The sequence below is a fragment of the Hemicordylus capensis genome, chromosome 2 (genome assembly GCF_027244095.1).
Source record: "Hemicordylus capensis ecotype Gifberg chromosome 2, rHemCap1.1.pri, whole genome shotgun sequence".
NCBI lineage: Eukaryota > Metazoa > Chordata > Lepidosauria > Squamata > Cordylidae > Hemicordylus > Hemicordylus capensis.
This window is the reverse complement of record NC_069658.1, coordinates 245,120,355-245,174,356: the sequence shown is the minus strand read 5'-3', so window position 1 is coordinate 245,174,356 and position 54,002 is coordinate 245,120,355. Positions and strand designations below refer to the sequence as shown.

Here is a 54,002-nt window from a genome sequence, read left to right as displayed (position 1 = left end):
CCCTTTCTACAAATCCAGAATTTTCACCGTCCAAAGTTTGGACATCATGACGGTCGGCCGTGTCCTTATAAAATAAACCTGCTGAGAATTGGGTGGCTAGGGTGTTCTCGCTGTAATTCATCATCGTTTCGATGATTGCCCTGTAGGGATAGGTACTGCTTCTCTGTCTGACAAGTCGGTCTCCCAGGGTTACATCCACCTGGCTAAACATGGTTGCTATAGGGTAATTCACTAGCCCTGCTGCTGCATCCTGGGCAAGAGCTGTTCCATCCTCATTGACAATTCTACAGCAAATGTATAAAAGCGTGTTATTTAAGTCCATGTAAAGAAATCCAGAGGGGCGTTGTCTGCCAGAGCTGTTAAGGGTGGCACTTCAACATACACGCTTCTTTCAATACTGGTTTGCGTCGGAGCAATTTGAAACAGGTCCAGTTCAGACTTAACACATTCTTCAGAGCTGCTATGTATAAATGCCATTGTGTTTTTTAAAAGATATCACCAGTGGAGCCTCTCCTCTTCCTCTTAGGTCCTCGTTTACGCTTATGAGCCTTCGGCTGTCTCACAGCTTTTCTTTTAAGAGGACAGGGAGGTCCCGTTAGTTGCACACGTGATGCTTTTTGTTTTCTCTTGATATACATGAGCCCTGATCCTCCTTGGGTGGTTGGGGTATGGGCCATCCTATTCACAACTGCTTGAGGATGTGACCAGCAACGTCTTTAGCAATACCTTGGGCGGCTGTTTTAAAGTGTGGTTTAAGGATCCCCAACCCCTTTATCAAAAGGGGTGCTGCCACCCTGAATAGGCGCCGGAATATACCACCTATGTCAGCACCATACATGACTGGCGTGCCCGCATAACCGGAGAGGGCCCTTCCTGCCTGGGCCCTGTAATAGTTTTTGTAAAGGGTGGGATCCCCATAACTTTTCAGAGTTGGCATTTTTATTTTTTAAAACTGTGCACCTCTCTGGGGACGAAAGTGCAGCTTCACAATCATCTTGCCAAAACGGAATGATACATTTTGGTCTTGGTCGTTCTTTATTTCTACCATTATCGTGTCGATGTGGTGTTTGCTCACTGGGATATAGTGGGGCTTATCATAGACAATGGTAACACGTTCCCCATTTTTCCCTTGTAGGGGTACGTTCTGCAAAAGGCACACATAGTGGGCTCCCACTATCTGATGTTCCACAATGTCTGTATAAACAAACAGCATGTTAAACCCCCCAGTTATGTCTGCAGGGAAAGGGAATATTTTGGTAGGTGTGTCAGGATGGAGTCCTAATATGCGAGCTAATTCTGCTTCCGCTGAAAAACTAAAAGAATTGTCACGACTAATGATCTGTATATATGAACTCACAGGGTCATATTTCAGGTTCGTACCCTCCATGGCTGCCTTGGTGCTTGCAATTTCATTAATATCATCAACCAAATCTGTAATGTTTGGGTAAAACCCCTTTCGTACAGTGAAGAGCCGCGTCCTTGGCCACCTTGTATATTCAAAGGGTGTATCCTCTGAAATAGTGTTCCAGCTGTGCGGGTAGTGTATCTCAACCAGGCCCACTTCCCACCCTCCAGGAAGATCCAGGGGCTTTGCTAATTGTATAGTGTAGGCCGAACTAGTGTTCTGTGGGAAGGCCTTACGGCTGGCATTACTGGGTAGAGTAACATAAAACCCTCTGCCTGCCATTCTACACCTGTTTGCATAGATCTGAAGCAGGCACCCAGCTGTTGAACTTATCCGGCCAACCTGCCCAATTCACTAAATGTTGTTTTACTCTTCCACGTCATTTTGTATCTATAATTTTTTCAACCCTGTACACCTTGTCCACCCCCTCTTTAACTTTCTCCATTTCTTCCGGATAGAAGCTGCTGAGAACAGCCTCCCCCATGTAATCTTTTAACAGGTAAACAGGTCTTTCCTGTCTTCTGATGACTTGGTCCACTATAAACAATTTTGTGGTGTAGTTCTGTTCATAGCCTTTCTCAAACATTCCTTTAATCTTTGAAATCCTAACATGATCACCTTTTTTTAGCGTAAGAGTCTTGGCTTTTTTGTGGCTATTGTTACCGTAAACAGTTTCCCATACAGCCAACTCATTGGAAGGTTTAACATCCACAGGTCTGTTTTGTATGGTTCTGTGAAAACTGTGGTTATAGCTCTTTATGTGTTCAGGTAAAACATCAATATATCTGAAGGTGTTGTGAACTGTGAAATACTTCCACATTCGTGTTTTTAGTGTTTGGTGAAAACGTTCAACCACAGCAGCTTTGACATCATTGTTCATGATGAAATGGTGTATTTCTTGTTCCTTTAATAGGGCCCCTACTGTCTTATTTAAAAATTCACCCCCTCTGTCTGTCTGGAGCTTTCTAGGTTTTCAGCCTTCACTGAAAATAGCTTTAAAAGCCCTGGCCACTTCCCTACCCTTTTTGTCTTTTAGAGGCAAAAACCTCCATGCATATTTAGATAGAATATCCACAACTGTCAATATGTACTTGTAGTCATCGTTGTATTTAGAAAGCTGTTGCATGTCCACTAGATCGGCTTGCCATTGTACATCAGCCCCTGAAACAACCGTCTTGTTTCTTTTAAAGTGTATCCTCGCAGGTTTATGCAGAGTGTAAGCATCCTGCTCTGACAGCCATGTCTTAACTTGGCTTTTACTCGGCTCTTTAGTGTTCTGCCTGGCCTCTTGATATAGAGGGTCTACACCACCATAGCTCCCTACGTTCCCTGGTGTATAATATATTTTCTTTAGGATTTTCTCATGTTCCGCCATGGTGCTACTTAACACAGGTATGAACACACATTTTTTCAAACAAAATTCTTTTATTGATCGTTTTCAGTACAGACACATGTGATACAGGAAATGCTGACATCGCCAAGATGCATGTTCTCAATGGTCCTGGCCTGTACAAAAAAGAGGGGACAATACTTTAATAAAACTGGGCATTAAGGAAAACAAACTAAACATACAAAATAAAAGACATATGGCTCACCATCTTGGGAATCTCCTCATTTACATTTAGCTCTTCAGGCATGGCCGTGGTAACCAGACCACTATCCATACATTCCTCCCCACCTTCAGCTGCTGATGTAACGCTTACATCCCTTAAGTAATCATCTGTAGGGCTGGCAGGTAATGGTGTCTCACGATCTTTGCACAACCAACAATGCTGCTTGACACACAGGGACTCCTGAGACCTGTTTGACATGAAAGATAGGGAGCCACACTCATCAACACCCTTATCCAAATGATGCTTCTTATTCACCCTTTTTTTCCTACGCGGCTTTGGTTTCACAGGAGCTTCTGTTTCAGAATCTGATGCTGAACTCACATTTCTGTGATTAGGGGGTACTCGTTCTTTCCCCTTAGGTTCCACAACCGCCTCTTCAGACTCTCGGGGTCTAGTTCCCATAGATGGTTCTTCAACCGACTTGTCCTGGTCCTCAGCTGCTGTTTTCTTTGCAGGTATTGTAAGTACACAGCCATCAGTGACATCCTCCTCACTCTCAGATGCTGAAGTGAAACACACAGCCCTACAATAAGAGTAATGAGGCTTGCTAGGACTCGGCGTCTTACATTCACATGATGACCAATCTTCGCTCGAACTGCAGCACTTGAGCACACAATAGCATACCCTCGGCCTGGATGACAAGTCAGATTCACACCCACACTCATCAGAATAAGTATACTCCCCACATGAACTATCACAACAACGCTCATCACACCATTCAAATTGGGGTCTGCTCTTCACCCATTTTTTTTTCCTACGCAGCTTTGGTTTCACAGGAGCTTCTGCTTCAGAATCTGATGATGATGAACTCACATTTCTGTGCTTTAGGGCTGTTCCTGGTGGTTCTCGGCTCTCAGATTCCCACTCTACTTTTTGAGGATCTCTGTTCTCCATTTCCATAGTCACGCCTTGAGGAGGGGCAACAGGAGTCCAGATCTTGTCCATTTTTCAGGCTCAAGGGTTGAGAGTAGGAGAGGCTCCTCATTACACTATATTTGGAATGACCCCTTCTAGGTTTCACAGGTGCCACCGGTAAAGGTAGGGTCAAGGGGCGTAAGGGTGTCCTGAAATCAGACATCCTCTCTGCACAAATGTACAATGACCCCTTTTGCAGGAACCTACACCTGAGCATGCTACTTATGTCCTACAGTATCCCTTTTCAACCAATAAGAGCTCAATGACACGCAGAGTGGGACCTACTTCCTATTGGTCCACACATGTCAGGTGGGTAGGTCTCATGGTACAGGAGGAGGGAGGCTCTGGGCATGCCTGGGCATGTTCTCTGGAGGGCTTTCAACTCCTCCCTGCTGAGGTGATGTCATGCCCTTCGATGGGCGGGGCTTCAGCTTGCCCTTACTAGGCTCTGGCTTCACCTTGCCCATAGTTGCTTGCCCTTACTAGGCTATGGCTTCACTTTGCCCTTACTTAGGCTCCACCCAGGTATGTATATAAATTACTCCCTTGAAGATTACAAGATGTTCAGCAGTCTGCAACTCTTCATGGGACTGTAGTAAAAATGATTTAAACACAATAAGCTAATATGATAAAGCCCAAGGGTTTGGGAGGAAATTCCTTCTCAAATTTTTAACAGACTACCAGTCTGATGGTTTGGGGCCACCGCTTCCTCAGAGGCATGATGCCTCTCAATACCAGTTGCATGGGAGGTTGCACTGTGTTCAACCATGAAAAAAAGGCAAAATAGAAGTATAAATCAGGCCCTTGACCCTACCTTTACCGATGGCACCTGTGAAAACTAGAAGGGGTCATTCCAAATATAGTGTAATGGCACACTTTGCCTTTTTTAGCAGTTGCTGGAACCAAGTCCAAGCCTGCAAAAAGAGTTTTACACAGCCCTACCAGGAGGTTATGCAAGAGATTGAACCTGAGATGGGACCACCTGTATACAAGGCAGATGCTCCTCCACCAAGCTACACCTCCATCCACATTAAAAGGATAGTGTTCTCACACACCCAAAGGGGATTTTCTGGTAGGAAAGGGCCATTGGACTATTTTAGTACACATTGACATATGATGTCTCACCTGACCAAGAAAGTAGTGAGAGCAGAACTTCAAAACACCTTTCTCTAAAAGAGGGGTATATTTTTCTGTCACTTACTGAAAGTTGGGAAGCCTCTTCAAGAAGGTTAGTTAGGAGTGGAGTAACTGATTATGGACCATCATATTTCTTCCTCCCCCCACTCTCCTTTGAGTAACACAATTTGAGTTTCAAATGAGAGTTGTAGACAGAGCCTTCCAAAAATGTAATCAAATATGTTTAACAAGAAGCCCTTCAGTTTATGGACTTTCCATGTTCATTTAAGGTCCAAAATGCCAGAAAATGGTGGGTGGGAAAGGCCACACCCTTAACAGATACATTAATTTATATACTACCTGACACCAAAGGATCAGGGTGGTTCACAAATACAATAAAAACAGCTATAAAAACAATTTAAAACATTCAGAAATTACTAAAAGCCAGGCTTTTTAAAAAAGCATGTTAAGGGCTCTAAAAGAGGGCAAACTCTCCTCTAAATGTCTAAAGGGAGTGCATTCCACAACCCTGGAGCAACTACAGAGAAGGTCTACTCCTGAGTAGCCGTCAGATGAGCTGGCAGCATTTGGAGACTGACCTCTCTTGATGGCTTTAATGTGTAGTGGAGATCATGGAGAAGGCGGGGTTCTCCCAGGTAACTTGGTCCTAAACTGTCTATTATTAAATCTAACATTAGTTTAGCATGGTCTCTCATGCTGTGGTTTAGCTACAGCTTCTCCACTAAGTCTGGTGCTGGATGGCCGTGAGTGGCAGAATGGTCAACCTGCATCCAAGGTTTGTCCGTACACTGGAACAGTCACATGGAGTCTAGGTCACTAAAGATATCATTACAGTTATCCAACTGGCAACCAGTACCACATCCATACAAACCAATTGTGTTCAAAGGTGCTTTCAGGTTACTGCTTAGTATAGCATAACTACTGGTAACACATTTTAAAGGATCTTGCTTTTTAACCAAGTGAGAGAACGGAGAAGATGCAGGCTAACGCAGGTGTAGGTCATAGTGGGCAAGTGCCCCATTGACGTACCCAGTGTATCTTAAACGGTGAGCCCTTAGGAAGCTGCCTTCTACGATTTCCTCAGTATTGTCTACCCTGACTGGCAGTGGCTTCTCCAAGGTTACGAGCAGGAGTCTCTCTCAGCCCTACCTAGAGATGCCAGGAGGGAAACTTGGAACCTTCTTCATGCAAGCATCTTCCCAGAGCAGCCTCATCCCAGTGCTCACACATGTCTCCCATTCCAATGCAAGCCAGGGTGGACCCTGCTTAGCCAAGGGGACAATTCATGCTTGCTACCACAAGACCAGTTCACCTCCCCATCTGCAACTGGAACCACATTTCATTCTTAATTCTATGTAAAATACTTTGAGTGCCTCTTGTCTTGGTAGAGAAACTATTTAAAACCATGATATAAAAAACCCAAAAAGTTCACAAAATTTTAATAAGCAAGGTAAATACAGTCCAATACAGAAGCAGTGATAAAAGAAACTACGTTAAATATCTGAAAAGTAGCAGCTGGTATCTTCATGTACATTTCAGTTGGAACAACAGAAGTCTTTGATACATTTCCCTTCCTTCTCGGCTGCTTTTCCATGCAGATTCAGGTTTCCTTTCCCCCTGAATGGTTTCCATGTTAATCCAGCCTGATTATCACAGAATACTTTGCTACAATCTAAACATTCAGGCCATTTTCTTGTCATGTGAATATTCTTTGATCTTAAAATATCAGCTGACATCCAGAATAAGGAACTGTGTGCACATCTTGAGTGCACGCACACTCCCAGGCCAGCAATGTTTCTGTGTCACTCTCTTTCCCTCGGAAGCTGCCTGTGTGTCCGGAACACATGTCCCTGTGAGTTACACAGCCCTCAGGGATATGTTTTCAGAAGCTGCAGAAAGCTTTCCCCAGGAAGGCAGGTGGCCAGAAAACCTTCCTCCTGTTTAACATGTGTGTTGGTGTAATATTCTGCATGTCAACCATTGGCTGCAGTGTATCTGTCTGTAGCAAAAAGCAAGCTTCATGTATCAGGCTGCTCTCTGTGTTTCCATAAAAGAATAAAATGATTAATACTATTTAACCTCTCAAGATAAAACATGAAATTAAAATCTTCAATGGACTGTAGAAGTATATGCTGGGAGGTCCTCACAGACAGCAACTAATCGAAAAAGGCCCAGCAGCATGCAAATGCTTTCCAACATACAGAAAAGCAACATACTCAGAGCAGGCTTCATCTGATTTTCTAACTGCACTGTGGTGCTCAGATAGTAATCTTGCATTCTCCAGGATTTCTTGATGTAAAATATAACATGAGCTGCTAAGGAACTTCTTTCCAAACATGCAGTTATGAGCTGCTTTCTCCATTGTGTGTTTTCTTATGTTCCTCCAAGCCCAACGGATCAGCAAAGCTCTCATTACAGTGTGAGCATTTATAAGTCCGTGTTGCCCAGTAAGCTCTCTGATCTTCAGTCGGGATTGTTCCCTGGGAGGAGCTCCTTCCACCTCCTGAGCATTCATCCTCTGCTTTGTGGATTCTTTGGTGTCTAGAAAGACTTTTCCTCTGTCTGAAACGTTTCCCACACACCACACATGTATATGGTTTCTCCCCTGAGTGGATTCTTTGGTGGTCAGTAAGGCTTTCCTTGAGTCGGAACTTTTTCTCACAGTCCGGACATCCATATGGTCTTTCCCCTGTGTGAATACTTTGATGGACCATAAGGCTTCCCCTCCGTTTGAATCTTTGGGCACACACTGGGCATTCATATGGTTTCTCAGCTGTGTGGATCATTCTATGTCTAATAAGGTTGGACCTGTCCTTAAATGCTTGTCCACATTCCAAGCATTCATATGGTTTTTCCCCTGTGTGGATTCTTAGATGTTTAGTAAGGTCAGACCGACGAGTAAAGCTTTTTCCACACACTGGGCAAATATATGATCCTGGTCCTAAGTGAATCCTCTGGGGTGAACTAACAGCTGGCATCTCATGCTGGGCTCCTCCGGGTATTACATGTGGTTCCCCTTCATTTTCACTCTCCTGCACAGCACCTCCTTGAATAAAGAGAGAAAAACTGTATAAGAGCTCAAGGGAGAGCTGGTCTTGCCATAACAAGCTTGAATTGTCCCCTTTGCTAAGCAGGGCCCATTCTGTTTTGCACTTGGATGGGAGAATACATGTGGACACTGAGATATTCCCCTTAGGGGATGGGGCCGCTCTGGGAAGAGCACCTGCATGCTTGCATGAAACAGGTTCCCTGCCCTGGCAGTATCTCCAAGACAGTGCAGAGAGAGACTCCTGCCTGCAACCTTGGAGAAGCCGCTGCCAGTCTGTGTAGATAATACTGAGCTAGATAGACCAATGGTCTGAATCCATAGAAGGGAGCTTCCTGTTTTGCTAAAAATATCAGATCAGCCCATTCTGTGTAATTGGCAATGAAACCAAACTCTCTCAGTCTCCAGGTAGAGCTGGGATTCACCCCATCAGTAACTCTGGAGAGCTGCTGCCTGTCAGTGTTGACCAGCTGTAGCTAGCTGTCTCAAGAGTCTGACCCAGTATAAGGCAGCTTTCTATGCAGCTTCAAAATTCCAGCTCTCTGTTCTCTCCTCACTGGGATTCCCAATTGCAATGCAAGAGTCTTGTGGCACCTGTAACATGAGCTTACGTGGAATACTGTCCACTTCTGAACCTTATTCAGTCATTATTCCACATAACTGTGGTGATCGGGAAGAGCAGAATCATTTGCGCCTGGCCCTGGGGCTCAGGCCCCCCTGATTAGCTGGGAGCCTTGGAGCTACTGGCTGACTGACTCCATCTTTATGGCACCATCCCTGACCCTGTTTGGAAGAAGCAAGTAAGAGGAGGGGGGAGCAGGCCTGCAACTTTTCAGGCATGTAGGGTAGGGTTCAAGGAATCTGGGCCACTGGTGAAGAGGGCCACGTGAGATGCCTTGGGTGCAGGACACAAGCACGAGAGGGCCGGCCCCAGCACTCTGGAGCTTCTCTGGCTGGCTGCATTATTTTCCTTTCCCTCCTTTGCTGGAGATAGAGGAAAGGAAATAACACAGCCAGTCAGCAAGCGCTGGCTGGAAATGAGCTCCGGAGAGCTCTCACAACATGCCCCGTTTGTTGGTGACATCATGTGCAAGAAGCACCACATATTCAAGTGGGGGGGGGGGGAAGATAACCACAAAAAGGAAATCACATCATCTCTCCAGTACTAAGGCTGGGCTGGGCAGTCTGCAGAGAGCTCTGGTGCTGGACAGTCTCTGCCTGCCGCTTTGCTGAGCCTCAGGCTTCAGGGAGGCTTGCATGGAGGCTTCTCTGCAAGCCCCACCCACCCGCCAAACAGCTGAGAGGCAAGAGAGATGGAGCTCTAGCAGTTTGCCTGGTAGCCTTTTAAGCTACACACAGACACAAAAGATGGGCTCCGGCTTGGCTGCGGGGAAAGATAAGCGGCTAGGCCTTGGGGCAATTGCCACAGTCACCCCACCCTAAGGACGGCCCTGGCAATGGGAGGAAAGAGGTGCCCAGCCCAGCTAGTTTCTATGATTTTTCCTCATTGGGGGGCCTCCTGACCTTCAGGAAGGTTCCTAGCCAAGCCTCCATGATCTGTTTCGTTTAGAAAGTCTTCATATAGTTCATCTACATCTGCTTGTGATAATGGATATAATTGGTCTTCACTCGCATCATTCTGCATATCACCTTTGGGAATAAAGAGAGAAATGCAATAAGAGCACAAAGAAGTGGAAGAGAGCCTCAGATCAGCCCCTCCAAAATGATCCTGGAAGTTAGTCAGATGGGGGGTCACAGAGGATACTCGATTCCAGTTACAGTCAGGTAGGTTCCCAGAGTACAGCCATAGGTAGAGACCAGTATGTCCAACCTTTCTCATCACAAGCCATACATAGATGGGGGAAGTAGGGGAACACTGCTCCACAACATATACTCCCCCCCAGTGGCACTGGCATAACACAACACTTTTAAGTTTATTTTTCACTTGCTTGCACCTCTTTAGTCCCATGCAGTCCTTATTTCTATTCATAGCTATGCCTTGTGTCCCTCCTGAAGCTGCCTTGCCCTGTAATGCAACAAGGACAACACGTCCCTCCTTGTGAAGAAGGGAGTAAGTCAACTTCCCGACTGAGATGCCCAGTTGTGCAGCAGACTCGGAGCGAGTTACTGCAGCACACCAGCCACAGTCCAGCAGCACACCTGTTGGGAAATGCCGATATAGTCAAAAATCTCATCCTTGCCAGAAGACCAATCCCACCTGGACAAGTGGAAGCCCCCTGTGGTTTGCTCTCCTGTAGTGTAGCTGTTTAGTTCATTATGATTTTTTTCTATTCTACAATGATGTATTGATCTAGATTTCCAAAAGGATTCTACCAACCTGGATGAGAAACCAGTACTCAGTTTAGTAAAGCTAGAGACAGGTATGGAGGACCTAGAGGAAGAAGGTACTCTCTTTCCATTCAGCCAGGAATCAAAGGCTTGATCTATTGTTGGAGCTTCCTGCTGCTTTGGGAAGGAATGGTTTGGGCCATAACCTCAGCATTCATACCTCAGGAACTGGACTTTGATTAGCATCTTTGTGGCTCCTTCAGTTTAAGCTTCCCCTCTGTACTGGACAAAAATCTCCTTTCAAGTTACAGTTCCTGATCCCTTTCCTGGTCCCATCAAAGATTCAAAACAATGCAAGCCAGAGTCAGCCCTTCCATGAAGCAAAACAGGCGCCTCAGCCAGCAGATTATTGTGGGCACCAATATATAGTGGGCACTTGGTTATCATGGGCACTTGCACCCCTTTTTTTTTAAGGCAAAGAAAAGGAGGAAGGTACAAAAGTGGTCATTGTATTTGGTACCCAGATTCAGATACAGATATTGCCAAAACAGCATATTTTGGAGCTGCAAACTGCACCCTTCTATGTGATTTGGAGCTGTGGGTTCATGGCCTCCATTTGAACACCTGAACTCACGGGATAATGAACTCTGTACATACCCATATTTGGCAAACAGTGCCCACTTAGCACAAGTAAAACATGGGGCAATGCTGCCCAAGGTAACATAACTACCAAGGACTTCAGGGAGTCAGCCCCCCAAAACCTCTTTTTGTCTGACAGTCAAAGAGAAGGGACAGCTAGCAAGTACACCCCAAGTCAAATGCACTCTAAAAAGGGAAATAGTAAAACTCCCTTCTGGCAAGAGAATTATCTTAGCTGATCTTCTCTGCAGTCACTCAGATAGGTTTGGCACATTCCAACCCCACAGTCAATAGCACGAATAAGCTGGCAAGGACCAAGTCATTAAGATTCAAGCAAAACACATCTCTGCAACAGGAAGAGATGTCTCGCTTCTCAGATAAGCTTAGGATCGTACCCACCGTTGACCAATTTATGTAACCATTAATTCCAGTGTTCCACACGTGTTTCATGACTTGTGCATTCCCCCAAGGCATGAATTTGCCTACTTGTACCTCTGATCCAAACACATGGTCAGAAGAGAAGAACCCGTCTCAGAACCTGTATTGGAACCAGATTCAGGAGTTGCATGGAAATACACCGACAACGTATTCATTCTCAAACTTGCGAGTGAAAACTCTAGACCACTTGCCCCCTCTCTTTCCTATCTTTCTGTTTTGTCCCTGCAAGGAAATTCACTTGTGTGTAGGGATATACACAAACCTGGCTTGGCTTGTTTGGTTGGAATTTGAACCAGCATCAAATCTGGGTACGGAGGTACAGTTTTGATTTTGTTCAAACCCTCCCCCCAACTGGTTCAGTGGGATTGAATTCAAATTGGGTTTGAATTTGAACCAGTTCTAAAGGTTTCTACATAGGGTATAATGGGGACTCGAACCAGCCCATTATTACCTAAGAAGAGGACCTAAGAGAAGCAAACCAGAGTGGGTGGTATGCATCCAGAGGTGCCAACTACCACCCAAACCATAAAACAAACACACACTCCTCTGGTTTTTAATGATTTTTTTTTGGGGGGGGGAAGGATTTTCTCAATTTTTGCATTTCTTCCATGGGGAATAATGGGGATATGAAGCAGCCCCCCCTTGGGGGTGTACCTGGGCATCCCAAAGTGGGTTTGGGGTCACAACAGGTCATGCCACAACTCTCTCCTGTGAGCCCCAGGTCGATGAGGTTTATGGGACTTTTTTCAGGAATTCTTTAGTTTCTGGACTCTTAACAGTCTATCAAAGTGGATTTTCTGGGCTGTGTGTGTATGTACACACTCTTCATATTAGGGATTCATTGAGAGAACTCATACAGTAACACAATTCAATTTTTGTTGGGACTTGCTGAAAAGACACAGAAAAATACTTACCTCAACACAAACCAGAAAGGAGGCCCTATTTAACAAAAGCCAAGGACAAAAGGGGCACCAAAAAGAAACTACTTACCCCCTTGAGCTGAAGATCTTCTGCCCCACACACTGGCCAGGGGAAGAACAACAAACAAGCTTTCCTGACCAGTGGCAGGCTGGCAGCACGATGACACACACAGCCGGGGCAGGAGGAGGGCAGAATTAGCAACTCTCCAGCTGTCCACCCAACCATACAAGTTAAATTAAACACTGAATAAAACAAAAGGGGGGGGAGGGACAGAGACAGTCACTCATGGGGTGGAGGGGGAACCAGCAGGAGAAGCACACAAAACACACCAGGGCAAGGGGAACGTTAAAGCAGGGAGGGATGGAGGAGTGAGGCAAAAAACAGGCAGGCAGGCAGAGGGGAACTGAAGGGAACACACACAGCACAAGTCTGCAGGCAGACCCTCACCAGCAAGCAGCAGCCCTCAGCTCAACAAGCCAAGGAGGACTTCAGCAAGAATGATTTTGCAGGACCAGAGGCTTGCCTTGAAATAAAATTTGAAACTCCCTCCTTTTGGAGCCCCCACCTTTGCCCTTCCCTCTGGCCAATAGGGTGCCAGTTCTCAAGGAGTGGCACCACTGCAGAGTAAGACCCATCTGGCCAATCAAGGAAGCATGAGCTTAGCAAATGAAGTCAAGCAATACAAGTGACAAAAAAAATTGGAGGATAGCATCTTACATGGATGCTTTAGCCTTTGAACCAATTCGAACCGAATTAGGATCAATTGGTTCGAACCCAAACTGGTATTGCCAATGCAATGCCCAGTTTGGTTAGAACTCGAGCCTACTTGACTATCCTTACTAGTCAGTCCATTTACAAGCTTGCTATCACTTTAAGCCTCCTTGGCCACTTCCCTTCCCATTTTAAGCCTTAATTTTAGTCCTTTCTCCAGTCAGCCTTAAACTGATTCATTGATAATTCAGACCTTTAGCTAAAATTCCTCTAAGTGAGATTCTTGGTAATACCACTAGTTAAGATTTTATTCCCTACCTAACCTATTCTTATTTTCCCTGTACCCCAATTTATCCACTGAGAGACCTTAAAGGCCAAGTTTATGACAGAGCATCCTGGAGAGAATGTATGTGGTCCCTAAGAGTTGACACTGACCTGAGGGCACTTAATTCTCATTATTTCCAGACCAAACTTTGCTCAAATCAATACTGTGGTGGTCTGTTCCCCTGGAGTCAAGCCAACTCAACACAAGAGCCCAAAACCTTAGTCAAGCACTGTGAAACAGTCCCAATAGCACAGAGAGATCCTGAGCAGCTACTCCTGCAGGTTTACCCCTGCTGAAACAAGGCTCACAGGAGATTTATGTACACCTCTATGAGGTGTACCTTTCCCCTCACATCCTCCCAAGTCTAGAAGGTTCCAGGATTAGAGAAACATTTCCCTCAGTGCTTGAGCACAAGGAACATTTCTTTCATCTCCACAAGGACTGATGCCCAAAAGGTAAACTTGAACGGGTAAGGACTCTCCTCCCACATTTATAGGATTGTTCTGAAGAGCTGCTTCTCCTATGGGTGAGGAGCATTTAGGTTAAAGGAAGCAATTCCCCAGAGGGATTCATGTGGTTTTCCTCCTGAGTGAATGCTCTTAGCCATGTTGGCTGACATCCAGATGAAGTTACTGAATATTACTACTCAGGAGTAATGTAATATCAAAACCACCCCATTTATTTTGAAGATGCTGAGGAGCCTGTAAGCTTCCTCAGTGGAACTTCAGAACATTCCCTGACTTTCCCAAGTGGTTGACCCAGAGGTGCTCTTCCCCCAAGACTTCTGAGCAGATGTCCAGGTGCTCACACACCCTCTGGGCTCTCCCCAAATCATCTTTAGTCTGTCCCGGGGTGTATGGTCACCACACTGCCCACCCATTCTGTACCAAGCAGCCGAGCGTGACCTCTGCTTAAGATACTGAAGGGTGGGGGGGGGGAAGAGAGATGTGTGGGATGGGGATATGTTAAGTTGCAGATGGAAATGTTTCTGTTAATGCATATTTGCACAAGTATAGCATTTTTACATTCTTGTGAGTGTAGTTGCCATTTCTGCCCTTAAGAACCCACCTGTTAGAAATACTGCAGGAGTCACGGTCTATGCGCAGAGGTCGGGGTGGGTGGGGCAGGTTTCCAAAAGCTTTAGGTCCAGGACTGATGATCTTGTTGTCCTCTTGCTGCTTGCTTTCTGTGCACAGCTGCCTTTGTCATGGAGTCTAGGAGACTCTCACATCCAAATCCAGCTGTAACAGCAGAGAGATATTAGGGCAGAACGAGAGTTCTAGGAGAAAGTGAAGAGCTGCAATGCAACATAAACCTTACAATGAAAAATCCTCAAGGCTCTTTGGAGAGATACCCCTCCCCTCCGCCACACACATGTTGTTAGAAGCCCCATGAAAGTTGGAGGATTCATGATAGCAGGTTGCACAAACAAACATAAATCCCCAAACCATTGTGTTTTTTTCTGCATCGGGCCTAGGAAGAAAGGTGGTGATTTGGTAGGCCACATCTAATCTAAGGTGACCTCATAAAGTTTTCCTCTTGAAATACTTAACTAAATGAAGCTGAGGAACCCAAAGACCTGTTCCCATGAAAATAAGATAGAGAAGACTGCACGAGATCTCACTGAGATTGCTGGGAATCCCTGGGGCTAAAAGCCTATACTCTTCACCTACCTCTTCAACTGCTTACTCTGCGGCTTGAAAAAAGACAATAGAAGGGAAGAAGCACAGGACAGGAAGATTTACACACCAGAGCTCTTACTTTTTCAAGGTCCAGAGAAACTGAGCAGGGAAGCTTTTCCTGTCTTTTATCTTCATCTTCATGAGATGAAAAGCTTCACCTGACCTGCTTAAGTACTTCTCTCTGCCCATTGATCAAGGAGGCACCTGTTAAAATTAGTGGTTCACTTCTGTTTAGCAGGGAGAAAGTAACTGTCCCTATTCAGTCTAGCACAGTGTCTCTTGCTGATGTCTCCTGTTAAGTTTGTTTTTCAGCTAGCAAGAGCCATAAGAACCAGTTACACTAGTAACCAGGCAAAAAGCTACCTTTTATTTATTTAAATTTTATTTGATTTATATACTGCCCTTCCAAAAATGGCTCAGGGCAGTTTACATTTAAAAAAACACCAAAAACTTATATTATGCAATCTGCATTTTAAAAAAATGAATGGAACCTCAGAAGCACTGATTCCCGATGAGGCATGTTTAAGAGGATCACCTGAAGTTGCCAGCGCTATAGAGGTTTCCAAGTACCAGGGCCAGAAACACTTTGGGGATAATCAGATTTCACATGGAATCCTTTGGCAACACTATAGTTGATCCAGTTCTTTCACACTTCAGAAAACACTTTAGTGTAAAAACTTGTTAGGGCACAGTGACGAAGGAAGCTTTATCTGAAGCTGATAAAAGGACCAGCTTGGAAGACTAAACAAGACACCAACACAGATATCATAACCAGGGAAATAATTCCTGAGCACCTGAGAAGAGAAAATAGCTTCTTTGCTGTTCAGAATGAAAGGGTGCTTCCATTTTCTTAAACCCTTTTATAGTGATAGCACTTTTTTTTAATATAGCAGAGGAATAACAACTCTCTGTATTCCTCCCAACATCGCATTTGTCTCAGTGGGGCTTGCTGGAGTTTCCCTTGGGTTGTTTTTTGGACTGTAAACCCTCCGAGACAGGGAACCAAGCCCCATAATAACTTGGGAAGGAGATCCTAGGTTGCCAGAACCTAAGGGGTATACTCGTGGGTCAAATGGGCCGTAACCCAAAGTTTGGCTTTTTAAAAGCCAAACCTGCCAAAAGGGATTTCCCTTTTAAAGTGGTAGCAGAGGGGGGATTAGCTATCCCCCTTGAAAGGGATTGCAGAGGGGGAGCAGCTGTCCCCTTTCAGCTCAGTGTAGCATCTCTTCAGTGTCTGTTGCCAAATGGTTTTTTGTTTTAGATTGGTAGCCCGTGGGAGCAAGGAATGACTCTCCCATAGCTTTTGCTCTGTAAATCACTCCAAGAACAGGTTTTCTGGGAAAGTGGTACATGCAAAACTTTAATAATCAATACAGCTTTGGGTCAGGTTACTATCAGAAGGACAAGAGCAGAAGCTGCTAAGCTGGCAACCTCACTTGCAGGAGAAAGTGCAAGAACCATGTTCACAGGAGTCTGTAAGTAGGAGCACAGTAAGCTACCTTATACAGAATCAGACTCTTGGTCCATCTAGCTCAGTATTGATTACACAGACTGGCAGCGGCTTCTCCAAGGTTGCAGGCAGGAGTCTCTCTCAGGCCTATCCTGGGGATGCTGCCAGGGAGGGAACTTGGGACCTTCCCAGAGCAGCCCCATCTCCAAAGCGAAATATCTTACAACAAGCGGAACCCACACAGAGCACCTGTGCGACAGTTCACTCCTGCCCTAGTCTCTCCTGCCCTCCCCCGCCACACCTCCTGCCCCAGTCTCTCCTGCCCTCCCCCCGCTGCCATCCATTTGGGCCCCACTGCCACCGCGACACCTCCTCCTTACTGGACGGCGGGTCATTTTCTCTCCCTCTCTGTGGTGATGGGCCATTTTCAGCTGCACCCCACTGCCACTGCGCCTCTTCCTCACCAGGTGGTGGGCCGCCATTTTCGGCTGGGCCCCGCTGCCACCACAAGGTCTCCTCCTCACTGAGCAGTGGGCCACCATTTTCGGCTAGGTCCCCACCATGCCTTCTCCTAAGCCCACCGGCGGCCTCCCTTCCCGCCATTTCCAGGCGGCTGTGCTGCCGCTGCACCACCTCCTGTGCCCGGCTCCTCCTCCCAGCAGCCAGGCCAGGCCACCTCCTCAAGCTGTTTTGCCACCTGCCACCATTTTCTTTTTCCATTGTCTGCCCGGTGCTGAGCAGCAACTCCGCCCCCACCTTTCCATTGGTCATGGCTGCAGCAGGGGCGGGGCTTGCCAAACATCCGCATGCATCCCCACGCATCGGTGGCTTCGAGAATTAGATAGATAGATAGATAGATAGATAGATGATCACACATGTAGTCTTTCATTCAAATGGAAACCAGGACAGACCCTGCTTATCAAAAGGGATACCCTGGGAAGTCCATACAGGTGCTTGGAGCGTTCACAAGCTTCTGGGCATTCAAGTCCCACTCAGAACATCCTCGCGCTTAGCCATCTTACACTTCGATCCCCCCAATAGTTCACAGTTTTTGAAAAGGAAAATCTGACTGTGGACCATGGGGGGAAGAGGGGTTAGATCAGATGACCAAGCAGGAGTATGTTCTGTGAATGGGACTAGAATCCCCAGAAGCAGCTTCCCGCGGTCTCTTCCCAGCAACTGCATGGACTTCCCAGGATATCCAGCATTATTCTCTGCCTACCCCCACCCACCCTGCAATCTCAAACGTCACTGTGCACCACCTGCACACTACCTGGGGCACTCGCCCCACCAAGGGTGTCGCTATAATTGAGTAGATGGGTACAAAGAACCTAGGCCCCACAGCTCTTGAGGGCCCCCCAGACTCCAACCCTCCCTATTTTCCTTGTTATCTCTCTCACTCCGAGAGGCCCCTGGGGATAGGGGCGGACACAGGCCCCGTCTCTCCTAGCTACGCCCCTGCGCCCCGTACTCTGATTCCTCCTAGTGGGGTGGGGAACTCCAACATCAGAGTTCCCATTTTCCTCACATGCACAGTCCTAATAAATGTGCTCCTGAGATGCAGACCATTTGGTTGGGAAGCTTTGAGGCTGGTGTTAGGGAGCTCTCCCTTTGCTTAATCCTCAGTGTGGATACAAGGAGAGCTGGTCTTCTGGCAACAAGCAAGAATGATCGCCTTAGCTAATTATTGCCCCTGCTAACTGGGCAAAGAAGCACCTTTGAATGTGGTGATTCTCTTTATTTAACTGGCCCTCTCCACCCCCAGCACAGCATTCCTCCAGTGACTGTTGCTGGTGTCTATCTCGTGTTTCTTTTTAGATTGTGAGCCCTTTGCAGACAGGGATCCATCTTATTTATTATTTCTCTATGTAAACCACTTTGGAAACGCTTGTTGAAAAGCGGTGTATAAATATTGTTGTTGTTAGCCAAGCAGGGTCTGCCCTGGTTGCATATGAATGGGAGACTCGATGTGTGAGCACTGTAAGATATTCCCCTTAAGGGATGGAGCTGCTCTGGGAAGAGCAGAAGGTTCCAAGTTCCTTCCCTGGCATCTCCAAGATGGGGCTGAGGGAGACTCCTGTCTATAAACTTGGAGAAGCCACTACCAGACTGCGTAGACGATACTGAACTAGATGGACCAATGGTCTGACTCGGTATAAGGCATTTTGCTGTGCTCCTCTATTCCTAGGTACAGACTCCAGTGAACACGGTTCTTGCAGGTTCTCCTGCAAGTGACCCTAAGACACATTGATTAACTGGATCAACTGTAGTGTTGCCAAAGGATTCCATGTGAAATCTGAGTATCCCAAAGTGTTTCTGGTCCTGGTACTTGGAAACCTCTTTGGCGCTGGCAACTTCAGGTGATCCTCTTAAACATGCCTCATCGGGAATCAGTGGTTCTGAGGTTCCATTCATTTTTTTTAAAATGCAGATTGCATAGTAGGATGCAAAAAAAAAAAAAAAAAAAGAAGAAGAAGAAGAAGAAGAAGAAAGGAAAGGGCAGTATATAAATCTAATAACTTAATTAAAATAAAAGGTAGCTTTTTGCCTGATTACCAAGGTAACTGGTTCTTATGGCTCTTGCTAGCTGAAAAGGAAACTTACAGGAGACATCAGCAAGAGGCACTGTGGTGGACTGAATAGGGACAGTTATTTTCTCCCTGCTAAACAGAAGTGAACCACTAACTTAACAGGTGCCTCCTTGATCAATGGGCAGAGAGAAGTACTTAAGCAGGTCAGGTGAAGCTTTTCTTCTCATGAAGCTAAGGAGCAGGAAAAGCTTCCCTACTCAGTTTCTCTGGACCTTGAAACATTAAGAGCTCGGGTGTGTAAATCTTCCTGTCCTGGGCTTCTTCTCTCCCATTGTCTTCCTTCCAGGCACCAAGTATGCAGTTTAAGTGTCTAGGCTTCAACCCCTAGGGATTCATCGCAATCTCAAGGAGATCTCATGCAGCCTTCTATATCTTATTTTCATGGGAAGGGGCCTTTGGGTTTCTCAACTTCATTTAGCCAAGTGTATTCAAGAGGGAAGCTTTAGGAGATCACCTTAGAGATGTAGCTGGACAAATTGCTACCCTGCTTCCTAGGCCAGGTGCGGAGTGGTCTGGGGGTGTATGTTTGTTGGGCCTCCTGCTGTCACAAATCCTCCCAAACATTATGAGGGAAACTTCAGCTCTCATGGGGCTTCTAGCAACATGTGCATGGGGTAGGGGAGGGGTATCTCTCCAAAGAGCCTTGAGGATTTCTCATTGCATTGCATCTCTTCACTTCCTCCTGGAGCTCTCTTTCTGCCCTAAAATCATCACTCTCTGCTGTTGCAGCTGGATTGGAGAAGGCAGCTGTGAGATTTTCCTAGACTCCACCCGACACTGAGCAGAGGCAGCTGTGCACGGAAAGCAAGCAGCAAGAGGACAACCAGAAGGTCAGTCCAGAGAGGCACCTAGATAGGTTTGGTGCCTGGACCTAAAGGCTTTTGGAAACCAGCCTCCCCCCCACGATCCCCCCCCCAACAGACTGTGATTTCAAATATGTGGGTTTCTGAGGGCAAGAATGACCACTATACTCCCAGGAATGTAAAACTGCTATATTTATGCAAATATGCATTAGCAGAAACATTTCAGTCTGCAACTTAACATACTGTATTCCCATCCCACATAAATCTTTCCCCACTCCTCCACCCCCAGTGTCTAAAGCAGAGGTCGCACCTGGCACAGGTTACAGTCACACTCGGCCGCCCAATGCAGTTTTGGCCGGCTGGGTGTTGACCGCACCATCTGAACAGACTAAAGAGGATGGGGGGGGCACATGGTGTGGGGGCCCTGGACATCTGCTCAGAAGAGCACCTATGGGTCAACCACTTGGGAAAGTCAGGGAATGTTCTGAAGTTCCACTGAGGAAGCTTACAGGCTCCTCAGCATCTTCAAAATAAATGGGGTGGTTTTGATATTACATTACTCCTGAGTAGTAGTATTCAGTAACTTCATCTGGATGTCAGCCAACATGGCTAAGAGCATTCACTCAGGCGGAAATCCACACGAATCCCTCTGGGCAATTGCTTCCTTTAACCTAAATGCTCCTCACCCATAGGAGAAGCAGCTCTTCAGAATAGTCCTATAAATGTGGGAGGAGAGTCCTTACCCGTTCAAGTTTACCTTTTGGGCATCAGTCCTTGTGGAGATGAAAGAAATGTTCCTTGTGCTCAAGCACTGAGGGAAATGTTTCTCTAATCCTGGAACCTTCTAGACTTGGGAGGATGTGAGGGGAAAGGTACACCTCATAGAGGTGTACATGAATCTTCTGTGAGCCTTGTTTCAGCAGGGGTAAACCTGCAGGAGTAGCTGCTCAGGATCTCTATGTGCTATTTGGACTATTTCACAGTGCTTGACTAAGGTTATGGGCTATTGTGTTGAGTTGGCTTGACTCCAGGGCAACAGACCACCACAGTGTTGATTTGAGCAAAGTTTGGTCTAGAAATAATGAGAATTAAGTGCCCTCAGGTCAGTGTCAACTCTTAGGGACCACATACATTCTCTCCAGGATGCTCTGTCATAAACTTGACCTTTAAGGGCTCTCAGTGGATAAATTGGGGTACAGGAAAATAAGAATAGGTTAGGCAGGCAATAAAATCTTAACTAGTGGTATTACCAAGAATCTCACTTAGAGGAATTTTAGCTTAAGGTCTGAATTGTCAATGAATCAGTTTAAGGCTCACTGGAGAAAGGACTAATATTCAGGCTTAAAATGGGAAGGGAAGTGGCCAAGGAGGCTTAAAGTGATAGTAAGCTTGTAAATGGACTGACTAGTAAGGATGGTCAAGTAGGCTCGAGTTCTAACCAAAGTGGGCATTGCATTGGCAATACCAGTCTGGGTTCAAACCAATTGAGCCTAATTTGGTACGAATTGGTTCAAAGGCTCAAGCTTCCATGTTAGATGCTATCCTTCATTTTCTGTCACTTGTATTGCTTGACTTCATTTGCTAAGCTCATGCTTCCTTGATTGGCCAGATGGGTCTCGCTCTCTGGTAGGCTCTGCAGTGGTGCCACTCCTTGAGAACTGGCACCCTATTGGCCAGAGGGAAGGGCAAAGGTGGGGGCTCCAAAAGGAGGGAGTTTCAAATTTTATTTCAAGGCAAGCCTCTGGTCCTGCAAAATCACTCTTGCTGAAGTCCTCCTTGGCTTGTTGAGCTGAGGGCTGCTGCTTGCTGGTGAGGGTCTGCTTGAAGACTTGTGCTGTGTGTGTTCCCTTCAGTTCCCCTCTGCCTGCCTCTTTTATGCCTCACTCCTCCATCCCTCCCTGCTTTAACGTTCCCCTTGCCCTGGTGTGTTTTGTGTGCTTCTCCTGCTGGTCCCCCCTCCACCCCATGAGTGACTGTCTCTGTCCCTCCACCCCCCTCTTTTTGTTTTATTCAGTGTTTAATTTAACTTGTATGGTTAGGTGGGCAGCTGGAAAGCTGCTAATTCTGCCCTCCTCCTGCCCCGGCTGTGCGTGTCATTGTGCTCCCAGCCTGCCACTGGTCAGGAAAGCTTGTTTGTTGTTCTTCCCCTGGCCAGTGTGTGGGGCAGAAGAACTTCAGGACAAGGGGCTAAGTAGTTTTCTTTTTGGTGCCCCTTTTTTCCTTGGCTTTTGTTAAATAGGGCCTCCTTTCTGGTTTGCGTTGAGGGAAGTATTTTTCTGTGTCTTTTCAGCAAGTCCCAACAAAAATTGAATTGTGCTACTGTATGAGTTCTCTCAATGAATCCCTAATATAAAGAGTGTGTACATACACACACAGAGCCCAGAAAATCCACTTTGATAGACTGTTAAGAGTCCAGAAACTAAAGAATTCCTGAAAAAAGTCCCATAAACCTCATCGACCTGGGGCTCACAGGAGAGAGTTGTGGCATGCCCTGCTGTGACCCAAAACCCACTTTCGGATGCCCAGGTACACCCCAAGGGGGGGCTGCTTCATATCCCCATTATTCCCCATGGAAGAAATGCAAAAATTGAGAAAATCCTCCCCTCCACCAAAAATCATTAAAAACCAGAGGAGTGTGTGTTTGTTTTAGGGTTTGGGTGGTAGTTGGCACCTCTGGATGCATACCACCCACTCTGGTTTGCTTCTCTTAGGTCCTCTTCATAGGGAATAATGGGCTGGTTCGAGTCCCCATTATACCCTATGTAGAACCTTTTTGAACTGGTTCAAATTCAAACCCAATTTGAATCCAAACCCACTGAACCAGTTGGGGGGAGGGTTTGAACAAAATCAAAACTGTACCTCCCTACCCAGATTTGATGCTGGTTCAAATTTGAACCAAACAGGCCAAGCCAGTTTTGTGTACATCCCTACACACAAGTGGATTTCCTTGCAGGGACAAAACAGAAAGATAGGAAAGAGAGGGGGCAAGTGGTTTAGAGTTTTCACTCGCAAGTTTGAGAATGAATACGTTGTCGGTGTATTTCCATGCAACTCCTGAATCTGGTTCCAATACAGGTTCTGAGACGGGTTCTTCTCTTCTGACCATGTGTTTGGATCAGAGGTACAAGTAGGCAAATTCATGCCTTGGGGGAATGCACAAGTCATGAAACGTGTGTGGAACACTGGAATTAATGGTTACATAAATTGGTCAACGGTGGGTACGATCCTAAGCTTATCTGAGAAGCGAGACATCTCTTCCTGTTGCAGAGATGTGTTTTGCTTGAATCTTAATGACTTGGTCCTTGCCAGCTTATTAGTGCTATTGACTGTGGGGTTGGAATGTGCCAAACCTATCTGAGTGACTGCAGAGAAGATCAGCTAAGCTAATTCTCTGGCCAGAAGGGAGTTTTGCTATTTCCCTTTTTAGAGTGCATTTGACTTGGGGTGTACTTGCTAGCTGTCCCTTCTCTTTGACTGTCAGACAAAAAGAGGTTTTGGGGGGCTGACTCCCTGAAGTCCTTGGTAGTTATGTTACCTTGGGCAGCATTGCCCCATGTTTTACTTGTGCTAAGTGGGCACTGTTTGCCAAATATGGGTATGTACAGAGTTCATTATCCCATGAGTTCAGGTGTTCAAATGGAGGCCATGAACCCACAGCTCCAAATCACATAGAAGGGTGCTGTTTGCAGCTCCAAAATATGCTGTTTTGGCAATATCTGTATCTGAATCTGGGTACCAAATACGATGACCACTTTTGTACCTTCCTCCTTTTCTTTGCCTTAAAAAAAAAAAAGGGGTGCAAGTGCCCACGATAATCAAGTGCCCACTATATATTGGTGCCCACAATAATCTGCTGGCTGAGGCGCCTGTTTTGCTTCATGGAAGGGCTGACTCTGGCTTGCATGGTTTTGATTCTTTGATGGGACCAGGAAAGGGATCAGGAACTGTAACTTGAAAGGAGATTTTTGCCCAGTACAGAGGGGAAGCTTAAACTGAAGGAGCCACAAAGATGCTAATCAAAGTCCAGTTCTGGAGGTATGAATGCTGAGGTTATGGCCCAAACAATTCCTTCCCAAAGCAGCAGGAAGCTTCAATAATAGATCAAGCCTTTGATTTCTGGCTGAATGGAAAGAGAGTACCTTCTTCCTCTAGGTCCTCCATACCTGTCTCTAGCTTTACTAAACTGAGTACTGGTTTTTCGTCCAGGTTGGTAGAATCCTTTTGGAAATCTACATCAATACATCATTGTAGAATAGAAAAAATTCATAATGAACTAAACAGCTACACTACAGGAGAGAAAATCACAGGGGGCTTCCACTTGTCCAGGTGGAATTGGTCCTCTGGCGAGGATGAGATTTTTGACTATATCGGCATTTCCCAACAGGTGTGCTGCTTGACTCTGGCTGGCATGCCACACTAACTCACTCTGAGTCTGCTGCACAACTGGGCATCTCAGTTGTGAAATTGACTTACTCCCTTCTTCACAAGGAGGGACGTGTTGTCCTTGCTGCATTACAGGGCAAGGCAGCTTCAGGAGGGACACAAGGCATAGCTATGAATAGAAATAAGGACTGCATGGGACTAAAGAGGTGCAAGCAAGTGAAAAATAAACTTAAAAGTGTTGTGTTATGCCAGTGCCACTGGGGGGGGGAGTATATGTTGTGGAGCAGTGTTCCCCTACTTCCCCCATCTATGTATGGCTTGTGATGAGAAAGGTTGGACATACTGGTCTCTACCTATGGCTGTACTCTGGGAACCTACCTGACTGTAACTGGAATCGAGTATCCTCTGTGACCTCCCATCTGACTAACTTCCAGGATCATTTTGGAGGGGCTGATCTGAGGCTCTCTTCCACTTCTTTGTGCTCTTATTGCATTTCTCTTATTATTCCCGAAGGTGATATGCAGAATGATGCGAGTGAAGACCAATTATATCCATTATCACAAGCAGAAGTAGATGAACTATATGAAGCCTTTCTAAACGAAACAGATCATGGAGGCTTGGCTAGGAACCTTCCAGAAGGTCAGGAGCCCCCCCCCCCATGAGGAAAAATCATAGAAACTAGCTGGGCTGGGCACCCCTTTCCTCCCATTGCGAGGGCCGTCCTTAGGGTGGTGTGACTGTGGCAATTGCCCCAAGCCCCACATTGGCACTGGCCCCACACAGAGCACACTGCAGTGCAGCCTACCCTCCTCTCCCTCAGCCCCGGCCACTTATCTTTCCCTGCAGCCAAGCCAGAGCCCATCTTTTGTGTCTCTGTGTAGCTTAAAAGGCTACCAGGCAAACTGCTAGAGCTCCATCTCTCTTGCCTCTCAGCTGTTTGGCGGGTGGGTGGGGCTTGCAGAGAAGCCTCCATGCAGGCCTCCCTGAAGCCTGAGGCTCAGCAAAGCGGCAGGCAGAGACTGTCCAGCACCAGAGCTCTCTGCAGACTGCCCAGCCCAGCCTTAGTACTGGAGAGATGATGTGATTTCCTTTTTGTGGATATCTCCCCCCCCCCGCTTGAATATATAGGGACTGGCATTGGTATTGAGCAGAGATGAAGGGCAAGTTGGGAGGAATACGTATATTTAAACTGAAGTGGTTTGAACAAATTGTTGGGTTTAAAAGAGAACCCACCCAGAAAATCCTATAAGTGGCTTTTTTCATGGCAGAAAATTACAAAAACTTCTGGAACAAACAATATATAGTTGGTTAACTTGTTTATGAATGCAGTATGATCAAGTTGATTTGCAACACAGAAGGCCTGAGAACTGTGAAGCATCTGTGCTAAATTTGGTCTGTGCTGAGCATAAGTGTATGTATTAATATTGAAATTGCCGAACATGTAACAGCACCACCACCCACTGCCCCTCCATGATGCTCCACACCTGGGTTCCTCCTGTGCTCAAGGACGGTCACTGGCCCTCCACCCCCAGCAGCTAGGTTGGCATTAGGCCCAAGGGGGCTTGGTTGCCACCACCCCTCCACCATCGCTGACAGTTAGGTGGCCGCTGTAGGGCTGCTTTGATGCCCTCTCCATGGTGCTGAACAGCTTGGTTGCTACTGGGTAGGAGTCCTTCCTTCTCCACCAAGCCCATGGCACCTGAGTAGCTCTCGAATGGGAATGGACAGTGACGGAGGAAACGGGAGTGGGGAGGTGCTTGGCTCCATCTGCCTCCATTACAACTGCACAGAGAGGAGAGAGGTTCCATTGGCAGAGCCAGAAGAAGAGCGTCTTCTGTTCCACCCCGCTGTGTGCGCACTGCACGCACAAGTGATGCTTCTTGCACATGGTGTCACCAACAAACGGGGCATGTTGTGAGAGCTCTCCGGAGCTCATTTCCAGCCAGCGTTTGCTGACTGGCTGTGTTATTTCCTTTCCTCTACCTCCAGCAAAGGAGGGAAAGGAAAATAATGCAGCCAGCCAGAGGAGCTCCAGAGTGCTGGGGCTCTTGTGCTTGTGTCCTGCACCCAGGGCATCTCGCGTGGCCCTCTTCACCAGTGGCCCAGATTCCTTGAACCCTACCGCTGAATAGTGGCTCCACCCCTCGAAGGTTCAGTGACAAAGGAGTGCAAAAATGGGGCATGCCTGCAAAGTTGCAGGGCTGCTCCCCCCCTACTGTTTCTTGCTTCTTCCAAACAGGGTTAGGGATGGTGCCATAAAGATGGAGTCAGTCAGCCAGTAGCTCCAAGGCTCCCAGTTAATCAGGGGGGCCTGAGCCCCAGGGCCAGGCGCAAATGATTCTGCTCTTCCCGATCACCACAGTTATACGGAACAATGACTGAATAAGGTTCAGAAGTGGACTGTATTCCACGTGAGCTCATGTTACAGGTGCCACAAGACGCTTGCATTGCAATTGGGAATCCCAGTGAGGAGAGAACAGAGAGCTGGAATTTTGAAGCTGCATAGAAAGCTGCCTTATACTGGGTCAGACTCTTGAGACATCTAGCTACGGCTGGTCAACACTGACAGGCAGCAGCTCTCCAGAGTTACTGATGGGGTGAATCCCAGCTCTACCTGGAGACTGAGAGAGTTTGGTTTCATTGCCAATTACAGAGAATGGGCTGATCTGATATTTTTAGCAAAACAGGAAGCTCCCTTCTATGGATTCAGACCATTGGTCTATCTAGCTCAGTATTATCTACACAGACTGGCAGCAGCTTCTCCAAGGTTGCAGGCAGGAGTCTCTCTCTGCACTGTCTTGGAGATACTGCCAGGGCAGGGAACCTGTTTCATGCAAGCATGCAGGTGCTCTTCCCAGAGCGGCCCCATCCCCTAAGGGGAATATCTCAGTGTCCACATGTATTCTCCCATCCAAGTGCAAAACAGAATGGGCCCTGCTTAGCAAAGGGGGCAATTCAAGCTTGTTATGGCAAGACCAGCTCTCCCTTGAGCTTATACAGTTTTTCTCTCTTTATTCAAGGAGGTGCTGTGCAGGAGAGTGAAAATGAAGGGGAACCACATGTAATACCCGGAGGAGCCCAGCATGAGATGCCAGCTGTTAGTTCACCCCAGAGGATTCACTTAGGACCAGGATCATATATTTGCCCAGTGTGTGGAAAAAGCTGCACTTATCGCTCTGACCTTACTAAACATCTAAGAATCCACACAGGGGAAAAACCATATGAATGCTTGGAATGTGGACGAGCATTTAAGGACAGGTCCAACCTTATTAGACATAGAATGACCCACACAGCTGAGAAACCATATGAATGCCCAGTGTGTGCCCAAAGATTCAGCCGTAGGGGAAGCCTTATGGTCCATCAAAGAATTCACACAGGGGAAAGACCATATGGATGCCTGGACTGTGAGGAAAAGTTCCGACTCAAGGAAAGCCTTATTAACCACCAAAGAATCCACTCAGGGGAGAAACCATATAAATGTTTGGTGTGTGGGAAACGTTTCAGACAGAAGAAAAGCCTTTCTAGACACCAAAGAATCCACAAAGCAGAGAATGAATGCTCAGGAGGTGGAAAGAGCTCCTGCCAGGGAACAATCCCGATTGAACATCAGACAGCTTACTGGGCAACACGGACTTATAAATGCTCACACTGTAATGAGAGCTTTGCTGATCCCTTGGGCTTGGAGGAACATGAGAAAACACACAATGGAGAAAGCAGCTCATAACTGCATGTTTGGAAAGAGGTTCCTTAGCAGCTCATGTTATATTTTACATCAAGAAATCCTGGAGAATGCAAGATTACTATCTGAGCACAACAGTGCAGTTAGGAAATCAGATGAAGCCAGCTCTGAGTATGTTGCTTTTCTGTACGTTGGAAAGCACTTGCATGCTGCTGGGCCTTTTTCGATTAGTTGCTGTCTGTGAGGACCTCCCAGCATATACTTCTACAGTCCACTGAAGATTTTAATTTCATGTTTTATCTTGAGAGGTTCAATAGTATTAATCATTTTATTCTTTTATGGAAACACAGAGAGCAGACAGATACACTGCAGCCAATGGTTGACATGCAGAATATTACACCAACACACATGTTAAACAGGAGGAAGGTTTTCCAGCCACCTGCCTTCCTGGGGAAAGCTTTCTGTAGCTTCTGAAAACATATCCCTGAGGGCTGTGTGACTCACAGGGACATGTGTTTCGGCCACACCGGCAGCTTCCAAGGGATGAAGAGTGACACAGAAACATTGCTGGCCTGGGAGTGTGCGTGCACTCAAGATGTGCTCACAGTTCCTTATTCTGGATGTCAGCTGATATTTTTAGATCAAATAATATTCACATGACAAGAAAATGGCCTGACTGTTCAGATTGTAGCAAAGTATTCTGTGATAATCAGGCTGGATTAACATGGAAACCATTCAGGAGGAAAGGAAACCTGAATCTGCATGGAAAAGCAGCCGCGAAGGAAGGGAAATGTATCAAAGACTTCTGTTGTTCCAACTGAAATGTACATGAAGATACCAGCTGCTACTTTTCAGATATTTAACATAGTTTCTTTTTATCACTGCTTCTGTATTGGACTGTATTCACCTTGCTTATTAAAATTTTGTGAACTTTTTGGGTTTTTTATATCATGGTTTTAAATAGTTTCTCTACCAAGACAAGAGGCACTCAAAGTATTTTACATAGAAATAAGAATGAAATGTGGTTCCAGTTGCAGATGGGGAGGTGAACTGGTCTTGTGGTAGCAAGCATGAATTGTCCCCTTGGCTAAGGAGGGTCCACCCTGGCTTGCATTGGAATGGGAGACATGTGTGAGCACTGGGATGAGGCTACTCTGGGAAGATGCTTGCATGAATAGCAATAGCAATAGCACTTACATTTATATACCTCTCTATAGCCGAAGCTCTCTAAGCGGTTTACAATGATTTAGCATATTAGAAGAAGGTTCCAAGTTTCCCTCCTGGCATCTCTAGATAGGGCTGAGAGAGACTCCTGCTCGTAACCTTGGAGAAGCCACTGCCAGTCAGGGTAGACAATACTGATGAAATCATAGAAGGCAGCTTCCTAAGGGCTCACCGTTTAAGATACACTGGGTACGTCAATGGGGCACTTGCCCACTATGACCTACACCTGCATTAGCCTGCATCTTCTCCGTTCTCTCACTTGGTTAAAAAGCAAGATCCTTTAAAGTGTGTTACCCGTAGTTATGCTATACTAAGCAGTAACCTGAAAGCCCCTTTGAACACAATTGGTTTGTATGGATGTGGTACTGGTTGCCAGTTGGATAATTGTAATGGTAGCTTTAGTGTCCTAGATTCCATGTGACTGTTCCAGTGAACGGACAAACCTTGGATGCAGATTTAATAATAGACATTTTAGGACCAAGTTACCTGGGAGAGCCCCGCCTTCTGCATGATCCCCACTATACATTAAGGCTATCAAGAGAGGTCAGTCTCCAAATGCTGCCAGCTCATCTGATGGCTGCTCAGGAGTAGACCTTCTCTGTAGTTGCTCCAGGGTTGTGGAATGCACTCCCTATAGACATTTAGAGGAGTGGTCACCCTCTTTTAGAGCCCTTAACATGCTTTTTTAAAAGCCTGGCTTTTAGTAATTTTTGAATGTTTTAAATTGTTTTAATAGCTATTTTTATTGTCTTTGTGAACCACCATGATCCTTTGGTGTCAGGCAGTATATAAATTAAATAATATATCCAGGTGTGGAGCCACCATTGAGTGAACGGGTTCAAAGAACCTGGGCCACGCCCAATCAGGAGTTGTACCTCGCGGGCCCGACACCCCCCCCCAGTCTGATGTCAGATGCTGGGCTGTTGGTTTAGCTCCCAAGCGGGGGCTGTGCAGCCCCCCTTCGGGAATTAAATGTCCGCTGCATTTGGGGCGTGGACAGGAGCGGCTCTTCCCTGTCTTTAAGGCAGGGAAAAGAGCTGCCCCTGGCTGCACTGCGAATGCAGCGGCAGCCAAAACCTAACTCCCCAAGGGGCTGCGCGGCCCCTTCGGGAGTTAAATGCCCATCGCTCCGGTGTCCAAAATGGAGGCTGTGTGCCCCCAGCTCCAAATCACATAGAGGGGTGCTGTTTGCAGCCCCAAAACAAGTTGTTTTGGCAACATCTGTGCCTGAATCTGGGTACGAAATACAATGCTTTTGTACCATCCTCCTTTTCTTGACCTTAAAAAAAAAAAAAAAGGATGCAGGTGGGTATATTGGTGCCCACAATAATCTGCTTGCAGGGTTTTGATGGGATGAGGAATTGTAACCTGAAGAGAGATTTTTGTCCAGTCCAGAAGGTGAAGTTTAAACTGAAGGAGCCACAAAGGTGCTAATCAAAGTCCAGTTCTGGAGGTATGAATGCTGATGTTATGGCCCAACCAATTCCTTCCCAAAGCAGCAAGAAGCTCCAACAATAGATCGAGCCTTTGATCCCTGGCTGAATGGAAAGGGAGCACCTTCTTCCTTTAGTTGGCCCATACCTGTCTCTAGCATTACTAAACGGAGTACTAGTTTCTCGTTCAGGTTGATAGAACCTTTTTGGAAATCTAGATCAATACATCATTGCTGAATAGAAAAATTTCATAATGAACTAAACTTGAACTAAAATTTAATAATGAACTAAACTTGCTAACTTGGCAAAGAGGCACCTTTTAACATGGTGATTCTGTTTATTCACTGTACCTCCAGTGACTGTTGTTGGTGACTATCTTATGTTTCTTTTTAGATTGTGAGCCCTTCAGGGACAGGGAGCCATCTTATTTGTTTGTTATTTCTCTGTGTAAACTGCCCTGAGCCATTTTCGGAAGGGAGGTATAGAAATCAAATCACATCAAATAAATAAATAAACAGCTGCAGTACAGGAGAGCAAACCACAGGAGGCTTCCAGCTGTCTAGGTGGGGTTTGGTCCTGTAGCGAGAATGAGATTTTTGTCTATATCGGTATTTCCCAACAGGTGTGCTGCTGAACACTGGCTGGTGTGCTGGACTAAATTGCTCTGAGTCTGCTGCACAACTGGGCATTTCAATCATGAAGTTGACTTGTTCCCTTCTTCAGCGGGAGGGACGTGTCCTCCTTGCTGCGTTACAGGGCAAGGCAGCTCCAGGAGGGATACAAGGCATAGCTATGAATAAGAATTAGGACTGCATGGGACTAAAGAGGCAGAAGCAAGTGAAAAGTAAACTTAGAAGTGTTATGTAGTGCCATTGCCACTGCAAAAAATAGTATATCTTGTGTAGCAGTGTTCTCCAGTCCCGTCCCCCCCCAAACCCCTATGTATGTATGGCTTGTGATGAGAAAGGTTGGAAATTACTGGTCTCTACCTATGGCTGTACTCTGGGAACCTATCTGATGCAACTGGAATCCAGTAGCCTCTGAAACCCCATCTGACCAAATTTCCAGGATCATTTAGGAGTGGCTGATCTTTTTGGGAATTCTCTCTGGTAGGAGAAACCCTTTTCCATTATAGCAGAGTGCACAGAGGCACAACACAGCAGAATTTATTTATTTATTATTAAAACTTTTATACCGCCCTTCCAAAAGGCTCAGGGCGGTTTACATTAAAACACCATTAAAATCAGTTAATAATTAAAACAAAAATTATAGAGCATAAAACAATGATTAACAATTAAAAACATCATAAAACAACAAATAATCAGAACAATTTAAAAACAGGTTTTTAAAAGCTGAGAAACCCTGGTTGAAGAGATGTGTTTTCTGAAGATTGCCAGAGGTGGGAAGGATCGTATCTCAGAAGGGAGCGCATTCCACAATCTCAGGGCAGCAGCCGAGAAGGCCCGTCTCTGTGTAGCCACCAATCGAGTTGGTGGCAACTGGAGACGGACCTCCTCAAGTGACCTCAATGGCCGGTGGGGCTCATAGCGAAGAAGACGCTCTCTTAAATACCCAGGGCCTAAGCCGTTTAGGACTTTATAAATTATAACTAGCACTTTGTATTTCGCCCAGAAACCTATTGGCAGCCAGTGTAACTCCATCAACAAAGAAGTAATGTGGTCTCTCCGAGATGACCTGGAGACCAACCTGGCTGCCGCATTCTGAACCAACTGAAGTTTCCGGACTACGTACAAAGGCAGCCCCACGTAGAGCGCATTACAGAAGTCCAGTCTGGAGGTTACCAACAAATGTACCACTGTTTTGAGGTCATTGATCTCAAGAAACGGGCGCAGCTGGTGTATCAGCCGGAGCTGATAGAAGGCACCCCTGGCCACAGCCTCAACCTGAGAAACCAAGGAGAGACGTTGATCCAGTACTCCCAGACTGCGAACCTGTTCCTTTTGGGGAAGTGTGACCCCGTCTAGAACAGGCAGATCAAAATCGTCTCTAGAGTTCCGACCCCGCACAATAAGTACCTCTGTCTTATCTGGATTCAGCTTCAGTTTATTCTCCCTCATCCAGCCCATTACTGCTTCCAGGCAGGCATTTAGGGAGGATATGCCAACTCCTGAAGAAGTTGACATGGAGAAGTAGATCTGGGTGTCATCAGCATACTGGTAACACCCAGCTCCAAATCCCCTGATGATCTCTCCCAGCGGTTTCATGTAGATGTTAAAAAGCATTGGAGAGAGCATGGAGCCTTGAGGGACACCATACTTAAGCTCAGATTTTGAAGGGCAACAATCTCCAATCGACACATCTGGAATCTGTCCGAGAGGTAGGAGTGGAACCACTGTAAAACAGTGCCTCCCACCCCCAACCCCCTCAGACATTCCAGAAAGATACTATGGTCAATAGTATCGAAAGCCGCTGACAGATCCAAGAGGACCAACAGAGTCACACTTCCTCTGTCAATTGCCAATTGGAGATCATCCATCAGGCCAACCAAGGCAGTCTCCACCCCATAGCCAGTTTGAAATGGGTCTAGATAATCAGTTTCCTCCAAGACCGCCTGGAGCTGAGAGGCCACCACCCTCTCAATTACCTTGTCCAGCCATGGGAGATTGGAAACTGGCCTATAATTGCTCAACTCTGAGGGATCTAACGCAGGCTTCTTTAGAAGAGGTCTAATAATTGCCTCCTTAAGACAAGGAGGCATCCCGCCCTCCCTCAGAGAAGCATTTATTATTTCTACCAGGCCGCCTACAACAGCCTCCCTGCTAGATAGAACAAGCCATGCTGGACAAGGATCAAGAGGACAAATGGTAGGCCTCACCGCTCCAAGCAGCTTGTCCACATCATCATGAGTTACAAACTGAAATTGATCCAGTTGAATCGTATAAGAGGAGTTGTCGGACACCTCCAGTTCAAACATCAAATTAATTGTGGAGTCCCCATGTAGGTCAGCCCGAATCCGAGAGATTTTATCTGTGAAAAATTCATTAAACACACCACAGTGGGTAACTGATGCCTCCAAATTCTGGTTCAAGGGAGAGGGAGCAGATACTAGTCCCCTCACAACCCTGAACAACTCCGCTGGACGTGAATTCGCAGAGGCAATACGGGCAGAAAAGAACCGCTTCTTTGCCGCACATATTGCCTGAGCATAGATCTTTAAATGTGCTCCATGTCGTCATCTGTCGTCATCTGTTGGATTTGAGTCGAGTCTTTCTCCACTTGCACTCCAGTTGCCTACCTTGCCGCTTCAGCCCCCATAGATCTTCCGTATACCAAGGGGCCAATTTTGAAGCAGGTCGGAGGGGATGCTTAGGCATGCGTGTATGCTGAGAGTAAACATACATACACGCGTATGAGAGTAAACTCAGTAAACTGAGAGTAAACTCAGCATACACGCATACTTAGGCATGCGTGTATGCTGAGAGTAAAGTAACTTGGAGCCAGTTCATAGTTTCAAATCAATATAAATGGTATTTATTAGAGAATGCCATTCTAGATAGGAAAGTGAGGAGTTAGGGTCTCTAATCTATCTATCTAGCTGAATGCAGATGGATTCTGCATCTCTACACACAAGGTGCAGGGGAGAGGAGCTTGCATGTTGCAAGCAAGGTAGAAGGATGGGAAGAGAGGAAGGAAGTGGCTGGAAGAAAGGAAGTCCCTAAGATTAGCAATCTACATATCAAAGGGATAGTGTCAGAGCAGTAGAGAAGGGATGACCAATGTCTTGACCCTCTAGCCCTCTGGCTCACTAGTCCATCCTCCTATGTCACTGAGACAAGAGACAGCACAGAAGAGTCCTTCACTTCCAACAGATCTGAGGCTCTCTTCCACTCCTTTGGGCTCTTATTGTGTTTCTCTCTTTATTCCCAAAGGTGATAAGCAGATTAATGCGAGTGGAGAGCAATTACCTCCATTATCACCAACAAAAACAGCTGAACTATATGAAGTTTTGCCAGAAGAAGCTGATCATGGAGGCTTGGCTAGGAACCTTCTTGAATGTGAGGAGCCCCCCAAAGAGGAGAAACCCTAGAAATGCCTAGAGTGTGGATAGCCCGTCACTTGGAGACCACACACCAAGGAACTTGCTCCAGGGACAGGGAGACGATGGAAGGAAAGAGGAAACCTGTGTCCGGAGCCACACAATGGCTGGGCTGCCATTGGGTGTGAGAGCCAGCCAGTGGACACCCTCTCCACTGTGTCCGGCAACTGGTTGCTGCTGGGTGTGAGAAAAGAGCACTTTATTGCTTATAGAAAAGAGCATTTATTGATTTATTATATGTTTATACCACCCCATCTAAAATAGCTCTGGCCACTTTTCAATACGAAACCACCGCAAACGATCTGTACAATTGGAAATATATCAAGTTATGCAAAAGTGGCATTATGTTTACGCTCCTCCGCCTCCTTCAAAAAGCCCGGCGGGTCGCCGCCTGCAGAGGTCAGTTTCCTCTCTGCTTTCTGGCGAGAGTCCATCCGAGGGTTAAAATGAGTGAGCTTGGGTTCCTAGAAGGGAAGCCGAGAGACAGTCGCTCCCTGCTTATCTTCCTCTGCCTTGAACCTTTGGAAGTTCAGTGGCTCCTTCTGGAATCTGGTAAGTCCCGGACCCTTTGGGGCGAAGGAGAATCCCGGGACTGCAGTGGCTGGAGGCGGCCAAGAAGCAAGCCATCCCGCCCACCTGCCAGGAGGAGCGATGCCCATATCCTCAATGCCTGGCCAGTGGCTGGAGGAAGAGATGGGGGGAGGCGGCTGCTGGTGCTGCAGGCTGGGGACCCAGAGCGAGGGGGAGCCCGTCCCCGCCGCTCAGCTTCACCCCAGAGGGAAAGGGGGGCTGCTCAGCTGGGGCATTTTCTAGGGTTCCCTCCAGGGGCGTAGCAAGGTTGGAGTGGGCCCAGAGACAAGATTTTAAAATGCCCCCCCCAAAGTCCAGGGCTTCCGCACACCCCAGGCCCCCAAGGATTTAAGTCTGATATTCCAAAATAAGTATGCTGCCTGCAAATACATTTCACTGAATACACACACACACGTCACAATATATAGTGATATACATTGAGTACTATACATTTGTATTACTTTTAATGCCTAGAACACACTAGAAAGATGAATTATTAAAATGGGCCCCTCGCTGCAGATTAGCAAAGGAGACTTTCAACCATGCAGGGTGAGCCTATGTTTGTTTTCTCAGAATTCTGAACAAATTCAGTCAAGTTTGATTGCAGGAGGTTTTTCACAGGAGGCTTTTAAAGCCCTTTAAGACACATCTCCTCTGGAATGGAGGTGCTGCATTCACATGTTGGCCAGATTTACCCTGAAGTCCCTGCAAGTTATTGGGGAGCAGGTCACACACAAGAAAAATAAAATAAAAGCACCACACATGCTTCACAGTTCTCACTCAGACCTTCTGGGTTGCAAAACAACTTGAACATAAGTGCATTTATAAATGAATGAATGAATGAATAAATAAAATTAATAAAATACTGTTCCAGAAGTTTTTGCAATTTTCTGCCATGAAACAAGCCACTTATAGGACTTTTTAGATAGTTTTTTTTAAGTCAGCAAATTTTCCAAGCTGTTTCAAAATAAATATTCAGAGACTTCTCGGTCCCTCCCCCCGCCCATATCCAAGCCCTATGGCAAGCAGATCCCTATCTAGGGGGGGGGGGGTGGGGGCGGGAAAGGTAACCACAAAAAGGAGTTCACACTCTGCCTGGCAAATGCTGGTCTGGGTTAAGCAGGGCAGCAAGGGGTCTTCTGCTGCCGAGAACACTCTGGCTGCCTCCTCCTTCCTGGCTTGCTTGGGCCCTACTCGAGTTCAGGCTTCACTGCGGCCTACACGGAGGCCTCCGTGGAAGCCCCGCCCACCCGCCGATCAGCTGAGAGGCAGGGAGAAAAGGAGCTCTTGGCAGCTTGCCTGCTGCTTCGATTGCGGCCAGCAGAACAAGCAGGAGAGAGGGCGAAGAGGGCAAGTGGCTGAGGGGCCTTGGGGCTGGGCAGGGGCAATGGGGAGTCACATGAGGTGCCTCTGGGGTGCCCCTCCAGGCAGTGGGGCCCCCAGACAACTGTCTCCCCTTGCCCTATCATTGTTACGCGCCTGGTTCCCTCCACTGCATCTAGATGAGAGAACCTCTTCCTTCCTTCCTTCCTTCCTTCCCTCTTGGGAAAGCTAGGAGCTCGCTTAGGGTGGATTCAAACCAGAGTCTTGTCAAACCAATTTAGTCAGTCTCTACATATATGTACACCTGGGGTGTAACAAGGCTGGAGTGGGCCCAGAGACAAAAATTTTAAATGGGCCCCTTGCTGATACACACACACACACTTCACAATATATAGTCATGTGACTTGCCTCTGGGGGGCCCCTCAAGGCGTAGGGGCCCCCAGGCAGCTGCCTCCCCTTGCCTAATAGTAGTTACGCCCCTGATATACACGTACTCAGTAGCGCCCAGACTGCTCCCGCCGCCATGAGCCCGCCTCCTGTATTGCCACCGCCGCCGATCTTTGCAAGTGTATTCCTTCTAGCTGCCATGTGCCCCAAAATGCCCCAATCAGGTTTTGGTAGATTTTTGATATGTTCCTCGGGATACTTTCTTGAGCACAAAACCCCACATTTCTTTCTTTTGCAATTAGTTTGAGGTCTTTTTCTTTGAGCACAGAATGATGGGCCTAAGAGGGGACAAGGTTGTGGGCTTCTTGGAAGCAGTGGCTGGGCACTGGAGGAGGTCTGTTTCTTTCAGTGGGCACTACTGAGCTCTGGGAGTTAGGAAACGAACTTCCATGTACAAGGGCAGTACATCCCTGAGTGTTAGATAGTGAGGAGAAATATACTTTTTTCTTTGTTTCTGATGTAAAATTATAAAGGGAATATATGGTGTGTTTTTGTCTGAAATGTTGGCTTTATTCTTCAGCAGATTGAATATATGACTTGAACTTGGCTAGGACCTTTGGGGAGGGAAAGGAAGTGAAGTAGAGACACAAGGGAGCGGAGAGCAAGGAAGTGTGGATAGAAAGAAGAGTTGTTAGGGGGTGACCAGGAGCAGGGATGTGCTATCATGTGAACCCCTAGCTGGGCTGAAGGCTTTGGTCTGTGGCCTTCAGGTGAAGAAATCTCCCCTCTCATCCTTCCCCCATCTCTAATCTTTCGTTGAATTTTAATGTGTGTTTGTCTTTTGTACAGGGAGAAGATTTAACTGGTACCAGAGTAGTCTGCTTTTCCTTGTAAAAGCTCTTCTTGCCTTCAGAGCACAATCCTTCATTCAGAGAACATGAAGATGTAGTAAGAAACACCAGTTAGGGAAGTTCTTGATTTAAGAAGGAAATTGGCAACAGAGAAAGCAGATTGTTGTTGAAGGCTGACTTAGAGCACAAATTAGGGATGGAAGAGCCAGGCCCAACGGGTCCAGAAGCAAGAAAAGGCCCTGATGCAACCCAGGTGGGGAGTAGTTGTGAATTCTGGGAAATAACTGTGGAGAAGATCTTAGGTGAGGACACAGTTAGCTCAGATGTACCATACCAGCGTTTCAGGCAGTTCTGCTACCAGGAGGCCAAGGGGCCTCGGGAACTTTGTAGTCGACTGCACGATCTTTGCCATTGGTGGCTGAAGCCAAAGCAACACACCAAGCATCAGATCCTGGACCTGGTGATCCTGGAGCAGTTCCTGACCATCTTGCCCCCAGAGATGGAGAGCTGGGTCAGGGAATGTGGGCCGCAGACCAGTTCCCAGGCAGTGGCCCTGGCAGAAGGTTTCCTCCTGAGCCAGGCAGAGGAGGAAAAGGTGAGTGTATTTCCTCCTGATAGTTCCAAGGGGATGACTCCTTTGATGGAGATCATGCAAGGAGGGCACCATACTAGCCCCCACCCCAGTTCTTTTGTTTGTATTGTTCCTTTTCTAACCCCTCTATCTGAGAAATGCCCACCGGTTTTCCAGCTTTTTCTATAACTCATCCAAGGAAGAGACCTCCCAACCCACCAGGCCTTTGCAATACCACTTCTTATCTAATCCCTCTTCCCATACTTTCTTCTCCTGTGATCCCTACTTCTGTTTCAGGTGCAGTTGGAAGGGGTCCCTGGTTTTCCTAAGGGAAAGAAGGTTTTGTCAGACACCAGTCGGAAGCCGCTGTTCAGATGGATTGTACAGGAAGGGGAGGGATGTGCCAGCTTGCTGGGTAAGGATGAATAGGGTGTATTTTCCCTCTTCTCTTCCTCTCTTGGGGATGCACTTTAATTTATTTAGCAACCAGGAGATCAAAGAAGGGAGCACTTGGGGTGGGTGGGAGGGAAATGAAGCAACTCTCCAGATTCAGCAGAGTATTAAAAGACATCCATGTCACAACATACTAAATCAGTGTTTCCCAGCTGGTGTGCCTTACTGACAGGCAGGGCTGCCACTCTGTAGTAGAGCATCTGTTTGGCATGCAGAAGGCCCCAGATTCAATCCCTGGCATCCCCAAGAGCTTTCCCAGACAGCAGGCTTTACTGCGAACTTGAAGTTGTCCCAAAAAACCCGAAGCAAAAAGTGGATTTTTTTTTAACCCCGGATACAAATCGAGCGACACTTTAACGTGCAGTGAAAAACCTGAATTTTGTGTGAAGTGCTCCCTGATAGCTCGTTCAACGAAAGTACCACGAAAGTTAAAACTGCAAGATTCAAGATTCCATCCTAACCTGAACAATTGGATTAGGGTCTTGAGAAGCAGGGCATTCTGTTCCTTTGGAGAGCTGGAGGTCTAACTCTTAAATCATTTAAAGTGCAAATAGATTATTTTTTTCTTTCCCTAATTTAATCGCCTTGACCTGCTCTTGCTTTCTTACTTCTGTAGCTAAAGGGTCTAAAAATCCTTGCCCTTCTTGGATGTGCATCCTGCATCGCTTTGTGAGACATGTTTGCTACAACCTCTCCCATAATGTAAAAATGTTATTCTGTCTCCATGTTGACTGTGGGCTCAACTCACAAGGCCTCATTTGCTTGCCTTAAGCCTTCAACAGTTGACTTTATACAATGGAAACCAGCCCTGCGAATAAGCCAACAAGTTCGGCTTTGTTCCCCATGCTGTTTCCATCAACGTAAAACTTACTTGTAAACTCCCAGGGCTGTTAACTTGGATTGGGTCACACACAAGGAACAAATAAAAGTGAAACTATGTACAAGGAATAAAGCACCTTCCCACTATCGTTCTCTCCTGCTCAGCTTGTGGAATTACATCTGTGATGGATGGCAGCTCATTTCTTCTTGATCCTAGGGTGGAAACTACTTCTGCACAGCCTGATCAGGTAGCGGAGGGTTCATGGGTGGAGATGGGTAGCACGAGGCCAGGTGATTGTCTGGATCTGAATGGATGCCTGGCTCTCTCTTTCCGTCAGTGAAATCTGTCAGCTGGGATGGCTGTGAATGCCACTTCTGGAGGTTTTCCAGGAGGGTCCTCAACCTACCACCTCTTATTTATTTATTTAGCAGATTTATATCCCACCCCAAACTCGTGTCTCTGGGCAGTTTACAGTAAAATAACATAAATTAAAACAAGAATTTAAACATTAAAACAATTAAAAAACATGCCAGATTCTGTAAATCCATTTAAAAGCCTGGAGGAATAAATGTGTCTTCACAGCCCTTTAAAAGCTGTCAAGAGATGGGGAGGCTCTGATTTCTGCAGGGAATGCATTCCAAAGACTCAGGGCAGCAACCCCGAGAAATCCATTCTAACAGGTAGAAAGGATGCTTCTTTATATCAGCTTGGCCCCTTGGTCCGTCTAATGCAGGGCTGCACAACTCCGGCCCTCCACCTGTCGTTGGACTACAACTCCCATCGTCCCCAGCCATAGTGGTCAATCATCAGGGATGATGGGAGTTCTAGCCCCAGATCTGCAGGATTCTGCAGATCTGCAGAAATTGTCTATACACTGGTGATCCTCCCTGTTTTTCAAGTGGGAGCCCCTTTGGCCAAAAACCTGCAATGGGAGAGCCATTTCCCACTGTCCTGTCCTCTGCACATTACTGTTTTTCTCCGAGTGCTAGGAGGGTGCTTTAAGAGAGATCTCTATGGGGAAAGCAATGGGAAGTGCTACACTTTGCAGAGGAGGATAGTAGGCTTGTGCCCGAAACGTTTCGGCGGCCATTGAAAAGGCCGCCGAAACGTTTCGGGTGTGGGGGCGGATTCGGCGCCGGCAGGGGTAGGGCTTTAAGGGCGAGGGAGAGTGTACTCACACACACACCCCGCCGCGTTTCCCCCGCCGGCGCTCTCCGAATTTTAAGCCCCTCGGGACGGCAGCGTTCCTCCCTGCCGCCCCGTTCCCCCCGTTGGCCGGAAGTGGCCGGAAGTCCCGAGCACGCGTGCGCCCGGGTGCACACGCGCTCGGGACTTCCGGCCACTTCCGGCTGACGGGGGGAACAGGGCGGCAGGGAGGAATGCTGCTGCCCCGAGGGGCTTAAAATTCGGAGAGCGCCGGCGGGGGAAACGCGGCGGGGTGTGTGTGTGAGTACACTCTCCCTCGCCCTTAAAGCCCTACCCCCGCCGGTGCCGATAATTTTTTGTGCACATCCCTAGAGAATAGAGTATCTTTTTCTTTAAGGCTCTGATGCCCTTTGCGGAGGTTGTGGTGCATTTCTCCGAAGAGGAGTGGGCTCTGCTGGATCCAGACCAAAAGGCCCTGCACAGGGAAGTCATGGAGGAGACCTGGGGGATCATGGCCTCTTTAGGTAAGGCTCCCTCCTTCTCTAGGTTGATAGAATCCATTTTGAAATACTAATTTTTGCACTATTTTTGTACCTTGCTTCATCACCTTCTGGCCAAGCAGCTTTTTATGTATTAAAAAATGGTTGCTATTAATGGTTGTTAGTGAGGCTTGCCTTGGGCAATGTGCTCCCCTCAATGCCCGCCCCCCCCCCGCTGCAACATGGGGAGACTAACCAGTGCAACTCACCGGGTTGTGGTCAAGATTACAGCACGATGGTTGTGAAATTCTTTGAATACTCAGAATCAGAATCAGAAGCTTTATTTCGATCAATGACCAGAACAAACACAAGCAAAAAGGAAAAAGAGAATAAAACATCATAAAATAGTAGTACGCAACTTACGTGCAACGTAGCAAAACTTGGCCACAGAGTTAGTACTCATACTATCAAATTTAGTCAGTAATAAATCAAGATAAAAGTCATCTGAGCGGCCAGGAAAAGACTTCAACAAGGGTGAGATAAAATCTAAACGGGCATCCCTGTAGAGGTCACAGTAAAGAATAAAATGTGCAGTCGACTCAATAGCACCTGAGCCACAAGGGCAGAGGCGCAAAACATAAGGAATCCCCTTGAACCTTCCCTTAAGCACAGATGTTGGAAGAACATTAAGACGTGCAAGTGTCAAGGCACGCCTAAATTTAGGAAAGGTTATGTTACTTAGGTAATCAGCAGGCTTAAGATTGTAGAGCTGGTTACCTATATACAAACCTCTAGATATTTTGGAGGCTTCAACCTGTAGGTCAGTATCAATTATTCGCTGTTTAATAACCTTCGTAGCTGTAATAGATCCTATCCTAACAAGTTCTTCAAGTGGGATCCCATAAAGTTGAGATTTTATTTTAAGCGACCGTTTCCATCTCGAATCAAAGGAGTCGGTCATAATAAGAGGGACTAATCCCACTTGTGAGAACTTCAATTTTAACCAGAATAGGAAAATACATTTCCAATAAACCGATTCCAAAGTATAAAGGCCTGCCTCCCGTCTAATAGCGGCATTTGAGACACTATTTGGGACCTGGAAGATGGATCTAAGAAATTTTGTCTGTATGGCCTCCAGAGGTGAAAAATGACAGAAAGGGCCCAATTGTGCACCATATGTAAGCTGTGGGTGTACTTTAGCTGCAAAGAGTTTAATAGCAGCAGGTATATATGCAGCGCCCTTCGTGAAATAAAAAGATCTAATTAAGTTGGCCGAAAGCTGGGCTTTCTGTATGGTATAGTTGAGGTGGGCCTGACGGCCTCCCGAAGCATGGAAGACTATGCCAAGGTATTTAAATATTTTAACTTGTTCAATTAATTGGCCATTTATTTTCCATACATGGGGCTTGGGGCGTTTGGCAAATACCAGTACTTTAGTTTTCTGGTAGTTTACCTCAATGGCCTCCTCTGCACAAAAAGAGCTAAGTGATGCAAGTGCCCGCCTTAGGCCGACTGGAGTCAGTGACAGGAGAACCATGTCATCGGCATACAGCAGAATTGATATATGTTTATGTGCCAGTTTGGGCGGATGAATAGAAGGAGCATTCATATGCGTTACTATGGAGTTAATATAGATGTTAAACAAAAAAGGGGCTAAAATACACCCTTGTCTGACTCCTCTATGTGTGGGGATTTCAGCAGATAAGTGACCCCGTGCACTACAACGAACTCTTAAGGATGTATTTTCATGTAGCTTAAAAATTAGTAATAGGAGACGCATATCTATGGATAAATCCCTCAACTTAGCCCAAAGGCGGCCCCTAGAGATGGAATCAAAGGCAGATTTTAAGTCAATAAATGCCGCATAGAGGGCAGAGCCAGGTTTACAAGTATATTTCTCAGCCAGATGTTGGAGTATAAAGGCCTGCTCAATGGTCGATCGGCCTTCACGAAATCCGGCTTGTTCAGGAGCCAGGATGTTATAGGCATCAATCCAGTCAGTCAGTTTTATCAGGAGATGTTTCGCATATAATTTAGAGATAATGCTCAAGAGGCTAATTGGGCGGTAATTTGCGGGATCTTGTCTGCTTCCTTTTTTATAAATAGGGATAATTAAAGCAACCCCCCAATCCTGAGGAATTTTCGCAGTCTTATCGATAAATGAGAATAATGACGAAAGAACAGGGGCCCACCATTCTAAGTTAGTGCATATAATCTCAATAATGATGCGGTCGATCCCGGGAGCTTTACCGGGTTTAGTTTGTTTGACAAGGGCCTCAATTTCTGAGCATGTAACTGGGTTCCAATAGGAAAGGTCAGAGGTATTTAATTCTAGCTTAGCTTCTGTAGGATCAGTTTGACTGTAGAGTTTGTGGAAATGACGCTCCCATGATTCTGCGGGAACAATAAAGGTCGGCGAGGAGGGAGCTCTCACGTGAGGAGAAGAGATCAGTCGCCAAAACCTTGTTTGATTCTTTGATTTAGCTGCATCAATTAGTTCAGACCATTTTTCTTTAGTAAATTGAAATTTCTTAGATTTCAACAATTTCTTATATTGATGTCTCAGATTAAGTAAATCCTGCGAACTGTATACAGAGGTACCTTCAGCATGGGATTTAAAGGCCTGAATGAGGGCCCTCTTGGCAGCGCGACACTCAGAATCAAACCATGGACGGGAGGGGGTTTTATGGCGCTGACTAGCTGGTGGGCAGGAGTTGGTGAGCATGGGTGAAAGGAGACTAATTAGGCTAGCATAAAGATCTAAGATAGCTGGAGAGGAAATCTGTAATCCTTTCCCAACTAGGGCTTCTCGCAGAGAGATGGCATCCTGAGAATTTAGGAACAAGCTTACTTGGTTAAGCAAGAAAGGAGACCATCTCACTCGCTGGTGTATAGGTCCATCATTCCTGCAAAGATTTTGTTTGCAGTCTAACCTAACAAGGCCTTTCCAACCAATATTCAGAAGCAGGGGGAAATGATCGCTCTCTGGTCGATTAACAACTTGAAAGTTCCTAACAGCTGAGGCCAAACCACGAGAAATAGCCACATAGTCAATTAAGGAAGGTCTAGCTCCCGCCCAGTGAGTAAACTCTGCGGGAAAATCAGTGTGAACCGCTCCATTAAGACAGTGCAAATCCAACTTATTAAATGACTGAAGTAAGGTTAAACCTGAAGCATTAGCTCTAGAGTCTTTAGAGCGTCTAACGATTAAAGGGAATGGAGGTTCTACAGTTGGAGGGTAACAGTGAAATTTGGAATAAAGAGTTTGATCATCCAAACCAGTATGAGCATTGAAGTCTCCCGCCAGTACATAGTGTGAATTATGCTGTGAGATCTGGATATCAGTAATAAATGCTTCTAAATTTAGCCATATCCACCTAACACAAGAGTGTGAACCTAAAGGTGGGATATAGATGTTTATCAGCACTAAATTGAAAACCCCAGAAGTAAGTAGAACAGCTAATGCATAAGGGTCAAGGGAGCCAAGGTAAGTCAATTTGCATTGCAGAGATGTAGATACAAGGACCGCAAGACCACCCTTCGGTCTACCCCTGCCCCCCTCAGCCTTGGCAGCTAGTAGAAAAGGTGTATAACCAGGGAGAAAAAGATCTCCTGTTAGCCAAGTTTCTTGGATCATCAAAATGTCAAAGTGGGAAACAAAAGTTGAAAAGTCCGGGTCACGACGTTTGCTATTCCAACCGCCGACATTCCAGGCTAAGATCGATATCTGTTCTGGCCCAGCCAAAAGTCAATCAGTTGGAATCTGGGTAGCCATGGGAGTAGAGTTAGTTTCAGGTTCACATAGAGTGGCATCAGTGGCCAGGGGTTCTGGCAACAAAGAGCAGTTGGGGATATTGGTTGGTGCAGATAATCTGGAAGTAGAGGTAGGATCATCTTGAGGAGATGGAGTAGTTGAAATGCAAATCAGGCTTGTGTCATCATCAGAGGAGAGAACAATAGGGTCTTCTGTAGTTCTTGGAGTAGCAGAAGAAGGGGAAGGTGAGGCACTTGCAGTATCAACAGCATTAGCGGTAGCATCCTTGTAAGTTGGAAATGAGGGACCATTATCGTTGTCATCCGGGAGAGGCCTAGCACCAGTCTTTTTTAAAGCTTTAGCAGGAGAAGAGTGCTGTTTAGAATCTAGCAAGGAAAAAATTGAACAGAAATGGGGGTCGTTTGCCAAGCCCGCCCAATGGTCTTCCTCAATTTGGCCATTTTCTTGTAATGCCATGTGTACCAATTTCAACGTATCCACATCCACTGGAACGTCAGCAGATAGATGGTTAACAGGAGAGGAATTCCCAGCTATGCAGAGAGAAGCAGCTTGACTTTGTTTACTCAGTTCAGCCAAATCGTCGGCTACCTCAAGCAAGGACTTTATAGTATCCGGTAGGGGAAGTATATCAGCATAGTCCTGTAATGCAGAAGTAAACTTTGGAGCAGCATAAGAGTTTAAAGTTTCTGCCTCAGCTCCTTTCTCTTGGGAGGGAGTCTTAATTGAAAGTACACAGGGATGCTGACCTTGAGGTATGGAATGCGATGTTGTCTTGGGCCTGGATGTTTTACTGCTTAGCTTAGTTCTCTCAAGGCTGCGAGGCCGAGGGTGAGGCGCAGAGAGTGGCGGATTTATCTCCCTCATAGCTAGAGGTTTAACAGTTGCATTTACAAAACATCTCTGGGTTGAAATATTGAATCTGGCTAGATACTCTCTTGATCGAAGAAGTAACTCTGGGAAACTGGAATTCCTGAATGTGAGTAGAATTCTCTGATTATGATTCATATCTGGTAAATGTTCATATTTAATAAGGTCATAGCTTGAGATAGAACGGGCAGTTAAGGAGCTTAATGAGCGAAGAATAGCAGATTTGTGGATCCAATTATAACGGTTGCATGACTGACGTGGAACAGAGAGCATAACACAATTAGGTTGAAGTCTGAGGTTAGCTTTGTTGTCAGGTGCAGGGAACGATATACGATTTAATAGCCCATTAACCGATAGCCCATTAACCGGTGAGTCTATCTTTGTTTTAGTATTGCCTTCACGATGGAAACAGGAGCAAGACTGGCTTTGGGTTAAAACAAGCTTCATGATCTCACTTGTTTTAGATTCCAGTCTCTTTAATGTTTGTAGAATATATTGCAGCGTATCTGCAGTTAAATTGCAGAATTGAGATAGAAGAACGTTTTGATCAATGCTACGCTGCGTCTCCTGTGAAGAGCCATTCGGGGGGGGGGGGTTCGACAAAATCATCCCCAGCAACAGCTTCTGTGAAGGCACAAATATCCTCTAACGGGGCAAATCTGTTTTGTAGTGAAATAGGAGTCGAGGCACTCACCGAAGGCAAAAAAGAGTCCAACTTCAGCTGCTTGGTGCGTCTCTTTGACGCTGGGACTGAGGCAGGGAGACCAGCTCCTGTGCAATTCCTTCTGCCCATCCTGGAGGGCTAAAAATAATCTCCCAGGTGATAAAGAGTAGAATAAAAAATATAAAATAATAAAATAGCAAAGAATAATCCAGAAAGAGAGGCCTCTACAGGGAAAAAAGACAAAGAACTGGAGGAGCTGAGAGGAATCAAACTATCCGTCGGCCATGTTGGCTCCACCCCCCTGAATACTCCGAATGACCATCTAAATTGGTGGTGTTAAGGCTTTCCTACGTGGGGTTGTGTCTGAAATGCAGGCTTTGGACTCTTTCTCCAAAAGCTTCTTCCCTGTCTGTCAAAGTTGCATTGAGTCCATCTAGAAGAGTTTAGCAGGAGGAGAGAGGCTGGCCCTATCCCACCCCAGCACAGCATCCCTCCAGTGGCTGTTGCTGGTATCTGCCTTATGTTTCTTTTAAAATTGTGAGCCCTTTGGGGGACAGGGGACCATCTTATTTATGTATTATTTATTTTTTATATGTAAACCACTTTGTGAACTTTGGTTGAAGAGCGGTATATAAATATCAGTAGTAGTAGTAGTAGTAGTTTTAAACTTTTTAAAACAAGTATACCTCTTATTTCTCAAAGCTTCAGCTCAGGTACTATGTATGTATGTATTTATCTATCATGTTTTTATACTGCCTGATTTTATACTCGGTCTTATTTGGATTCAACTTTAGTTTGTTATCCCTCATCCAGCCCATTAATGCCTCCAGACAGGCATTTAGGGAAGATATGCCATTTCCTGATGAGGTCAACATGGAGAAGTAGATCTGGGTGGCATCCGCATATTGATAACACCCAGCACCAAATCTCCTGATGATCTCTCCCAGCAGTTTCATTTAGATGTTAAAAAGCATTGGAGGCAGTATGGAGCCTTGTGGAACTCCACACTTTAGTTCTCGCTTTGCAGAATAACAGTCTCCGAGAGACACCATCTGGAATCTACCAGAGAGGTAGGCGTAGAACCACTGTAAAACATTGCCACCCAATCCCACCTCCCTCAGGCGGTCCAGAAGGATACCATGGATGATGGTATCCAAAGCCGCAGAGAGATCCAAAAGGATCAGCAGAGTCACGCTCTCTCTGACAATAGCCAGTTGGAGATCATGTATGTATGCATGTATGTATGTATGTACATTTACATAGATCTCTATATAGAGCTCTATCCAGAGTCAGGGTGATAGGGTGGGCCTGCCCCCTGCTCTCTGCCCTCTTTTTTTTTAGAAACATTTAAAAAATAACTGACTGCTGCTTGCACTAGGACTGATGGGGGCCAGATAAGCTGACCCCCTACCTTTTTGGCAGCCCCCCCGCCCAGTGTTTAGGCTGGCTATGGGCCACATACATATTTACATGCAAAAAACCCAAGAAGTGTGAGTCCTTCCCCCGCCCCTTGGAGCAATCCCTGCCAAAGCTGGTGGGAAACAAAATACAAGCTTTGAAACTGCCCTAGAATTCGCAGAACAAGCAAATGAATCCTAACTCCGCACGGCGACTTCTTCCCTCCTCTCACATTCTGGAACCCTGTAGCCAGGGCTCCAAACCATGTTATGCCTATTCACTGTGGTCACTGTGACAGTGAGCAATAAAGCAGGGGCTGTGGTGGGACTTTAAGGAGAGCAATACAGTCGTAGCGTGCATGTTCTATGCAGGGCCAGCTAGTTTGTTTGTTTGTTTTGTTTTTAAAGGGCCTTAAAAACACATTTTTTAAAGTTTTGTCTTTAGTGGCTATTTCCTTTCTTATTATTTTTTTAAATGGGTTATTTATTTTGTGTTTAATGATGTAAGCCACCCAGAGTCATTTGGATTGGGCACTATGGTATATAAATCTAATGAATAAATAGCCTCGGACCCCCTCCTGATGACCGGCTGGCTAAGTGTTCAGGCTCAGCCCTTCCCTCGCTCAGCCTGACTGATGGGCCACTGTGCGAACAGGATGCTGGACTAGATGGGCCTTGGGCCTGATCCAGCAGAGCTGTTCTTATGTTCTTATGTTCTTACTAGTAATTTTTAGCCCGTTGTAATAACGGGCGCTAGCCTTAAGGGGAAAAGAGATTTATTTACGGCCCCGCCCCCCGAGTGCAGCCGCAAGCGGGTCCTTTCCTGTTCGGCCACCACGGCTACCGCCACCTCTTGCTGAGGCCGCGGCCGCAATCGGGGCTAGTCGCCCCGCCACCGCCTCACCCGCACTCTCGCTGGTGTCGCGGCCGCCGCCATCGGGGCCAGTCGCCCCGCCGCGGCCACCGCTACCTTTGGCCGAGGCCGCGGCTCTGCCGCTGCCTCGGCTGCACTCTCCTCTTGCCGTTGGCGGCGGCCGCTTCTCCTTGGCCCGCCGCTTCTGCTCCTCCCGGCCCTCTCGCCGTAACGGCGGTGGCCGCCATCAGAGCCAGTCGCTCCGCCGCGGCCACCGCCTGGTCCAACATGGCCGCCCGTCTCTGGGCGGCCGTATCTTTTTTGCCCAATCTGGGCATGCGCTCCGCGCATGCCCAGACCGGGCGAAAAAGACATGGGTGGCACGGCCGCACGCCCAAGGCTTTTATGGTAGAGGATGACTGACAGGTTCAGCAGTCTGGGAAATCACAGCTGATGCTCAGCAACAGCATTTCCTTCTCTGTCAGGCTGAGGGAGGTGTGGCTGAATCTGAGCACCTAACCAGCCAGCCACAAGGAGGGGCAGAGGGAATGATGCTGCCTGACACTCCTCCCCTCTTCCTGAAGAGGAGTCCTTTCAGCTTGCAAGACAGGTTTTTCAATCAGGAGCCAACGACGCAGCATGCCAGTGAGTCAAGGAGACAAGAAGGCTATGCATACCCCCAAAAAGCTTTAAAATAACCCCAGGGGTTGGCGTACTCCTGGATGAAAATTCCTGATGTAGACAAGTATAGGCTACTCTGACTGGCAGCAGCAGCTCTCCAAGGACACATGCCCCAGGTCTTCACATAACTGGAGGCGGTGGGGTTTGAATCTGCGGCCTTCTGCATGCAAGGCACAAGAGCTGCATTCAGGTGGCTTGAAGGCATATGGAGCCAGCCAGGCAAGCAAGGACCGATGGGGAAAGGTGGTGGGAGAGAGCATTGAGTGGCTCTTAAAGGTAGCTGTCCTTGGAGGGGGTGCTCATGTGCACGGAAGCACCTTAGAGGAAACGGTGCTCTTGATCCATCGAGCTTTGGATGGTCAACACTGACAGGCAGCAGCTCTCCATAGTTTCTGATGGGGTGAATCCCAGCTCCACCTGGAGTCGGAGAGAGGCTGGTTTCATTGCCGATTGCATAGAATGGGTTTATTTGATTTTTAGCAAAATAGAAAGCTGCCTTCTACTGAGTCAGACCATAGGTCCATCTCGCTCAGTATTGTCTGAACAGGCTGGCAGTGGCTTCTCCAAGGTGTCAGGCAGGAATCTCCCTCAGTCCTATCTTAGAGATGCTGCCAGGGAGGGGAACCTTCTTCATGCAAGCATGCAGGTGCTCTTCCCAGAGCGGCCCCATTCCCTAAGGGGAATGTCTTAGTGTTCACATGTATTCTCCCATCCAAGTTCAAAACAGAGTGGGCCCTGCTTAGCCAAGGGGACAATTCATGCTTGCTACCACAAGACCAGCTCTCCCTTGAGCTCTTATCCAGTTTCTCGCTCTCTATTCCAGCAGGTACTGTGCCGGAGAGTGAAAACAAAGAGGAACCACATGCAATACCCGGAGGAGCCCTGCATGAGAAGCCGGCTGTTAGTTCACCCCAGAGGATTTGCTTAGGCACAAAATCGTATATATGCCCAGTGTGTGGGGAAAGCTGCACTCATCGCTCTGGCCTTACTAAACATCTAAGAATCCACACAGGGGGAAAACCATATGAATGCTTGGAATGTGGACGAGCATTTAAGGACAGGTCCCACCTTATTAGACACAGAATGACCCACACAGCTGAGAAACCATATGAATGCCCAGTGTGTGCCCAAAGATTCAGCCGCAGGGGAAGCCTTATGGTCCATCAAAGTATTCACACAGGGGAAAGACCGTTTGGATGCCCGGACTGTGGGCAAAGGTTCCGACTCAGGAAAAGCCATATTAGCCATCAAAGAATCCACAGAGGGGAGAAACTGTACAAATGTGTCGTGTGTGGTAAAAGTTTCAGACACAATGAAAGCCTTCCTAGACACAAAAGAATCCACCGAGTAGAGAATGAACACTCGTCCTGCCAGAGAACGATCCCGATGGAACATCAAAGAACATATTGGGAGAAGCGGACTTCTAAATGCTCACACTGTCACGAGAGCTTTACTGATCTGTTGGGCTTGGAGGAACATGAGAGAACACACAGTGGAGAAGGCGCCTCATAACTGCTGCTTGTTTGGAAAGAAGTTTGTTTGCAGCACGTCACCCAATTTTACATCAAGAAATCCTGGAGAATGCAAGATTACTATCTGAGCACCACAGTGCAGTTAGGAAATCAGACGATGCCTGCTCTGAGTATCTTGCTTTTCTGTACGTTGGAAAGCATTTGCACGGCCCTGGGCCCTTTTTAATTAGTTGCCATCTGCATGGAACTGCCAGCATAGATTCTTTTATGGAAACACGGAGAGCAGCCTGATACACGAAGCTTGCTTTTTGCTATGGACAGATACACTGCAGCCAATGGTTGACATGCAGAATATTACACCAACACACATGTTAAACAGGAGGAGAGTTTTCTGGCCACCTGCTTTCCTGGGGATAGCTTTCTGTAGCTTGTGAAAGCACATCCCTGAGGGCCGTGTGACCCATGGGGACGTGTGTTTGGGACACAGAGGCAGCTTCTGAGGGAAGGAGAGAGTGACGCAGAAACATCACTTAGCCTGGGAATGTGTGCATACAGTGATGATATTGATTGATTGATTGATTGATTTGATTTCTATACTGCCCTTCCAAAAATGGCTCAGGGTGGTTTACACAGAGAAATAATAAATAAATAAGATGGCTCCCTGTCCCCAAAGGGCTCACAATCTAAAAAGAAACAAGATAGACACCAACAACTGGAGGTACTGTGCTGTGGGTGGATAGGGCCAGTTGATGTGCACACAGTGCCTGAGTCTGGGTGCCAGCTAATATTTTTGGAGCAAAGGCCATTTGCGTAACAAGGAAACTGATCAATGCTCAGATTGTAGCAAAGTATTCTGTGATAATTAGGCTGGATTAACAGGGAAACTGCTCAGGGTGCTGTAAAGGAAACCTGAATCCACAGGGGAAAGAGGCTGAGAAGGAAGGGGAATGTATCAAAGTCTTCTGTTGTTCCAACAGAAATGTACATTTATTTATTTATTTATTTATTTATTTATTTATTTATTTATTTATTTATTTATTGTTGCATTTCTATACTACGTTTTGTTAAAAGACAACCCCAAGGTAGTTTACAAAAGTTAAAAACATAAAATAAAAAGACAATAAAAAACATCAAGCTAAAAATATAAAAACATAAAAACCAGGCATAAAAACAATACAAGTAAAAACACACAGAAGCAGCAGTAAAACGATTATGTAAAAGCCTGGGTAAAAAGACAAGTTTTAACAAGCTTTCTAAAAGCCGTGATGGAGTCTGAGGAGCGGATGGCCACTGGGGGAGCATTTCAGAGTCTGGGAGCAGCAACAGAGAAGGCCTTGTCCCGAGTGCACGACAGCTGGGCCTCTCTCATTGTCGGCACCCGGAGCAGGGCCCCCTCAGATATCCTCGTCAAGCGGGCAGCAACCTTCGGGAGCAGGCGGTCCCTCAAATACCCCGGGCCCTAACCATTAAGGCTTTAAAGGTCAAAACCAGCACCTTGAATTGGACCCAGAAACGAACCGGTAGCCAGTGCAACTCTTTCAGAATGGGGGTGATGTGCTCCCAACAGGCAGCTCCAGATAGCACCTCGCTGCCGCGTTTTGCACTAGCTGCAGTTTCCGGATATTCTTCAAGGGCAGCCCCACGTAGAGTGCGTTACAGTAATCCAGCCGCGATGTGACTAAGGCGTGGCTAACTGTGGCCAGATCTGCCTTCTCGAGAAAGGGACGCAGCTGGTGCACTAACCGAAGCCGTGCAAAGGCACCCCTGGCCACCACCTCCACCTGAGCTTCCAAAAGCAGAGCCAGGTCCAGTAGCTGCGTACTTGTTCCTTCAAGGGGAGTGCAACCCCATCCAGAACCGGTAAAATCTCCTCATCCCAATTGGCTCTCCTACTGACCAACAGTACCTCCATCTTATCCGGATTCAATTTCAGTTTGTTAGCCCACATCCACCCCATCACGGCCTCCAGCCCCCGATTCAGGACATCCACTGCCTCCCTAGGATCAGATGACAAGGAGAGATAGAGCTGAGTGTCATCCGCATATTGCTGACAACTCAGTCCAAATCCCCGGATGACCTCTCCCAGCGGCTTCATGTAGTTGTTAAACAGCATGGGGGACAAGACCGATCCCTGCGGGACCCCACAGGCCAACGGCCACGGGGCCGAGCAGTAGTCCCCCAGCACCACCTTCTGGACCCTCCCCCCAAGAAAGGACCGGAACCACTGCAACGCAGTGCCTCCGATTCCCATACTCGAGAGGCAGCCCAGAAGGATACCATGGTCGATGGTATCGAAAGCCGCTGAGAGGTCCAGCAGAACCAACAGGGACGCACTCCCCCTGTCTAGTTCCCGGCGTAGGTCATCCACTAGAGCAACCAAGGCAGTCTCAGTCCCATACGGCGGAAGCCAGATTGAAAAGGGTCCAGATAATCCGTATCATCCAAGACCCTCTGCAGCTGGGACGCCACCACACGCTCTATCACCTTGCCCAAGAAGGGAAGGTTAGACACAGGTCTATAGTTGTCCAGGTTGGAGGGATCAAGGGAGGGCTTTTTTAATAGAGGTCTTACCACCGCCTCCTTAAGGCACGATGGCATCCTGCCCTCCCTTAACGAAGCATTAACGATCACCTCCAGCCATCTGCCTGTCCCCTCCCTGGCAGCTTTTATTAGCCATGAAGGGCAAGGGTCAAGAGCGCACGAAGTCGCCCGCACACTGCCCAGGATCTGGTCCACATCCTCAGGCCGCACCAACCGAAAAGAATCCAACACAATGGGACCAGATGGTACCAGAGGCATGTCTGCCAGAACTGCCAAAACTCTGGAGTCCAGGTCAGCATGGATGCGAGCGACTTTATCTGCAAAGTGACAGGCAAACTGATCACAAAGAGCTGAAGATGACTCCTCCCCCATTGTCTGGGGGGATGTGTGGAGCAAGGCTTTTACCACACG

General features: G+C 46.8%; 4 protein-coding genes across 11 annotated transcripts; 3 read left to right on the top strand and 1 right to left on the bottom strand.

Moving 5' to 3' along the window:
- Window positions 1-6,481: 6,481 nt before the first annotated feature.
- Window positions 6,482-15,316, bottom strand: LOC128342692 (zinc finger protein 501-like). Of its 5 annotated transcripts, XM_053290418.1 has the most exons (5): window positions 15,113-15,215; window positions 14,508-14,680; window positions 12,473-12,645; window positions 9,641-9,766; window positions 6,482-8,116 (listed from the first exon to the last, which is right to left on the bottom strand). In XM_053290418.1, the coding sequence occupies exons 4-5, from the start codon at window positions 9,759-9,761 to the stop codon at window positions 7,413-7,415; spliced, it is 825 nt and encodes a 274-aa protein (XP_053146393.1). In that variant the 5' UTR covers window positions 9,762-9,766; window positions 12,473-12,645; window positions 14,508-14,680; window positions 15,113-15,215; the 3' UTR covers window positions 6,482-7,412. The 5 variants fall into 5 exon arrangements, with proteins under 5 accessions (XP_053146393.1, XP_053146390.1, XP_053146392.1 ...); XM_053290415.1 differs by lacking the exon at window positions 12,473-12,645 and having other exon boundaries at window positions 15,201-15,316; XM_053290417.1 differs by lacking the exon at window positions 12,473-12,645 and having other exon boundaries at window positions 15,189-15,227.
- A 3,974-nt stretch (window positions 15,317-19,290) lies between these two features.
- Window positions 19,291-28,973, top strand: LOC128342693 (zinc finger protein 239-like). Of its 4 annotated transcripts, none has more exons than XM_053290419.1 (4): window positions 19,291-19,395; window positions 19,892-19,992; window positions 24,862-24,987; window positions 27,369-28,973. In XM_053290419.1, exons 3-4 carry the CDS (start codon window positions 24,867-24,869, stop codon window positions 28,070-28,072), a joined length of 825 nt encoding a protein of 274 aa, XP_053146394.1. In that variant the 5' UTR covers window positions 19,291-19,395; window positions 19,892-19,992; window positions 24,862-24,866; the 3' UTR covers window positions 28,073-28,973. The 4 variants fall into 4 exon arrangements, with proteins under 4 accessions (XP_053146394.1, XP_053146396.1, XP_053146395.1 ...); XM_053290421.1 differs by lacking the exon at window positions 19,291-19,395 and adding an exon at window positions 19,404-19,455; XM_053290420.1 differs by lacking the exon at window positions 19,291-19,395 and adding an exon at window positions 19,474-19,662.
- A 6,246-nt stretch (window positions 28,974-35,219) lies between these two features.
- Window positions 35,220-40,056, top strand: LOC128343917 (zinc finger protein 232-like). The gene is made up of 4 exons (XM_053293348.1): window positions 35,220-35,293; window positions 37,871-38,467; window positions 38,741-38,858; window positions 39,881-40,056. Exons 2-4 carry the CDS (start codon window positions 38,069-38,071, stop codon window positions 40,054-40,056), a joined length of 693 nt encoding a protein of 230 aa, XP_053149323.1. The 5' UTR covers window positions 35,220-35,293; window positions 37,871-38,068.
- Window positions 40,057-41,258: 1,202 nt separating this feature from the next.
- LOC128342696 (gastrula zinc finger protein XlCGF67.1-like) lies at window positions 41,259-52,988 on the top strand. The gene is made up of 2 exons (XM_053290436.1): window positions 41,259-41,386; window positions 50,402-52,988. The coding sequence occupies exons 1-2, from the start codon at window positions 41,266-41,268 to the stop codon at window positions 51,088-51,090; spliced, it is 810 nt and encodes a 269-aa protein (XP_053146411.1). The 5' UTR covers window positions 41,259-41,265; the 3' UTR covers window positions 51,091-52,988.
- Window positions 52,989-54,002: the final 1,014 nt, after the last annotated feature.

Excerpts from the sequence above, each read along its gene's own strand:
- LOC128342692 (XM_053290415.1), bottom strand. The coding sequence starts at position 9,761 with ATGCAGAATGATGCGAGTGAAGACCAATTATATCCATTATCACAAGCA. Across the intron at positions 8,117-9,640 it reads GGCTAGGAACCTTCCTGAAG|GAGGTGCTGTGCAGGAGAGT; the intron begins GTCAGGAGGCCC and ends TCTTTATTCAAG.
- LOC128342693 (XM_053290419.1), top strand. The coding sequence starts at position 24,867 with ATGCAGAATGATGCGAGTGAAGACCAATTATATCCATTATCACAAGCA. Across the intron at positions 24,988-27,368 it reads GGCTAGGAACCTTCCAGAAG|GAGGTGCTGTGCAGGAGAGT; the intron begins GTCAGGAGCCCC and ends TCTTTATTCAAG.
- LOC128343917 (XM_053293348.1), top strand. The coding sequence starts at position 38,069 with ATGGAAGAGCCAGGCCCAACGGGTCCAGAAGCAAGAAAAGGCCCTGAT. Across the intron at positions 38,468-38,740 it reads GCCAGGCAGAGGAGGAAAAG|GTGCAGTTGGAAGGGGTCCC; the intron begins GTGAGTGTATTT and ends CTTCTGTTTCAG. Across the intron at positions 38,859-39,880 it reads GGGATGTGCCAGCTTGCTGG|CTTGTGGAATTACATCTGTG; the intron begins GTAAGGATGAAT and ends TCTCCTGCTCAG.
- LOC128342696 (XM_053290436.1), top strand. The coding sequence starts at position 41,266 with ATGCCCTTTGCGGAGGTTGTGGTGCATTTCTCCGAAGAGGAGTGGGCT. Across the intron at positions 41,387-50,401 it reads GGGGATCATGGCCTCTTTAG|CAGGTACTGTGCCGGAGAGT; the intron begins GTAAGGCTCCCT and ends TCTCTATTCCAG.